The sequence below is a fragment of the Papio anubis genome, chromosome 7, assembly GCF_008728515.1.
Source record: "Papio anubis isolate 15944 chromosome 7, Panubis1.0, whole genome shotgun sequence".
Taxonomy (NCBI): Eukaryota; Metazoa; Chordata; class Mammalia; order Primates; family Cercopithecidae; genus Papio; species Papio anubis.
This window is the reverse complement of record NC_044982.1, coordinates 12,149,035-12,219,839: the sequence shown is the minus strand read 5'-3', so window position 1 is coordinate 12,219,839 and position 70,805 is coordinate 12,149,035. Positions and strand designations below refer to the sequence as shown.

The 70,805-nt window shown below is 46.4% G+C and overlaps 2 protein-coding genes and 1 long non-coding RNA gene across 7 annotated transcripts; 1 reads left to right on the top strand and 2 right to left on the bottom strand.

Moving 5' to 3' along the window:
- Window positions 1-13,781: 13,781 nt before the first annotated feature.
- Window positions 13,782-20,655, top strand: LOC116275691. Its single transcript, XR_004184794.1, has 4 exons — window positions 13,782-14,285; window positions 14,396-14,460; window positions 18,221-18,372; window positions 19,029-20,655. It is a non-coding gene; the product is annotated as an uncharacterized LOC116275691 (long non-coding RNA).
- On the bottom strand, window positions 17,922-23,544 carry LOC101002601 (putative alpha-1-antitrypsin-related protein). The gene is made up of 4 exons (XM_009212184.4): window positions 22,349-23,544; window positions 20,655-20,925; window positions 19,119-19,266; window positions 17,922-18,277 (listed from the first exon to the last, which is right to left on the bottom strand). Exons 1-4 carry the CDS (start codon window positions 23,103-23,105, stop codon window positions 18,086-18,088), a joined length of 1,368 nt encoding a protein of 455 aa, XP_009210448.2. The 5' UTR covers window positions 23,106-23,544; the 3' UTR covers window positions 17,922-18,085.
- An 11,139-nt stretch (window positions 23,545-34,683) lies between these two features.
- Window positions 34,684-47,057, bottom strand: SERPINA1 (serpin family A member 1). Of its 5 annotated transcripts, XM_031667874.1 has the most exons (7): window positions 46,641-47,057; window positions 45,008-45,198; window positions 44,749-44,852; window positions 38,784-39,433; window positions 37,186-37,456; window positions 35,800-35,947; window positions 34,684-34,953 (listed from the first exon to the last, which is right to left on the bottom strand). In XM_031667874.1, exons 4-7 carry the CDS (start codon window positions 39,427-39,429, stop codon window positions 34,762-34,764), a joined length of 1,257 nt encoding a protein of 418 aa, XP_031523734.1. In that variant the 5' UTR covers window positions 39,430-39,433; window positions 44,749-44,852; window positions 45,008-45,198; window positions 46,641-47,057; the 3' UTR covers window positions 34,684-34,761. The 5 variants fall into 5 exon arrangements, with proteins under 5 accessions (XP_031523734.1, XP_031523735.1, XP_003902262.1 ...); XM_031667875.1 differs by lacking the exon at window positions 44,749-44,852; XM_003902213.3 differs by lacking the exons at window positions 44,749-44,852; window positions 45,008-45,198.
- Between the last annotated feature and the right edge of the window lie 23,748 nt (window positions 47,058-70,805).

The window sequence follows — 70,805 nt, the reverse complement described above, 5'->3', positions numbered from 1 at the left end:
AGCCTCCCTGAGAAGTGACCAGTAAAGCAGACGGGTCCCGGCTCCCTCTGAGTTAATTACCAGTCATGTTGACTCCATCAGTATATGAGCTGGAAAGATAGCTCCTTGGCCGCTACCCACCTACAGTCCATGGAACTGCAACTTGTTTAAACATCTTATGTTAAAATACCTGCCATGTTCACGTGCTGTTTGGGAAATGCTGAGTAAAGTTAAGTTAGACATTGTTCCATTCTGTACAACTTCTCAGTGCTTTGAAGTGCTAAAGTGAATTGCAAATCTCTCAGAGGAAGATGTAATGTGACAACATGGTGGTGGTGATGATGATGAGAATGATTTTATTGTGCCGGCACACTTGTTTCCATCTCTTGGAGGGATGAATGGCTGAATCCTGTTTGATAATTAGTGCGTGACCTAGCCCCACCCCCTCACGTCATGGTCCAGAAGACCAGAGGGATTTCAGCCTCCAGCTGCAGAGACTGCAGAGGTGGATGTCGAAAGGGTTCCATTGCATGCAGGGGGCAGGGATAGCTGAGGTTTTACCTTATTGGGAAGGGTTGAGTCCACATATCAAAATTTTCCTTCATCAGTGCCCCTTCTATCTCTCTGACTTTCCCTGTGTCAGAAAGAATGAAGACTGCCGTGCCATTGCAGCTGGATGGCAGCTGGAGGGCATAACTGTCCAGGTGATAGAAACACAGGAGCAGGAACCTGCCCAGCCGCTGCACTGTGGGCACCAGGATCATGAGATCCTTGCTCATTGAGAAGGGCCTTGTCTCAGTGAGCTTTGGGTCAACCAGGGGAACAGTGCTATTTATCTTTATTTATTTATTTATTTGAGATGGAGTCTTACTCTGTTGTCCAGGCTGGAGTGCAGTGGCGTGACCTCAGCTTGCTGCCACTTCCACCTCCTGGGTTGAGGCAATTCTCCTGCCTCAGCCTCCTGAGTAGCTGGGATTACAGGCACATGCCACCATGCCCAGCTTGATTGTTTTTTTTTTTTCTTTTTTTTGTATTTTTAGTAGAGACGGGGTTTCATCATGTAGGCCAGGCTGGTTTTGAACTCCTGACCTCAAGTGATCTGCCCGCCTTGGCCTCTCAAAGTGCTGGGATTACAGGCATGAACCACTGCACTCGGCTGCTATTTGCCATTATTTGGGTGAGAAAAACTTATCTAGAGAGAGGGGGCTGGAGAAGGGTTACACAGATGCTCCGTAAGAGATGGAGTGAGGACTTCTGGGTTCTTCAAGGTATTCCTGGTCTCACCCTGAAGCTTAAGGCTCCCTGCTATCTGTCAGGGCTGGCAGGCCGTCCTTCCACTGTCCTCTGCTGTGGCCATCATTCTTCACATCTCCGAGACCCCTGTGCATGGTGCGCCAGGGTTTGGCAAAAACCTTCGTTCAAAGCAAGTCATCAAGGAAAACCTGGAAGTGGGAAGGGGAGTGGGGGTGTCACAAATCCCTGATTTCTTAAAAATGCCTCAAGTCTGAATTCACCTTCTGGCTCAGTGGGATATTTCATTCAGCCAATAATACAAGTTATAGTGTAGTGAGTGCCCCTGTGCTCAGGGCTTAGCTCTTTAATGAGCTGAGAAAAGAGACATAGTGTGTGTGCTCATGGCACACAGTAAGTGCTCAGCAAAAGCTGGCTATTACTGTTACTAGCAGTGATGCCTTTTCTGCAGGCTGTTCTCTGTTTGCCAGTTCCTGCCTTCCCCCCACTCCCTACCACCAGATCCTTTCTCTGCCCTGTTTTGTGCCCTGAGAGGCTGACCCCTTTGGACTGAGCTTCCGGACTCTCCTGCCAACTGGCTTCCTCTTGTGTTTGGCAGTGGGAGCCCTGGGCAGAAGAAGAGAGAGGCTAGGGTGTTCCTTCCCTGCTGGGGGAACCAGCCCCCAATATTTCAACACAGGTTCTTTCTATTTTCCCCTAAGTGTCGGCTGGTCTGAGAAATAAAGAGAAAGAGTACAAAGAGATAAATTTTACAGCTGGGCCTCCGGGGGTGAATTACGTATTGGTAGGACCATGATGGTGACCTTGAAAGGGGAGGGGATATACGCATAGGGAGTGGGTCACAGAGATCACATGCTTCAAAGGGCAATAAAGCATCACAAGACAAAGGGCAGAGCAAGATCACAAGGCAATGGTGAAATTAGAATTACTGATGAGGGTCCATGTCCCGCTGGGCATGCATTGTCTTGATAAACATCTTAACAGGAAACAGGGTTCAAGAGCAGACAACCGGTCTGACTAGAATTTACCAGGCTGGAATTTCCCAATCCCAGTAAGCCTGAGGGCACTGTAGGAGATATTTCATCCCTTATCTCAACCACATAAGACAGACACTCCCAGAGCAGCCATTTATGGGAATGCATTCCTTCACCAAGGTTATTAATTATTAATATTCCTTGCTGGGAAAAGAATTCAGCGATATTTCTCCTACTCACACATCCATCTATAGGCTCCCTGCAAGAAGAAAAATGGCTCTATTCTGCCAGACCCCACAGAGAGTCAGACTTTATGGTTATCTTTCCTTGTTCCCTGAAAATCACTGTTATTCTGTTCTTTTTCAGGGTGCACTCATTTCATATTGTTCAAACACACATGTTTTACAAACAATTTGTACAGTTAACACAATCATCACAGCGTCCTTAGGTGACATACATCCTCAGCTTACGAAGATGATGGGATTAAGAGATTAAAGACAGGCATAGGAAATTATAAGAGTATTGATTGGGAAGTGATAAATGTCCATGAAATCTTCACAATTTATGTTCAGAGATTGCAGTAAAGACAGGCGTAAGAAATTATGAAAGTATTAATTTTGGGAACTAATAAATGTCCATGAAATCTTCACAATTTATGTTCTTCTGCTGCAGCTTCAGCTGGTCTCTCTGTTTGGGGTCTCTGACTTCCCACAACACTTCCCATTCCCTCCCTGCTTGTGCTCCACATCTTTTGGAGTAGCTGCATCCTCTGGTCATTGCAGATTGCCCCCTCCAAGCACCCCTTTTCTCTATGGCTCCAGCTCCCACCCTTTCCTCCCCTGGCTCCTTCAGCTTTGAGCAGGTAACAGCTCCCCGCTTTTACTAACCTCTCACCTTTGCATTTTTTTTTCCTTAACCCTTTCCACACTGCTCAACATAGTCTCTTCATTAAAACCTTCTCCTTTGAACCATTGAAGGGACTCTGAATAATACTCTATTTAATCCTGATGATCAACCCCTGCAAAAAACTGAGTCCCAGGGAGGTAAAGTGGCTTACTTGAGGTCAACAGCTTGCCAGTGGCTGAGCCAGGATTCCAGGCCAGTTCTGCTGCCTCCAAAGATGGCTTCTTTATTTGATCCTTGGCCGGCTGCCTTTTTCAGAATAAGGTAACCCACAACAAGATCCCTCTGCATGTGAGCCCTGCCTGCAAGGCTGAGCTCTTCTCCCCTCTTATTGCTGACAGCTATGCAGAGAGCTGTCTCCTCAGGTGCAAACTGGGAGCCTTGGGGACCCCCAGTGAAGCAAGGGGACAGGTAATTTTTACCTACAGATTATGTACTAGGAGTCTGATGCATCCACAGCACCCTCAAGTCTCACCCTGGGTTGAGGAGTTCAGAGGGTAGCACATGTCATTTGCCAATTCTGGTGGTGGACATAGAGTTACATGAGAAGGTCAGCTTGTACCTTCCTTGGCAAATGTTTCAGCCCTCAGCTCACTGCGCTTATGTCTTTTGTGTGCTACAGTGTGTGGTGCTCATGGTGCCTGGGGAAACTGGAGGAACAGAACCTGCTGGGCTGGCCTAGCTTGGAATGTGGTCACACCTCATTGACAGAGAAGCTGAGAAGGGAAGAATGAAGGCCACCTTCTGCAGGGCAAGTGATTTCCAATATTTCCTTCCTCCCTCTCTTCCTCCCTTTTTCCTTCCTTCCTTTCTGCTGTCCACCCATCCGTGCACCCATCCACTTCTGAAGCACTTGCTGTATGTCTAACCATGGGTAGGCATTGAGAGGGATTTAGGGAAGAGTCAATCTTATCACTGCCCTCAACAGGCATGTCTCTCTTGATGCCCTACATATTAATCAGGGTTCTCTAGAAGGACAGAACTAATAAGATAGACGTATATATGAGAGGAGGTTTGTTAAGGAGAATTGGCTCACATGATCACAATTCCACAATAAACTGTCTGCAAGCTGAGGAGCAGGGAAGCCAATCCAAGTCCCAAAACTTCAAAAGTAGGGAAGCTGACAGTGCAGCCTTCACTCCGTGGCCAAGAGCCCCTGGCAAACCACTGGCTTAAGTCCAAGAGTTTAAAAGCTGACGAACTTGGAGTCTGATGTTCCAGGGCAGGAAGCATCCAGCACAGGAGAAAGCTGAAGGCCAGAAGACTTAGCAAGTAAAGTCCTTCTATGCTCTTCTTCCTGCTTTATTCTAGCCATGCGGGCAGCTGATGAGATGGTGTCCACCAGATTGAGGATGGATTGAGGGTGGGTCTGCGTCTCCCAGTCCACTGACTCAAATGTTAATCTCCTTTGTCAACACCCTCACAGACACACCCAGGAAGAATACTTTGTATCCTTCAATCCAATCAAGTTACACTCAATATTAACTATCACACCCTGGATGCATATTGTCTCCACGTTCAAATCCCACTACTTCTGGGATGGGAGGTGTAGGTGTAGAAAAAAATCTCTGAACTTGGGAAACACTGAATTGACTAAAAGAACACTGAGCTGACAAAGTTTATGCTGAGCGAACAGAACTCAACTAGAACTGAATGAGGTCAAGTCTCCTCCACCAGGCAGGGTTGAGGTCTGAGGACTCAGTGGTGGTTCCTGTGAGCATGTGGCCTTGAGCTGGGTCCTGAAGGATGGGCAGGATTTCAGCAGCCAGAAAATAGGGGAGAGAAAACACTGGCTAAGCAACCACATGGACTCAGAGCCTCTTGCGGTCATGCTGTATTCCTCCAGTTTGTTCATCTGCCTTTGCTCCATGTCGTACTTCTCCAGGCATGAACAGCATCTTATTTCTGTATGCAAAAACCCAAGGACGTGGCTCAAGGACTGACAGATGAATATAGAAATAGTACTAATAATGATATTAACAACACCTTCAAGGATAGCAGCCATTCTTTTTATTTGTTAAGTGTCTTCTAAGTGGGAGAATATCTGCTATGTGCTAAAATGACCCTATGAGGAGGCATTAGTCCTGTTTTTCAGATGATCCCAAGAAAGGTTGAGGCAGTTGTTCAGAAGCAAACAGCTTATAGAGGCCAAGGCAGGCTTGGCATGTTGAGCTATGTGACACCCAGTTCTGCATTCTTTCTATTCTAACATGACTTCTTGGGAATAAGCACATTCTTAGGTTGCTGCTAAGGTGAGAAGAGAACCAGAGGGTGTCTTGAAGGCTTGGTTAGGCTCTTGAGTATTGAAAAGAAAGAAATTCATTTGGTACTGGTTTGAAGCTGATATCTGTAACACACAAACACACACACCCCACACACATGAACAAACAGCTGTTTTTCTATTCTTGGTTTAATAATTTGACCTAGAGATTTTTGGACACACTTTCTTGGGATGAAATGGCCCCGTCTCTACTAAAAATAAAAAAATTTCCTGGGCATGGTGGTGGGCACCTGTAATCCCAGCTACTTGGGAGGCTGAGGCAGGGAGAATTGCTTGAACCCAGAAGGCAGAGATTGCGGCGAGCTGAGATCGCACCACTGCACTCCAGCCTGGGCAACAGAGTGAAACTCTGACTCAAAAAAAAAAAAAAAAAAAAAAAATTTGCCTCAAAAAACCAAAACCAAAACCAAAACCAAAAACTGTTCACTGAACTTACATGGAATTCACACATAGCATGATGTGTAGCCAGTCTAGGACTGGCATGTGGTGGGCACAGAGTATAGGATACATAAGTGAGTGAATGAGTCACACAGCATGAGATGGTTGAATGAATGAATAATTGATTGACTGAATCTATTTTTTCATAAGCCTAGTTTGTGTGAACAATCACTAGCATCAAAAAAATGTGTCCAGACACCAAACACAGGGAATGGCCACCAGGAAGAAATATACTCTTCTTAGAAACAGCTTGGATGGCACAATTACTGAAATGACTCAGATGACAATTATTCTGAAACCCTTGCACTGACAATTCATGTTGCTCTTGTTAGATTTCCTCTCCCACTCAGTCCCCCACCAGATTCTGGGAGGAACTTTCCCAGTGTGTAATGATAGAGGTTCAAGCTGTATATGTATGTGACTGTCATTGGTATCACCATCCCAGGCCACGAGAAAAGCCTTGAAGATCCAGCCAACAGAATGAGCAAAATCACGTTTATCAGGTCAGTGACTCTTGGGGTTGCTGGTGCTTCCCCAGGCTGGAGATGGAGTTAATATTAACAGGCCCAAGGTGATGTGGGCTTGTGCAATCACAGGCCCGGCCACCTCCCCCCAAGTGGACAGTCCTGTTCATTCACCCCACCTCCTGCACCCCAGGTATAATGCTCAGGAAGGAGAGAGGTGGGCTGGGACTCTGAACAGCAGCATATGTTGTCTCTCTGAACCAAGAATGTCGAAGGGGTCCAGGGGGCCACATCAGCATCTTTTTAGTGGATGCCACTGAGTCCTGGGGGCATCTGAAGGCACCACATCACTGTCTCTGGGCACAAGGGCGTGTTGTCACAGAGAAGGCAACAGACGTGCATGACAGGAAAGTAAGCTGTGGGATCTCCTTGCAGCTGATCTTGTCTCCCAACAGATTCCCTTCGCTGCTGCCACAGTGAGCCACCGAAATGCAAACCTGCCCTTCCCACTACCCCATTTAAGAGCCTCGTCACCCCAGCAGCATTTTGCAGTGTGTATCCCATGGAACAGTAGAGATAATTGGTGAATAAATAGGCTCCATAGTCTAATAAGTTTGGGAAACCGCATCCTCTTTCTCCCACATGAGGAAGTATTTTCATATCCTAAATTGTAATATTTTAAAGGATCTGTGAAGTCCTGCAATAAAGATTTATCCAATTTTTCAAACCCATTTGACCAAGCAAACTTTATTCCCCTAATGCAAACAAACCCCAGAGAGAAATGTCTTGGGGACCGTCTTCCTGTAGGACAGCACCCTGCCTTCTCTGTCTAGGACGGAACCACCTGAGCTCCCACTTGCCCACCCACCCTCCCCCATCTCCCAGCACCCCCTTCTATTAGGTTGGTGCAAAAGTAATTGTGATTTTTGCCATTACTAATATTTGATTATTAAATTAATATTTGGTACTTTTTAAAAACAGAAAACTATAAAGAAGAAAATAAAATGGTCCATGATTCTACTACCCAGAAATACTCCACTTATTATTAAAAATAATAGTATGTGTCTTTATGAGAGTCTGTAAAAAAATCATTTTGTGCTTCTGCTGGATATCCTCTTTAGGGTCTAAGTACTCCTAAGGTTACTTAGAGAAAAAGTCAAAGTCCTTATAGGTGCACAGTTGAAGAGCCCCTGTCCACAGCAGGCACTGCTGTCATTTCCCGGGTCTCTTTTTTAGCTTCTCTCTCTCTCATACACTCCACTGCTCAAATCATGTGGTCTTCCTGCTTCGCTTGATCATACCAGACACGTTCCTACCCCAGGGCTTTTGCACTTCCTGTTTCCTGAGCCTGGCTGATCTTTTCCTACTCACATGGCTTGCTTTCTCACCTGCCTTGGGTCTCCAATGCCACCTTCTCATTGAGGTCTTCCTTGGCCATTCTTCATCTGAGTGTGCCCCACACTCCAGCACCCCCATTCCTCTCCCTGCATTATTTTTTCACTATAGGACTCATCATCTTCCTCTATTCTATGCATGGTATTGACTTACCTGGTTTATTTTCTGCATCCTCACTGAGCTCCTATGGGCAGGTATTTTGTCTGTTTGTTCATATCTGCACAGTCAGTGCTTGGCACCTACTACACACTCAATAAATAATTGTTGAATAAATATGTGTGTTCACGGAAGAAGTCAGGCTGTGTACACCGTTCTGTGTTTTGCTTCTTACCATAGTTTTTGCTTTTAGAGATCTCTCCCTATGAGCCTCTACAGAGTTAGCCTGCCTCATGATTTTTGAAGACTGCACGTCTAGTATAGAGGTGCACCTAAATTTATGTAATCAATTTCCTATTGATAGAATTTCTTTTTTTTTTGCTCAGCAAACAATGCTGTAATTAAAAAGAAGGCTTTTTTACATTTGTTTTGTTTGAAAGTATTTTCATGGGGTAAGTTCCCATTAATAGACTTTCTGAGTCAAGTAGTAGGGTTTGTGTTCTTTTAACTTTAATAAATGTTACCAGCTTGTCTTCAGAAATAGCACAAATTTACATGCCCTCATATGACAAATGACAATGTCTGTTTCTTCACATGCTCATAGCTCTGCATATTACCAACCTCATACATTTTTGCTAATCAGATAGCTGGAAAATGCCACTCTGTTAAGTTGATTTGCATTTAAAAAATTGAGAATGGGGTTTAGAATTCTTGCATATTTCCACTGTTAATTTGTATTTTTTTATAGACTACCTACTTAAATCTTCTGTCCATTTTTCTTTCGGATTGCTTACTGTTTCCCTATGGATTTAAAAGAGTTCTTTAAAACTAAAATGTTTATCTTAGTCATATCTGTTATACAATTTTTTAGTTTATCCTTTAGTTTTTTACGGCATTTTAAAAATATGCAGTTGAGTATCTGTTTTTCTAAAAATTGATGTGAAAGTACCATTAAAACCATAAGGATTATGAGTAATAGTAGTATGTCAGAAATTTGACTGGTTTATTTTGAAAATATTGGCTGTACAATTATTATTATGTTATTTAAAGATAATTTGTATTTACTTTTTTTAATCGTAGTAAAGTACACTTAGTATAAAAATTATCATCTTGACTATTTTTAAGTATATAGTTTAATTGTGTTAAGTACATTCATTGTTGTGCACTCAATCCCAGAACTATTTTCATCTTGCAAAACTCAAAATTCATATCCATTAAACAATTACTCATTCTCCCCTGCACCCAGTACATGGCAATCACCATTCTACTTTCTGTCTGTATGAATTTGACTATTCCAGGTACCTCATATAAGTGGAATCATATGCTTTTTGTTGACTGATTGATTTCACATAGCATAATGTCCTTAAGGTTCATCTGCCTTGTAGCATATGTCAGAATTTCCTTCCTTTTCAATGCTGAATACTATTCCATTGCATGTATATACTATATTTTGTTTATTTATTCACCTGTTGATGAATTTGGGTTGTTGTACTTTTTACCCATTGTGAATAGTGTCTCTGTGAACCTGGGTGTGCAAATACTTCATCAAGAGCCTGCTTTCACAGTTTGGAGATTTCTCAAACAACTTAAAATGTAATTCAATCTAGTAATACCATTACTGAGTATATACCCAAAGGAAAATAAGTTGTTCAACCCAAAAATACCCATGCACATGTATGTTCATTGCAGCACTATTCACAACAGCACAGACATGGACTCAATGTATGTGCCCATCAATGGTGGATTGGATAAAGAAAATATGGTACATGGAAGATTCTCCTTCTGCCATAATTGTAAGTTTCCTGAGGCCTCCCCAAAAGCTGAGCAGATGCCAGCATCATGCTTCCTGTACAGCCTGTGGAACTATGAGCTAATTAAACTTATTTTCTTTCTTGTGTGGAAACACAGCTGATTTTTGTGTGTTGATTTTGTATCCTGCAACTTTGCTGAATTTGTATGCAGTTTAACAGTTTGTGTGTGTGAATCTTTAGCGTTTGCTACGTATGAGACTATGTTGTCAGTGACCAGAGATAAATTTATTTCTTCCTTTCCCATGTGGATACCATTTTATTCTTTTTCTTGCCCAAGGGCCCTGGTTTGAACCTCCAGTTCTAAATAGAAGTGGTTAAAGCAATCATCCTTAGTGAACATTATTATGTTAGGATTGTACTTCTGCAGAAATTTGAAAACTAACAGGTACAAAGTGTAGAAAGGAAAATACAAAATAAAATTAATACTAACATGGCAACCCCAGTTTGCATAACGGACTTGAACTATGAACATAGGCTTAAGGGCAACTAATTGAATAAGAGAAATTAGGTGAGACCAGTTCACCATGTGAACTGTTTTTCTTCATTTTCTGTATATGGGTCTTAACTTCCCAGAAGAGTTTATTCAGGTACAGCATATAGTATTAGCAATAGCACAGACATTTCCTCATTTAGCCAGTAGATACTAAAGGATCTCTTCGGTCAGGTTCTGTCAAGTTACCTACAGAAGCTACTTACTGATTGTGAAAGTTCAATTACACCATTATTCTGTCAAAAGCAAAAAAGGTAGGCATAAAAAGGGAAAAATTAAAGGGCCAAGAGTGTCGTTATGACGGATAGTCTTGTTTCTTTGTCTTGGGAAAATTGCCTACAGCATGAGCCCATCAACTTCTTTTCCTGGTTTGCAGTTTGAATGTCCCTGGTATGGTGTTAGGCAGTTTGGTGAACTCTCTGTGTGGCCCATACATCAGGCACAAGACTTGTCCCTTGAAATTTATACTAAATTGTCTGCTTTCAGGTTCTAGGGCTTTAGGAACAGAACAATTCTTTTTCTTAGTTGGATAATTATAGCCAAATATTGAAGGAAATTAGGAAGTTAGGATCCAGTCCAATTTACAGGTAGATGATAAGAACTCAAAATATTAGGAAAACAAGGCACAGAGCTACAATCTAATAACAGGTGTATTACAGGGATTTTGTCTCTAGAAACATGACTTTTTCTCTCTATAGTCATCCTGATTTTTACTAAAGATGGTCAGAGTAAGACGAATTTCTTTACATATAGTTTAATTTTGCTTGCAAATGTAGGGATTTGTCCACATACCAATCTCAGATTTAAAAACCTCATGAGGCTAGGAAGCCAAACCAAGGTAGACTAGAAACATTGTTGGTAGTACCTATAACAATTTAAACACGACATTCCAGGCAAAACCTTGGTAATGTAATCAATGTTTCCAATTGTATTCTGTTATAAGGAAAGCAGATTCTTAATGACTTACGTAAATAATTATATTGTCATAAAAATAAGAATACTCAGGAATAGTTTCCGAAGTCTGGAGGGATCAGGCAGGAAGAAAAAATAAATGTTTTCACTTTTGTTCACAAATATATACTTTATCAAATCGCTGTAAACTATAATTTAAGACAAAAAGTATCCTTAAAACTGGAAATAATGTTTAAGAAAAGAACTAACAGTATTTCAAACAAAGAGGCTATACAAAGCCAAAATTACTTTTTATCAGTTCACTTAGTTTCAGTTCACTTAATTCTTGTTTTGCTTGATCTTGATTAGCAGTTTTATGAATTCATGTTTCTCCATTAGAATTCTGAAAATTTTTATTTAGCCGTTTTATCATAAAGTTATTGGAAGCCTGGAATAATCATGGTTAAAAATCTGATAAAAGTTCACCATAGCCAGAAATTCAGAAGGAAATTTGGTAATTTAGTGGTATACAACATGATAACTAGAATTATGACTAATAACATATTTGATTTCTAAGAGTTCTATACAATTTTAAAACATTCATATCAATATTATACTCATAAATGTAACTGAAAGAAGATCTAGCATTATTTATCATTTGAAAATGCTTCCCATACAAGTTACCAAATAAAGCTAATCATTTAGTATCTCTACAAGATGAGAGATATACCCACTGAAGCCCTCCAGGGGTTCAACTGGAAAATTTCAAAGATAATTTTAGGTCAGAAAAATTTAATTTAGAACTTAATCCTTAGGAAGCCTGTCAAAGATGTCAAAGGTTCAAAGCAATCAAAACAGAATCACAGTTTACCATGGAAATAATAGTCACTCATTTAACTAGAGTGATCATCAAAGACATCAAAAGCAATAAAGAAAGTTACATGGATGTGAAAAAAAAAAGCCCTTCATCCTTTCAAAGCTCAGTTTCCCTAAGTAACTCAAAAACAAACAAACAAACAAACAAACAAACCAAAAACTAATAAAGACAACATGAAGGACTGGAAATGACAAAAGTATTTTTTCCTAGGCCAATTGCCAGTAGGTAAAAATAAACCTCTTGCAGTGTGATTGCTTCCCCTTACAAGAAGCTCATGTAGATAAACTGGAAGTCAAGCTTTATGAAAGGGTACTTGAATTTAGTCAGAAGAAGAATGTGTTCAAGGTTATGAGTATACACCATATCATAGAATAAGTAAACAAAAAAATCAGTACCTCAAGCAGGGGAATACATGGCTCTTAGAAAAAGTGAAAGCATATGAACTTGCCTGGTTACAGGAAACAATTCAGACACATCAAGAAAACCCAAGAATTCAGAATTGAATTATACTGGAGAGAAACATTTCTTTTCTAGACCTTCAAGACAAATATTTTCATGTCAGGCCACAACAGCAGGGTTCGAACCAGGGAAAATGATTATAGGAGAGAAGAGGAAGAGTGGAGAAAGAGGAAGAGTAGAAGTCAATGATGTATGGCAAATCCCAGACTTTAAGGTACAGCAAAAGTTGAACTGAGATACGAATCTGAGAAGCTTCAAGAGGAAAACTTTACCTTGAGAAAGGAAATTACCATTGTAAATGAAGATGACAACATTTCTCACCTGAAACCAGGAAATAAAATGAAGACTAAAAAAGAAAAAGTCTTCAGTTTAGAAGATTGCTGAAAATGTTCAGAATTCAAAATCAAAACCTCTTGCAAATTTTACTAAGATCAGATTGATCAGATCAATACTTCAAGATGATTTTGTTGCTCTAACATAGGTGACCAAAATCTTAGTTTTATATCTATCTATGTATCTCTATCTATCTATCTATCTATCTATCTATCTATCTATCTATCTTTCTATCTATCCATTTTATCAAAGCTCAATCTTTAGAAAGACTTATAATTTCTTTTTAATGGTAGCCAACTTGATTGCATACAAAATTCCTTTCATAAATTCATCCTTTAAAAACCTTTCGCGACCGGCACAGACCTTTGATGACACACTTAATAGTTTAGTTTTATCCTATACTTCCTCTTTTTTTAAAAAATAGTCATTTTACTTTAGGACAAAAATTGATTTTTTTTTTTACTATTTTGAAAAGTTATTCTCTTCTCTTTTTAAAACTTTCTTACCAATAATGCATCTTTATACTTATAACTTTCTTCACATCTCTCTTCTACTTACCGGTTTCTTTCAACCCTGTTAATATTTCCTTTCCAAATCCATATTTAAAACAATCCTTAAATAACCTTTTTTCTCAATAAAGAGCATAGTTTTACGCCTGTCATAATTTTTCTCATCAAATACACATTTTACTTTTTTGTACATTTTGTATACAAAATTATATACGTTAATTAAAAATTTAACTCTTAGTAACTTTATTTCTAATGAAAACCTAGAAAGCAAGAAATTTGGAACTGTCTGTTACATATCAATATTTCGTAGATGAGAACCATTTTGTAATTTTAGAAATCTGTTTTCCCTTAACATGATTTTTTACATATATTAATAGACCCAAATATATTTAATCTTTCTATAGAACTTAAGAAGCTAAGAACAAGCTTATATTTGTGTTCAGAAATTTATGTTTCAGTATTTTATCTTATTTGAAAATAACCCAGACATTTCATAAATATCTATTACTTGATTTAACATAACTTTAAGATTTAAAATCACCAACAAGATTTTTGAAACTATGAAGTTTGTTTATAAGTGTTTATGTCATTTAAATTTACCTTATTTATTTTTTAATAATTATACCTAGATTCCTTATGAAAACTGATATATTAAACAAAGCCAGTTATTATTTCAAGCTATTTCTTTGTTAACCATTTTTATGGCCTATGAATATCAGGCATTCGTCTTCCAAGTTAGTACCTTGCAGATTAATTACCTGGGTATCTTGCCCAAAAACTGAGGATCCGTAACACCTTTGTTATGGATCCTCATAGCCAAGGATAGTTATCTCAAAACATTTATGTAATCCTCCATATTTTTCCTTTAAAAATCCTTGTCTTCCTTTACCTTTCTGAATATGCACATAGCTTATGATTGTATTCCCATTGCAATGCCCATTCCTGAATACACACCACTTGCTTTTAGAGACTCTCTGTCTTTGTGTGTTATATAGGTTGGCATAACTGGAGTCAGAAGTGGGACCTGAAGCAAGATCACCTTCAGTGGGCCTCTGCGATTCCTGAGACTGGTGTTCAGTACTCACTTGAGCCCTCTGAACTCTGGTCTAAGGACTCACCAGGAGTCACAGACTGGTGAGTCTTCTCTCAGGCAAAGCCTCCATTTTTGTAGAAGCTCTTTGACTTTACTTGAGATCTGATTCCAGTAAGGCCATCTTAAATAAAGAACCTCATATTCCTCCCAGGATGATAAGAGACTTTTTGGCATTTCTGACAAGCCTTTTCTGGTACAAAGACATTCATCTCTATGGTGAGTATACTCTTCTGGTTTCTATAGAACTTACATTCTGTGAGGCATGTCTTTTCGTGAATTCACTTTTGGTGAATTCTGCTTGCCTGATTTAAGGTTTTGTTTCATCTGCACACCTGGCTTAAAATTTGTGGGCAATCTGATTTTGGTCGCATTTTGGTTTGATTATGCACATATATAAATAATTTAGATCTTTTACTTTTTTCCCCCCTCGCTTGTTTCTGAACATCTTCCAAGAGCAAAAATTAACATTCTAAATGGTAAGCATGAGACAGCAAATTAAAAGTCATTCAGGCAGTCGCCACCATCTAAAACAAACTCCTGACATTACCTGGCAGGATTTACAGGACTTTCTTTGCTCTTGAGAGAGTAAAAGTAAATCAAATCTAATTCAGTTTGCATTTTATAAGGGTAAATATTATCAGTACTTGCTTTATGATTTTTGGGTTTTCTGCCTTCTTTAGAAAGGCCTTATCCACTTAAAAAATCAAGAAAATAAATCACCTCATACTTTCTTCCGGAACATTGAGATTTCTGTTTTAATATTTGATATACCCAGAGGTCTCAACACCGTTATTTACCCTGGACTTTATCCCTTAACCCCTGAGCTCATTGTGGTCCACAAGAATACAGATCCCAAAGCTTTCTCCTCATTGTGTGGCCTCCCCAATTTACCCTTTTGTTACTCATGTCCTCTTTATTTATCTCTCCTAAAAAACTCTAAACACTCAATTAAGTGTTCTGACCCGCCTCCGGAAAGGTCTCTCTTTTGTCATTGCTGGCTCTATCTCTTAAATTTCCTCCTAGGAAATAACTACCTTTTATATCAGATGAGCTGTAGAGTTAGAGATACACGCCAGGGAAACAGTGAGGGCCCCAGTAGGTAAAGGATGGGGCCATGAACCCAGATAAGAGAGAGGGAGAAGGTGATGGAAAAGATCACCAGGTCATCTGAGGAGTTAATGAATACATATCTCCTTTTCAGGCCAGGAGTTCTAAACAAGAGATCAAAGGTAGAGTCCCCTTGGGACGGAAGGGTGGGGCCCAGAGAGCCGTGGGGAGAAGACAGAGTGTCCTCTGGAATCTGGGTAACAAGCTCTGAGGGGCCAGAGCTAAAAGGACACGCTTTCCTCCTCTGAGACCCTTAGGGTGGGGGGCATGGAGTCCACCGAGGTCTTGGACTCTGGGGTTTCTCAGGCTGGAGTTTCGAAGGAGTTGCATAAGAAAGAAGAAGCCTGAGGCAGTGGGGCCTGTTGCAGAGCTGGGCGGCATCCCCAAGGCTGAGTCCTTCCTGGCTCTGCAGGTGGAGACACAGGTGAACACCAGGACTCCACAGGGGAGTCCCAGCCCGGGGAGGGCAGGAGAAGGGGAAAATCACACCCGACTGAGCCCCGCCCCCCAGCTCTTACCCTCTGTAGGGGCCCACCCTGTGCTGGGCACTTTGTGAGAGATGCAATTCCATCCCCCAACTCACTCTGCCCCTCAGGATCACCAAGGTTCAGACGCCTGGGTTCAGATCCTGGCTCTGGCCAAGAGGAGTTAAAACTCTGTGTGCCTCAGTTTCCTTCTATATTAAGTGCAGACAATAATCCAGGCAGGGAGGCTCACGGTGCTCTCTCCAGTGTCAGCTCCAGAGGAGGCTGAGGGAGAACTCCTCACCCAGCGCAGCCTGTGGGTTCTGCAGAGAGGCTCGCTGCGCTGCCTTGCACACAGGCCACCCCCACGCACTCTCAGGGCTTCTCGTGCTCATGGGCCAGTCTCGGGGTGTGTGGGGATGCTCAGTGCCTGTGTCCAGGAACCCCCATTCCTGGAAATCAGCCTGGGGCTCCTCCAGCTTCTGTCAAGGTGTTTGTCTCCAGTGAGTCCGATCTCACCCGAGGGTCTCGCTGTTCTTCCCTGGATGGGCTCAGTCCAGCAGAACCAGCCTGTGCTGTGCAGCCATGTGGGAGTGTGGGTGGAAGGAAGCCCCATGGCCATCCAAGATCCGGGTTCCTCTCTCCTTGACACGCCCTCTGAGAAGTGAGGAGAGGAGTCAAGGAATTCGTACACGCTAGGGGCCTGGAACCGTGCCTGACCCTTGGAAGATGCCCAGTAATTGCCAGCTGCCTGAAGTCACCAGGCTTGTGTCTACCAAGACCCTGGCCTGGGAATCTCTCACCAGGAGCTGGAATTTATGTTGCTTGGGCTTCCTAGTCCATTTGTGTGGGCACTTAGGGTGGTGACACCAGCTGCCAAGCGCCACCCAAGGGCTCCTGGGTGTGACTGGGAAGGACTGGTTCTCTCCACCCCAGTGAGGGGTCCTTATTTCAGGATAAAGAGAGTTAGACCCCCTCATTCTCACTACATCTGCTTCTGTTTCATGTAACACACACAGTCACAGACGCACACCGACTCAGAGACACACAATCACAGAAACACACACACACACAGACGCACTCACAGCCGCAGACACATCTTCAGTCTAGGTAGAAACACCTAGACACACAGACACATCTAGACTCAGACACACACTCACACAAACAGAGAAACATCGCACACACAGCCTCACCCACAACCACCTACAAGCACACAGGAACACCTAGGGACCCTAACACACATAGACTCAGACACACAGACTTAGATTCATATTGACTCAGGGACACACGAACACACAAACGCACAGACACACACATACATATCCACAGCCATATGCAGACACACACAAAGACAGAAATACCTAGACACACAGACACAAACACACACACTCACAGACACTGACACACAGACACACATGGTCACACATACAGAGACACACGCACACAGACATACGCACACAGACACACACACACACACACACAGACATACCCACGCAACCACACACATACACACAGATGCACACACAGAGAGACGCACAGCCACACACAGAGACACACACATACACAGACACACAGACACACACAGAGACCCACACATAGACACAAACAGATATACCCACACAGAGACACACACACACAGAGACACACCCACGCAGCCACACACACACACAGACTCACACAAACACACACACGGTGGAGCCCCTCTCACTCTGGGCCACACGGACGCCACCAAAGGCTGCACATCTGGCTTCCCCGACCCCTGGGTTAGGGCCTGGCGGGGAGGGAAGGTGTGGCAGTGGCCCCACCGACGCCTCTGACAGCCTGCTTTGCACTCACAGGGTGGGGGCGTTCTCTCCTCATGCTGCCTATGAGAACAGGAGGCTCAGCAATGTGGCTTCTCTGGGTCCCACAGTGCCACAGCGTTCTCCTAGCACTGATGCCCAGGCCCGGCTCTCTCCGGGTGACCCACACTAGGCGGCCACTCCTGGTAGCCCCTTGCTCTTCCATAAGCTCCCAGGTCCAGGCCCTTAAACTGAGGATTCAGCCCCCTCCATCCTGGCCCAGCACGTGCCTGCCCAGCCAGGTCCTCCATGAACACAGTTGAGGGGGACCTGGAGTCCACACACGGCCTCAGCGCACAAAGGGAGACTCAGAAGCAACAGGGGAGGGGTTTGCAATCACACGCAGGCAGGGGGCAGGTCAGCCTTTCTTTAATGTCACCCAGGGAGGAGGCCAGGGATGGAGGGGAGGGGCTGAGGCGTGACAGGCAGTTATTTTTGGGTGGGATTCACCACTTTTCCAATGAAGAGCAGAAAGTTGGTGATGTCATCCTTGATGATGACCAGGAAGGGCCGGTTGAACATGATTGTCTGATACTTAGACCAGGCCTTCTCTTCCAAATGGAGGGCTCCGGTGGCTTCAGTCCCTTTCTCATCAACTGTCAGCACAGCCACATGCACAGCCTGGAGCGGAGAGAAGCAGAGATATGTTCCGAGGCTGAGCTTTGCCCCAGCCCAGGCCTGGAGCAACGCCCATGTGGACAGCCGTATCCTGGGAGGTGAGGCACTCACTCCAGCCTTTCTCCACTCGGGTGGCCCTGACCCTCCACGTCCTCTCCCTCCCTGTCACACAGGCCTTGCTCCCCATCAAGGCTCTGGGTGATGGGCCTGGCTCCCCGCTGTCCACCTTCCCTACAAGTGCCTCTCCCCTGCTCAGGATGCACCCACAACTCCCCGCTGCACGTCTGCCTCCAGGGCTCTCTCCTTTCTAGTACCCGGCTTTAAGCTCCTTGGGGACGTGGACTCTGACAGTGACCTTCACGGTGCCCAGACCTCGAAATAACGCAGCCATTCACGGAACTGCAGTTGCTCTTTGGTCACCTTTAGTTTTCCTAAATTAGTGTCATCTTTTGCTCAAATCACTCATTGGTTCAGGCTTGGTGATGCACCAAAAACTCCAAATCTCACAGATGAGAGGGGCCAGAAAGGCTTTCAAAATGACTGAGCCTAAGCTTTTTTGTATCAATACGGATAAATTAAGGCCCAGAACTAGAAGGTCCTGGGCAAAGGATCAGTGACACAATAGCAGGCGAGGCCCTGAAAGTGGCAGCTGCACAGGAGGCACCTCCCCAGCTCTGCCGTCTGGCCATGGCCCATCTCGGTGAATCTCGGGCATCCTCAGGGCTCAGCCTGGGTCTTCATTTGTGTCTCTTAGCCCCTTCCTCAGCCTCAGGATGGAACTGTGACTGCCACACAATCTGCCAGCCGACACCAGGGGACGACACGGTCTTCTGGGTGACGTCACCTTGGAGAGCTTCAGGGGTGCCTCCTGACTGACTCCAGAGAGGTCGGCCTCGTTGCTGAAGATCTTGATGATGCCCAGATTCCTGAGGACTCTCTTGAGTTCGTAGGTTCCAGAAACGGACAGTTTGGGAAAATGTAGACTGACAGACCTGCCATGCAGGAAAGAGAATCAAGGCATGGAGCAGCATTTCTCCTGTTCTTCTGGAACCCACCACAGTACCAGCGCTTTCTTTCCTGACTGTTTCTACCACTTAGTGCCGTGTCCTCACCCATATCAAGATCAGAAGTCAGAGGGAGAGGATCAGAGAAAATAACTATTGGGTACTATGCGTAGTACCTGGGTGACGAAATACTCTACACAACAAACCCCCAGGGTTTACCTATATAACAAACCTGCACATGGACCCCCGAACCTAAAAGAAAAATTAAAAAAAAATAAAATAAAGCAATCGGAAGTTGACCTTGGTTTGTTTTTCTTTGAGCTCCTCTATACCCAGAATCAAAGAATGTTAATACCAAACTAATCATCTTGTTAAGGCAGTTTGAAATGCCACCTCCGTTGAGAAGCCCTCCAGGCAGATTCTAGGTGTCCTGGAAGCGTGTCTCATCCTGTAGTGTTGGGTCACCTGGCCCCCAGCCTGGAACATCCCCAGGGCCTCACACCCAGGGGAACATGGGGCTGGCAGCAGTACCCAGTGACATCCATTCAAAGTATGATAGAAGACTGACCACACCAGGCTGAGTGCTCCCCTCTTGTTTTCCATGGGGAGACAGAGCCGCCCCGGGCAGGGTCTGGTGTGACCGGGTAGCCTGGCTCTGGGCTCTGATCAGTTACCCTCTCAGCCTCCTTGTTCTTTCTCAACCCCTGGAGCAGGGACCTCAGGAGGCGTTTGCATGGGACAGAGAAATTCCAGCCTCCGTACTTGCTACGAACCTGAGACCTTTCGTATTTTCATCTTGGTTTTACAGCGTAAAAATAAAAATAAACCAGATCAAGAGGACATGGGCATAATTACGAATGCACAGATACACTAATGTGTGGCTTATGCTCAAGTATCGTTTACTACAGGGCACCCAATCTAACAGCACCGATAAAGTGACAGAGAAACTCAAGCCTTCTGCTAACATGCCCTGGCTGTTCCAATTCCGACCCTTGCTTTTCTGGGTCTAGCCACACGGGCTCTTCCCCCATCCCCACAGGGACAGTCTACCCTTGAACTCCACACTCCCCTGCTGCCTTTGCCAGGAAGCCCATCTGTTCCTTCTTGGTTCTGCCAGAATGTGTAGTGGTGCTGCTGTCCCTGCCCTGGGCACTGGATATTGGGAAGGGAGAGTGTCCACGCTGGAGTGACAAGACCTTTACCTCCTCATGGACCATGGATGGCGCTACCTGAACTCAGTGGTGGCCTCTGTCGGCTGCAGTAGCTGTGACCCAGGGATGTGGGGTCCACCCTCCCCAGCCCTCTGGCCAGTCCTGATGGGCCTCACTCCTGACATGGCTCAAAGGTCTGAGTTCAGCCCCTGCACTGGAAATCACCTTATGTCAAAGGCTCTCTGGATATTTTCAAGGTGGCTGTAGGTCAGTCTCTCTTCCAAGTGCCACATCTTCTTTGGGTCGGGCAGGATGAAGAAGGCAGTGGCGTTCCCCACATAGTGCTGTGCCAGCACCCAGCTGGATAACTCCTTGTCCCGGTGGATCTCAAATCTGCCCAGGTGGTTTATCATAGGCACTTTGATGATGGTCTTATCATCCACATGGAAGCCCTCTATCGTAATGCGCTCAGCCTTGAATTTATCTTTCCATTTGCCTGGGAAGAAAAAGGAAGGTGGGCATCACCCAGGTATGCGATAAAAGGGTGGAAGTGTGTGAATGAAAGGAACCCTGAGCCCCTTTGACGAGACACTTCCCTCTGCTTCACCTTCATCCTCTGTAAAATGGGATTCAAATGAAACTATCCGGCTGCTGGAGAGCTTTTGTGAGAATCACCTGAAGATAAAGAAGAATCCAGAGTTTCTAAGCAGCATTTATATTTGACTCTGTTTATCCTATAGTGGCTTGGGAATGGTTAATGAAAGTTAATGAGGAAAACCAGAACTCCTTATGCCTTGCCACCTCTGCCTGGAGGCTTCCTGTCTCATGCAGAGGGCTGGCTCCCTCGAGATACAAGGACACATTCTGCTTACTACTCCTGAGGCCTTTCCCTAGAGCGGCAGGGGAAACGCAGGTGCCTAGGCAGCCTCCCCTCTGCCAAACCAAGAATGCTTCACCATCGAGGCATGCCCAGTGGGCAGGCACCTCAGGGACCCCTGATCCCAGCTTTCTCATTGGACAGAAGGAGGAGACTGGGGCTGGAGAGGGATGGGGGCCTGCCCTAAGGCCCCAGCGGAGCCAGGACCTCAGTTGTGCTGACTGCAGCCTGGCTGCTCTCTACTGCCCTCCTCTGCCTCAAGAGCAAGGGAGCCTCAGAGTGGAGGAAGCAGCCCCTGGCCCTGCCTCCCACCTCCCCTCCCCTGTGCTGTTTTCCTGGAACAGTGGGAGCTGGCTTAGAATGCCCTGGGGCCCCCAGGACCCGGACATTTTAACCCTTCAGGGGTAGGAAGGCAGCCTGAGATACAGAAGAGTCTATCACCCGCTGTATGCCACACATTGTCCCCACGGTCTTTGTCACTTGTTTAATCCTTAAAACAACCTGACAACAAGGATGCTATTTTGTCCATGCTAAGATGGGAAATTAGCACCTCAGAGAGGTAGAATGCATTGTCCTTTATCAAAAGCTAGTAAGTGGTAGAGGCAGGGTTTGAACCCCAATATTTTAGACCACAAAGCTGACGCTGCTTCTGGGACACTAGAGCCGTCTAAAGTGTTTCCATGGAACTATCCCTTTATGCATGTGCCACAAAACATTTTTCTGGCTTTAGCATGTGGGAAGCATTTCATATTCTGTTCCCTACCTGTTAGGGATTTCCAATGAGTATTAGGACAATAAAGGCTCTGACAAGGTCTGTAGGGAAGATGATGGTTTGGCTGTCTTGAACTCATCATTCTTCAATCTTATTTGATCATGGAAAGTATTTTACTGTTTGTGTTTGGAAAATTGCAGAATCCATGTTAAATGCCCTGCCCTGCCATATCTCATAGTACGTTGTCTAGGAAAGCTTAAGAACTAGTAGTTTGAGAATATGTTTGGATTATTTCAGTGGAACGGGCTTGGGCAGGTGGTGCCACCTTACCGTGAAAGGAAAGGTAATCCACCAGGGCAAGACTTGTGTTTTTTTTCAGATGTTTGACCAAATCCACTATTTTTCTTCCAGTTCTCTTCTCCACATAGTTGTTGATCTGCTCCTTGGCCTCCTCGGTGTCCCTGAAGTTGATGGAGGAGGCTTCTGAGTGGTACAGTTTCTTGATACCCTCCAAAAACGTGTCCACTAGCTTCACACTCTTGTTGACAAACAGGCTACTGCCGGTGGTCAGCTGGAGCCGGGTGTCTGGCCTGGCTTGGAGAACTTGCTGAAAGCATTCGTGGATCTTGGCCTCAGGCGTCTCCGTGAGATTGAAATTCAGGCCTTCCAGGATCTCCGTGCGAGTGTCAGCCTTAGTCCCCAGGGAGAGCATTACAAAGGCCATAGCCACGCTCGTTGGGGCGACTAAGATATTGCTGGTTTGTGATAGATCAGCCAGCTCTTTGTACAAATCAAAGGCGAGGTCGATGATATTATAGGAGATCTTCCGGCAAGCAGGGTCCTCCCAGTCCCCTTGATCATGGTGGGATGTATTCGTCTTCTGGGCAGCATCTTCCTGGGGATCCTCAGCCGGGGAGCTGGGGACCAGGTAGCACAGGCCTGCCAGCAGGAGGACACCCCATGAGACAGAGAATGGCATTGTCCTGCAAGACAGAGACAGAAGGCCAGGCCCCAAGTCAGGGCACAGGATGACTCCCAGTGACCAGGGACTGACATCGTGTGAATGCAACCATGAATTATTAAACATCCACCATGCGCCCAGCCCGTTGCAAGCACTTTCCTACATCATCATCATTGAAAGAATCAGAAAGATAGCAAGCATGTAGAAGGTGCTTAGCATATGCCAAGAACTGTTCTAAGCACACACGTGTGTTAACTCATTGCTTTCTTGTAACAATCTTGTGAGGTGGTAATGCTACTATCCTCCTTTTACAGATGAGGAAACCAAAGCCCAGAGAGGTTAGGCTCATGCCCAAGGTCAGCAAACAGGAAAAGCCAGCATCCCTCAGCTTGGCCAGCTGGGTCTTGAGTCCTTGCTCTCTGCAGCTCCACTTAACTCTGTAATGACCTTGAGGTGCAAGTGCCACAGCCCCATTTTGTTTTATTTCATATTATTTCATTTTTTTGGAGGCAGAGTCTAGCTCTATCACCCAGGCTGGAGTGCAGTGGCATGACCTCGGCTCACTGAAACCTCCGCCTCCCGAGTTCAAGCGTTTCTCCTGCCTCGGTCTCCCAAGTAGCGGGGATTATAGGTGTGCACACCATGCCAGGCTAATTTTTTGTATTTTAATGGAGACAGGGTTTCGTCATGTTGCCCAGGCTGGTCTCAAACTCCTGACCTCAAGTGATCCTCCCTACTTGGCCTCCCAAAATGCTGGGATTAGAGGCATGAGCCACGGCGTCCAGCCCCCATTTTAGAAAAGAGGAAACGGGGGCACAGGAAGCATAAGGAACTTGCCCAGGGTTACTAAGGAAGTGGGTTAAGTCAGGATCAGCAATGACTTCCACACACCACAACAGTCCTTGGAGATCTCCATTAACCTCCCTTATTTAATGGACAAAGAAGCTCTGTCCCCAGAGGGACAGGATACTGTGCTGTGACACACAGCCAGAGCTCGGAGGCGCTGTGTAAATCCAGCCTGCCTGATTTCTGTCTAGGCTCTCCCCAGATTCCACACACTTCATGCCTCTCCCTCACCTCCCAACTGCGATAGCCTTCACCTTACAGGACCCTGGAGCCTGGTTTGATAATTGTCTGCGCCCTGTGGCATTCCTGGCCTGGGGAATGCTGCCGATTAAAGCACAGGACAGCCCTGTTTCTAGAGGCAGTCACAGACTTTGCCTTTCGTCTAAAGGTATGTCTTGTAATTTCTATTTTCATAGGATGGGAAAGGTGAACTCAGAGGGGTTCAGTAACTTGTTCATTTTCGTAGGATGGGAAAGGTGAACTCAGAGCGGTTCAGTAACTTGTTCAAGGCCACACAGCTGGTCAGGCAGAACCGGGAGCCGACAGGCCACCAACTGCTGGCCAAGTGCTCTGCGTAGAGCTGTAATACTGCCTCCTCAGAGGCTGGGACCTTGGATACTGCTCTTGGCCAGACCCGGAGGACGTCAGGGCTCCTGATCCTGGCCATGTGGACATACTGGGCTGGGCAGTGCTATGCTGTGGGGGACTCTGCCATGCATCCTAGGATGTTTGACAACATTCTCAATAAAACCACAGTCATGTAGTGACCCTCAACTCACAGGGATGATGACAAACCATCCCCTGGCCTTGCTAATTGCCCCCTGTGGAGCTCCCCTGGGGTGGGGGCTCAGATCACCCTGGCTGTCTTGAAGGTCTCCTCTTGCCTGATTGGACAGAAGCTTCTCTCCTTTCAGACCGGACTTAAGTCAAGTGAGGCCCAGCTGAATCTGCCTGGGCCCAGGCCGTGTAGGATGTCCATTCCTCCGGGATGGGGGCCCTGTTTAGGGTCCCCAGGATTGCACTGCGCCTGCTGTCCCAGGTCTCAGGAACCTACAGCCACTCTCCTCACTGACATGATGGAGCTTTGACGTCCATAAGGTTCCTCCTGGACCCAGGGCTTAACGACAGCCCCCAGGGAGAGTCAGGGGCTGTGCCCACAGAGGAACCTGTGCCCCAGCCCCTGCAGCCTGGCCTGGACTTGCCCCACTATGGGTCGGGGGTCCCTGCCACAAACATGGGCTGAGGAACCTGCTGTCAGCTCAGGGGAGACTAAGGTATTGCTGGTTCCAGCCCTGGGCCTAACAGCAATACAGGACCCGGAGAGGTTGTTCTCTCCAGAAAAACATGAGTGTGTGGGAGAGGAAGTGGTGACAACAGGCCTGGCTTCTCATCCAGGCTCCGTCACTCACCAACGATATGACCTCGGAAAAAGAATTCCACCTCTCCATCTTCCTTTTGAAATGGGAATATTGGGAGAATGAAGTGGAATCAATGTAAATATGAAGCTGGACAACGGGAAGGGGCCTCAGACGGGGAGGAGAGGGCTGGGTTTCGAACCCGCAAAGGCTTCAGGACCTGTGAGGGCCCCAGCAGGTAGAGGAGGGGACCATGAACCAGGTAGGAGAGAGGGAAGAGGGGACTGAAACGGTCCTCAGGCCATCAGAGAAGTTAATGAATTCACCTCGCCCTTTCGGGCCAGAAGTTCTAACCAAGCGCTCAATGGCAGAGGCCCCTGGGGGCAGGAAGGTGGGGTCCAGAGAGCAGTGGGGAGAGGACACGGTGTCCTCTGGAATCTGGGTAACAAGCTCTGAAGGGCCAGAGCTAAAAGGGCACCCCTCCTCCTCTGAGACCCTTAGGGAGTGGCCGTGGGGTCCACCAGGGTCTCGGACTCTGGCTCAGGCTGGAGGTTCGAAGGAGTAGGGTAAGAAAAAGAGAGCCTGGCTGGGCGCGTTGGCTTATGCCTGTAATCTCAGCACTTTGGGAGGCCAAGGTGGGTGGATCAGCTGAGGTCAGGAGTTCAAGACCAGCCTGACCAACATGGTGAAACCCGGTCTCTATTAAATAAATAAAAAAAAAATTAGCTGGGCTTGGTGGCGCATGCCTGTAATGCCAGCTACCTGGGAGGCTGAGGCAGGAAAATCACTGGAGCCCGGGAGGTAGAGGTTATCGTGAGCCAAGATTGTGCCATTGCACTCCAGCCCGGACAACAGAGGGAAGCTCCATCTCAAAAAAAAAAAAAAAAAAAAGGAAAAGAAAAAAGGAAAAAGGAGCCTGAGGCAGAGGGGCCTGTTGGAGAGCAAGGGGGCATCTCTAAGGCTGAATCCTTTCCGCCTCTACAGTTGGAGACACAGGTGAACACCAGGACTCCACAGGGGAGTCCCAGCCTGGGGAGGGCAGGAGAAGGGGAAAATCACACCCGACTGAGTCCCCCAGCTCTTACCCTCTGTAGGTGCCCACCCTGTGCTGGGCACTTTGTAAAAGACGCAATTCCATCCCCCAACTCACTCTGCCCCTCAGGATCACCAAGGTTCAGACGCCTGGGTTCAAATCCTCGCTCTGGCCAAGAGGAGCTAAAACTCTGTGTGCCTCAGTTTCCTTCTATATTAAGTGCAGATAATAATCCAGGCAGGGAGGCTCACGGTGCTCTCTCCAGTGTCAGCTCCAGAGGAGGCTGAGGGAGAACTCCTCACCCAGCGCAGCCTGTGGGTTCTGCAGAGAGGCTCGCTGCGCTGCCTTGCACACAGGCCACCCCCATCCACTCTCAGGGCTTCTCGTGCTCATGGGCCAGTCTCGGGGTGTGTGGGGATGCTCAGTGCCTGTGTCCAGGAACCCTCTGTCCTGAAAAACAGCCTGGGGCTCCTCCAGCTTCTGTCAAGGTGTTTGTCTCCAGTGAGTCCGATCTCACCCGAGGGTCTCGCTGTTCTTCCCTGGATGGGCTCAGTCCAGCAGAACCAGCCTGTGCTGTGCAGCCATGTGGGAGTGTGGGTGGAAGGAAGCCCCATGGCCATCCAAGATCCAGGTTCCTCTCTCCTTGACACGCCCTCTGAGAAGTGAGGAGAGGAGTCAAGGAATTCGTACACGCTAGGGGCCTGGAACTGTGCCCGACCCTTGGAAGATGCCCAGTAATTGCCAGCTGCCTGAAGTCACCAGGCTTGTGTCTACCAAGACCCTGGCCTGGGAATCTCTCACCAGGAGCTGGAATCCTTGCTGCTCTGGCTCCATAGCCCATTTGTGTGGGCACTTAGGGTGGTGACACCAGCTGCCAAGCGCCACCTGAGGGATCCTGGGTGTGACTGGGAAGGACTGGTTCTCTCCACCCCAGTGAGGGGTCCTTGTTTCAGGATAAAGAGAGTTAGACCCCCTCATTCTCACTACATCTGCTTCTGTTTCATGTAACACACACAGTCACAGACGCACACCGACTCAGAGACACACAATCACAGAAACACATAGACACACCCTCAGTCTAGATAGAAACACCTAGAGACAGAGACACGTGTGCACTCAGGCACACACACTCACAGACACACACACAAACAAGGAAAGACATTACAGTTATGCACCAACACACAGAGACACACACACACAAAGGCACATTGACATATAACATCACACAGAGACACAGATACTCAGATGCGCGCTCACACACACACGGTGGAGCCCCTCTCTTCCTGGGCCATACAGACACCACAAAAGGCCACACACCTGACCTCCAGCACCTCAGGGCCCCTGACTTCCAGCACCTCAGGGCCTGGGCCTGGCAGGGAGGGAAGCTGTTGCCGTGACCCCGGCGGTCACCTGCAGACACCCTGTTCAGCAGGCCAAGGACAGTGATTCTCTGCTAACGAGAGCGGGAGGCTCAGGATGGTGGCTTGTCCATGTCACTCAGTGTCACAGCATTCCGCCTGCACTCAGGCTGGGGTGGGCCCTCCTGCGGTGACTGACGCCAGGCTACATCTCCTAGCAGCTCTGTGAGCTCCCCAAATCACCGATTTCTCTGACCCTCTGTTGACCACCTGTAAGCGAACCTGATAATACCTGCCCTACCTCCCCTCATGGGGACATAGCTTCTAAGACAGTGCTTTGTGAGTTGTAAGAAACTGTAAACATTCTTAGCCACCTTGATGGAGAAGATAATGAGAACGAGCATCTGCCCCTTGGGAGGGGCTCCCAATAAGCCCGGGTCAGCCATGTTCACTTCAGTATAAGGCAGTCTGTTGTATTCCTTTCCCTGGGCTAAGAGAGAAATCGCAGCTGTGCCCCAGGGAAGGAATAGAATGAAAGGTTGGTGGTGGGAGTGCTCGGGAGAAGGTGCCTGCTGTACAGAGAGACTCCAGGCTCAGCGAGGGGCCTGTCCTCCTGCTGCCCCTCCTCAGGAGGCCAAGGCCTGTCTCTGTCTGGAACAGGGGACATGGGACCCAGACACCGTTGTAGGGTGAGCTTACAAAGGCCACCTATATCCCGTTCCTGAGGCTACACACAGGTCACCTCTGAAGTCATTTTTGCTGCAGAATCTGCCTGATAGTCGGGGTTTTGCCCTCTTTTCCACTTTGCTCTCACCTGGAGAGGCTCACTGTTGGAGGGGCTGTGAGTCTGCACCCCCCGGGGGCACACCCACCTCCAGATCTGGCCCTGGCCCTGCTGTGCCACTCCCTGAGAGAGCGACCCCACCATTTCTCTCCGTCCCCTGGCGGGGGAGTTTCTCCCTGGCTTGGAGCTTTGGTGCTGCTGGCCCTCCACCTCCAACCCTCTTCCTTCTCCTTCTGCACCTTGGCCCTTCCCGACATCCCAGTGCGGTCTGGGTTCGGCTTCACAGCTCTCCCTGGTGGCGCTTCCTTCACACTCATTTCATTCCTTCCCTCTTCCGGCCCCATCATCCCCTTACTGGTAAAGAAGGGCCTTCTACAGGCTCAACAGCGCCCCCCAGAGATATGTTACCATCTATGGGAGAAACGTCCTTGCAGATGTCATTAAGGATCTTGATAGAAGACAATCCAGGTGGGCCCTAAATGCTATTGCAGGTATCCTCCTGAGGGGAAGGGGGAGGGAGACCTGACAGAGATGGAGGAAGAGGGGGCAGTGTGACAACAGAGTCCGCCACTGGAGGGGCAACTAATCAAGCAACGCCGGCAGCCACCAGAAATTGCAAGAGGAGGAAGTGGCACATCCCCTAGAGCCTCCAAGGGCACTCGGCCTTCCTGACACTCTGACCTTGTCCTGGTGACACTGTTCTGGATTTCTGGCCTCCAGAACTGTAAGAGAATGCATTTCTATTGGAAACCACGGAGCTCGTGGTAATCAGCTACGGCAGCCACAGGGGCTCACACGGGGTCCTCACCTCTGCTGCTTCTGCCGCAGTCTCCACGCGTCAGTCTCAATGTGAGGTGTGATTTTTAAGAGCAGCCCGGGCCTTTTCCCTGTGCCTCCCCTGCCCCAGATCAGGCGTGGGCACAGGGCACACAGGTGAAAGGCTGACGTGGGGCCGGCCTGAAGCCCTTAGAGCTCTATAGACTGTCAGGACTCCAGGGACCTCAATGCTCACATTCTCTGGTGAGGAAACTGAGGCTCGGGGAGGGGATGTCCCCAGTGTCAGGTGGCACATTACTGGTAGACGTGGTAAAAGATCCCAGGCTGACTCCCAGCTCAGGATCACTGGCAACAAACGCGTGATTATCTGTAATTTATTCTTCTGTTAGTTCCTTGCCAGAGCATTGGGCATTGGAAGAAGGTAGCCACACCACTCAAGCAATACTTTTGGAATCTACAGTATTCATTAATGTTTGATGGTCATTTAAGTAGCAGCACTTTTTTAGGGTGACGCTTTGCACATTAATCCACAAAAGTAACCTAGGAGTTAGGTATTATTTTACCTGTCTTGCAGGTGAGGGCGCTGAGGCACAGACAGCTGTAACAGCCCACTCAGGATTGCATGCTAAGGAGACAGTGGAGTTGGGATTCCTGTGTTCTTTCAACTTTGCTAAGAAGCCCTTAGCAATTGCATCCTAATATTTTAATGCTGAAGGACACTTACTTGATCAATCTCAGAACATATTTTGAGGGTATTAACTGCCAATTAAAAGGAAAAAAAAGTTTTTTTGCTTAATACACACTGCTGACTTTTTTTGCTCCCCGTGCCCTCTGTCAAGGAAGCCCAACAGAGTTTAAACACAATTCTATTAGCCCTGATTGTTCATTCGTTTTTGCTGATGTTGTTCCTAAATCATCCCAAACAATGAGCACTTCAATTCTGGAAAATCAGCTTTGACTTCTGAGAGCAAATGACCCGGAAGCTGTTGGCCAACACTGTGTGGGGTGGTGGCCGTCCCCTTGCTGGCTTGAGCCTCTATTAATCTCTCCTGTGTGGCTCAGCACTCACATCCCCACCCTTTCCTGCTCACCACCGGATCTGGGCTTATTTCTGCATGGCCTGTGCTGAGTACCTTGTAACTAGAACTTTGTAATGGGGTTTCCTTGTGGGAGCTCCTTTAGCTTTCCTTGTGTTTTTCAGATCTTAGTCACCCTCCCAGGCTTGCATAGTAGGTGAAATGCTTATTTGATGCATTTCATGAATTCTGGTTATATCAGTCAGGACGGGCAAGGATTGTGCTGCAGCAGTCAAGAAGCTCACAGCTCAGTTCTTCAACCCTTTAGCAAGGACTGATTCCACTCTATTTGTTCCATGTGGGATGAACAGAGGGGCTTTACCCACCCTGGGGACACAGCAACCAGGTTGAAGGAGGTTTCAGCTCCTCACTTCCCTGCTCCAGACCATGTGACTCTAGTTCCTTGCATCATTCCTGATGTCACGATTTCAATAGTAAGTGTGATACCAATGACAGTTATCAGAAAACTCCTAGCCTGCCATTGAAGCGTCTGCTGTCAGCATCTTCCCAGCTTGGCTAATCAGCCCCTCTGCCCTGCCCAAGTGCCACTCATTTAAGGAAAAGGACAAATGGATATGACATGTTATTTTTTTGTTTCTGACAAAGCTGATATTGGAGGGTGAGGCTTATGCCTGTTGGGATTTGGGCTTCTAAAACCTGACCTCTCATGCTGGTCAGCTTCACCATCTCCAGCAATGTGAGATTCAGGCCCGGTCTATCCTCGGCTCCACAACTAGGCCAGAGGAAGATTTCTAGGCTGCATGGGACAAGGACAAGGAACTTTAGAGAAATAAGTCATTTCATCAAGACCTCAAATTCGATTTACATTTTGCAGATGAGGAAACTATGGCACAGAGAAGTTGAGGAACTTCCCTGAGATCACACAGCCTGCCCTCTCCCATATGATGAAGAAGTGAGACTCCTGCTTTTTTGGGTTGCTGCTGGGTCCCTGCTGGGGAGGGAGTTTGCCTCAGTGAGGGTGCCCTTCTCTGACTTCTTTACTCAGGGTCGTTCCATTTGTCCTTTTAGAACTGAGCCGGGTTCCTGCAGAAGCTGTCCCTGGCTCTGAGTCCCGCCGCGTGCCTTGTTCACTCCACTGCCTGTGAATTTTCCAACCAAGAACAATACAAAGGCCTCAGCCTTTCAAGGAGCCCTTGGGGTGTTTGAGGTCATCTGCGGGTGTATACTGACCATTTCTCGTGCCTCTGGAAAGGTCCCGGGCTGCACCCTGACCCTCTCCACCCAGATCCATGGACGCACGCCTCATTTATTCACCGTTCCCCACCGCCGTAGACCAGCATTCTCCCAGGGACGGACCTGGGTTTCATCTCTCTATCCCCCATACGCAGCTCCTGTTTGCTTGTTTGTTGTTTGAATAAATGCTGCCTGCTCGGATTTATGGGAGGATCAAGTTGCTCCTGGGAAGGAGATCAATGTATAATCTGTATTTCCCATTTCTGGTGTGAGAACCTAGAAGCTCCCTGACTATTGTCCTCTTAACATATGGGGCTCACAGGGTGCCCCCTGTCTGGCAGAGCTTGCACTTCAAACCAAGGCTTCCTTTATTTAGGCTTAAAATCTAAAATTCGTGTGTCCTGTCCCCTGCAAACTCCTAGGTGGGGTAAAAGGTCATGACTCTGAGGTTCCCGGCTGAGCTCGAAGCTGTTTTCTGTGTTTCCCTCTCATCTGTTTCAGAGCGGGATGAGGTTCCTGCCTGCAGTGGGAAACTGACTCGGAACACCCAGGATGCCCCGCAGCTTGGTCTTCAGCTGCTGTTAGAGCACGGCAGGTTGACGCAGTGCGGTTCTGGAGGATGGAGTTTTTATCGTGATCCCATAGGGACTGAGGAAGTGTGTGCAGTTGGGGACAGCCAGGCCTAAGAGTGGAGAAGTCCTGCCTTCCAGGCCCACACTGGACAGAGCATTTGACCTGCTGGGCCTCAGTTTCCCCATGTGTACTTTGGGGATAATGATTCCTAGGCTGAGTCCTGCAGGACCTGTCTGGAGGATCACATTAGACAGTGAATACATTTCTTAAAAAACTCTGGAAGATACAGTGAAGCTGAGGTCTTATGGCTGTTGCCTCACGGACTTGTGACATGTATTTGTCTTCCTCCTAATGAGGTTGTCATGACGCTCTGCCCACCCCTGACTGATCCCTGTTGGTTCCCACGGGAGCTCGGGAATTCCTCTGGGAGCTTATGCTGGTTTGAATGGAGTCTCTCCCAACCGGACTGTCAACTCGTGTGTGACAGACGATTCTTCAAAGTAAAACGATGGTGTCTAAGGTGATGCCCTCAACACTGCAGCCTCCTTCCCTGTCCTGGCTGCTCCGGAAAGCCCACTTGTCTTTGACTCTGCCCCTGTTCTCCTACCAAATGCCAGTTAAATAAGAGGAGTCCTGTGGGTCACCCAAGGCCGCGGGCTGTGTCAACATCTGGTGGATGAGCTTCTGCTCACCACCTTCAGCTCAGGGCCTGCTCCACATTGGGTGGAGGGCGTTTTTCTCATGAAGCGTGCTAGGCGTGAGCTGTGGGCCACCAGCAACCCTTATGGTTTAAGGAGGAATTAGCTCTGCAGAAGTTTAGCATGACCCTCGAAGGGGAGAGTGTGGTGAGGTGGTGTGGTTCAGAGGAACGAGTAGCCCATCAAGCCAGCTTTGCCACTTATGAACTATGTGACATTGTGGGAGACCAGCAGCCTCTCTGAGCCTCAGTTTCCTCATATGTAGATTTGGAGTTTAAGAGCACAGCGGATCTACTCACACATCACAGTGCTGCTACAGTGATTAAATGAGAAATAGCCAGGGAGGTTCTTCACAGGGATGTCTGATTCACAGAAAGCTCATCAATGCAAGAAATGTAGCTCTATTTATTCTCTGCTCTAATAGGTGTAAACGTTGTTTTATTATCTGACTTGAGCATCGTACCAACTCAAAGGCAGGTCTTACTGGCCATGGCTGTGGCTCAGAGAGGTTTGGCGACTTCACGAAGGTCACACAGCTGGCAGGGGGAAGAGTCAGAACTTGGATACCGGTCTTCAGACTCTCAGGTCTGGTGTCATCCTAGGGGGCTTGGTGACGGTCATATCTTTAATGTATTTGTGGAGAGTGAAAGGCTGTCACTGAGTAAGCTTAAGAGAACAGGAGACTTGTGTGGGAAACAGTTGGTATCCATTGATTAGACTGAATCATGTTGAATTGCTAATTTCACCATTTTAAACTACAAAAATCACTATTTGGTATGACTCAACCTCATCCTTTAAGCACACATTCATGACAGTGAGTGGTTAGACAGGGATTCCAAGATTAGTTTGGGATGGGTCAGTGCCTTCCACAGGACAAGGCAATTCCTGGTAGAGACAGAGGGAGCAGCCTGTCCTTCAGCTGGGGGCTCAGGGGACCTCCTGGCTGCTGTGCCCTTTAGCAGAGCCTTGGAGGATGGAAGGACCCTCCTGGCCCTTACCACAAGGGCTATTCAGGAACAGCCTCCTTCCATGGCACTGGAGCTGCGGCTGCCCACTGAAGACTGCAGGGACAGCAACAGGCACAAAGAAGTCAGGCTGCATGTGGCCCCAGTCAGGACTCAGGGGAGAAAAAGAGGGGTTGCAGGGGTCAGTGGGTGCTGTGCTTCCTCTCCCATAGCTGGGGAATCCTTGCGATGGCCTTCGTGAGCCATCAGCAGGCCTATGGCCACATGACTAGGGAGGAGAAGGGATATAGGGTAATGGTCTTGTGGGGACTGCTGGGCCTCGTTGAGTCTGAGGAGGAGATAGAGAAAAAGAAGCAGAGACCCTCCTCTTCATCTGAGGAGAAGGGACCTGATTCTAAACTGAGACATGTGAGGCTTTACGGGGCAGCGATGGAAGGACAAGGGCAGAATAGGTGTCCTTGTCGCCCCATGGAGAATGGGCTTCAGGAGGAATCTGCTTCAGTCATTTTCCAGAAGTGCCCAAGAGGCGCAGGGCCCAAGCCTGGTTAGGTGACAGTGGGACAAGAAGAGGACACAGTCCTCTCTCTTTTGTTGTTGCAGATGCCACAAAACAGGGCTAGGGCATGATCAGGCAGTTCTCGGGCTCCCAGGAGGGCAGCCTTGGGGTGGGCACAGCCAGCCCTGGCAGGATGAGGAACTCTGGGTGGCGGGGAGTGGGGGATGAGCAGGGGGACATGAAGATGCTTGGAGGAGCCTGGGGTCATGGGCTGGTATCTGATTCCTCCCCTGTGATTCCTTATTAGGGACTCCAAGACAGGACAAGGAAGACTGGAGCTCTCCAGAAACAGATGGGCCCAGGTCCGTAAGCTGAGGATTCAGCCCCCTCCATCCTGGCCCAGCATATGCCTGCCCAGCCAGATGCTCCACGAACACAGTTGAGGGGGTCCGGAGAGAGCACTGTGACCTGGAGCCCACACACGGCCTCAGCAGGCAAAGGAAGACCCAGAGACAACACGGGAGGGGTTTGCAGTCACACGCAGGCAGGGACCAGCTCAACTCTTCTTTAATGTCATCCAGGGAGGGGGCCAGGGATGGAGGGGAGGGGCTGAGGAGCGACAGGCAGTTATTTCTGGGTGGGATTCACCACTTTTCCAATGAAGAGGGGAGATTTGGTATTTTGTTCAATCATTAAGAAGACAAAGGGTTTGTTGAACTTGACCTCGGGGGGAATAGACATGGGTATGGCCTCTAAAAACATGGCCCCAGCAGCTTCAGTCCCTTTCTCATCGATGGTCAGCACAGCCTTATGCACGGCCTGGAAGGGAGAGAAGCAGAGACATGTTCTAAGGCTGAGTTGTGCCCCAGCCCGGGCCTGGAGCAAGGCTCACGTGGACACCTCCCAGAAAGTGTTCACTCAGGCCTTTCTCCCGCTGCACAGCCCTGGCCCTGCACATCCTCTCCCTCCCTGTCACACAGGCCTTGCTCCTCCTCAAGGCTTTGGCTGACAGGGCTGGCTCCCCTCTGTCTATCTTCCCGACAAGCGCCTATGCCCCTGCTCAGGGTGCACCCACAGCTCAGAACGGGGAAGAGCATCGTCACTCCACGCCTGCCTCCAGGGCTCTCTCCTTTCTAGCACACAGCTTGAAGCTCCTCGAGGACATGGACCCTGACCGTGACCTTCACAGTGCCCAGGCCCCAAGACAACGCAGCCGTTCACGGAACTACAGTTGTTCTTTGGTCACCTTTAGTTTTCCAAAGTAAGAGTCATCTTTAGCTGACATCATTCATTCATTCAGACACCAAATCTCACAGATCGAAGGAGTCACAAAGTCCTTTGAAACAACTTAGCCCAAACCTTTCTGTGTCAATATGGATAAATCAAGGCCCAATGTCTAGAAGGTCCTGGGCAAAGATGAAATTCGGGGTCAGTGACACAACCTCAAGGGAGGCCCTGAAAGTGCCAGCGGCACAACAGGCCCCTGCCTGGCTTTGCCGTCTGACCACGTCCCGCGTCAGTGAATCACGGGCATCCTCAGGAGCTCAGCCTCGGTCTTCATTTGTTTCCCTTGGCCCCTTCCTCAGCCACAGGACAGACCTGCAGCCCCCATACATTCTTCCCTACAGATCCCGGGGTGCAACAGGGTCATCAGGGTGATCTCACCTTGGAGAGCTTCAGGGGTGCGTCCTCCGTGACCCCCGAGAGGTCAGCCCCATTGCTGAAGACCTTAGTGATACCCAGGTGGCCCAGGACTGTCTTCAGATCATAGGTTCCAGTAATGGCCAGTTTGGGTAAATGTAAGTTGGCAGACCTGCCGTGCAGAAAAGAAATTCAGGACATGGCACAGCATTCCTCTTGTTCTTCTGGGACCCACCGCAGTGCAAGTGTTTTCTTTTCTGATTATTTCTGCCACTTACTCCCGTGTCCTCCACCCACTCTAACATGGGAACTTGGCTTTGGTTTGTTCTACTATTAGCTCTTCTACACTGAGTCAAAGAATGTGAACATCAAATGAATCATGAAAGCCTGAAATGCCACCTCCTCTGAGATTCTAGGTGTCCTGGAAGCAGGTCTCATCCTGCCCTGTAGTGTTTGGTCACTGGGCCCCCAGCCTGAAACATCCGCAGGGCCCTATACCCAGCGGAACATGGGCTGGTGGCAGTGCCCGCAGAAGACTGGCCACACCAGGCTGAGTGCTCCCCTCTTGTTTTCCATGGGGAGACAGAGCCGCCCCGAGCAGGGTCTGGTGTGAGCGGGCAGCCTGGCTCTGGGCTCTCTGATCAGTTACCCTCTCAGCCTCCTTGTTCTTTCTCAACCCCTGGAGCAGGGACCTCAGGAGGTGCTGGCGTGAAACAAAGAAATTCCAGCCTCAATTCCTATTATGAACCCAACACCTTTTGTATTTTCATCTTGGTTTTACAGTGGACAAAATAAACTAGATAGGAGGGCATGGGCATAATTACGAATGCACACAGACACACTAATGTGTGACTCATATTCGAGTATCATTTACTACAGGGCACCCAATCTAACAGCACCGATAAAGTGACAGAGAGACTCAAGCCTTTTGCTAACATGCCCTGGCTATTCCAATTTTGAACCTTGCTTTTCTGGGCCTAGCCACACAGGCTCTTCCCCCATCCCCGCAGGGACAGTCTACCCTTGAACTCCACACTCCACTACTGCCTTTGCCAGGAAGCCCATCTGTTCCTTTTTGGTTCTGCCAGAACGTGTGGTGGTGCTGCTGCTGTCCCTGTCCTGGGCACTGGATATTGGGAAGGGACAGTGTCCACGCTGGAGTGGGAAGTCCCCAAGGACGAGACCTTTACCTCCTCACCCCTGGGTACTGTCCTCCTCATGGAACATGGCCGGTGCCACCTGAACTCAGTGGTGGCCTCATTCTGGAAGCCAAGTTTATGCAGAGTAGCAGTGACCCAGGGATGTGGTGTTCACCCTCTCCAACCCTCTGGTCAGTCCTGATGGGCCTCAGTCCCAACGTGGCTAAGAGTTGTGGGCAGCTTCTTGGTCACCCTCAGGTTGGGGAATCACCTTCTGTTTTCATTTTCCAGGAACTTGGTGATGATATCATGGGTGAGTTCATTTTCCAGGTGCTGCAGTTTCCCCTCATCAGGCAGGAAGAAGATGGCGGTGGCATTGCCCAGGTATTTCATCAGCAGCACCCAGCTGGACAGCTTCTCACAGTGGTAGATGTTAAACATGCCTAAACGCCTCATCATGGGCACCTTCACGGTGGTCGCCTGGTCCACGTGGAAGTCCTCTTCCTCGGTGGCCTCGACCTCAAAGGGTCTCTCCCATTTGCCTGGACAGAGAGGGTAAGGTGGGCATCAGTAGGGGTGGGTGAAGGTTTGGAAGAGTGTGGCAGAATAAAGGAGCCGTCAGTCCCCTCCCTGAGAAGCCCTGAACCCCCTTGACGACACACATCCCTCAAGCCTCAGCTTCATCATCTGCAAAAGGTGCTGAAACCAACCATCCAGGCTGCCAAAAAGGTCTGTGTGGAGATAATTCAAAACTAGAGGAAGATGCAGAATTTCTACATCGCAGAGATGTAAGGCTAAGAGATGCCATCCTGACTGTGCATTTTATTGGAATCGTATGTTTATTTGAGGGTGTCTTGGATATGACAAATAAAATGTTGGAGCATCAGGCATATTTGTTACCTCCTGTCTAAGGCTCCCTGCCTCTTGTTAATTGGCAGCTCAGTTATTCATTCAGGGCAAACATTCTGCTTACTATTCCTGAGGGTTTTCTTTATCCCCTGGATTGGCAGGGGAAATGCAGATGCCTGAGCAGCCTCCCCTCTGCCATGCCAAGAGAGCTTCACCATCGAGGCATGCAGAGTGGACAGGGGCCTCAGGGACCCCGATCCCAGCTTTCTCACTGGACAGAAGGAGGAGACTGGGGCTGGAGAGGGACCGGGGCCTGCCCTAAGCCACAGCAGAGCCAGGACCCCAGTTGTGCTGACTGCAGCCTGGCTGCTCTCCACTGCCCTCCTTTGCCTCAAGAGCATTTTAACCCCTCAGGGGCAGGAAGGCAGCCTGAGATACAGAAGAGTCCACCACCTACTGTATGCCACACTTTTCCCAAGGTGTTTGTCACTTGTTTAATCCCAAAAAAAACCTGACAGCAAGGATGGTATTTTGTCCATGCTAAGATGGGAAATTAGCACCTCAAGGAGGTAGAATGCATTGTTCTTTGTCAAGAGCTAATAGTGGTAGAGGCAGGATTTGAACCCAGGTCTTTCAGACTGCAAAACTGATACTGATTCTGGGACACTAGAGTCATCTAAAGTACGTTCCATGAAACTATCCCTTTATGCAGTATATTACAATTTGTTCTATAGTTCTAAGCATTATATATTCTACATATACAGTACACACAAGGACATTAAAGGCTCTGGAAAGTTCTGCAGAGCTGTCAGCGGTTTTGACAATTTAATCTATTATTCCCTCAAATTACTCAATGATGGAAAACATTTTAGTGTTTCTGTATAGAAAATTGAAGAGCCCACACTGACATGCATTTCTATAGCCCATAATGCATTGCCAAGGAGAGTTCAAGAGATGATGGTTTGAGAATATTTTTGGTTGTTTCTATGGGAACAGCTCAGGCTGGTGTTGCAACCTTACCTTTAAAGAAGATGTAATTCACCAGAGCAAAAACTGTGTCTCTGTCAAGCTCCTTGACCAAATCCACAATTTTCCCTTGAGTTCCCTTCTCCACGTAATTGTTGATCTGTTTCTTGGCCTCTTCGGTGTCCTCAAAGTTGACAGAGAAGGCTTCTGAGTGGTACAGATTTTTGACATCCTCCAAAAACTTATCCACTACCTTCAGGCTCTTGTTGAGGAACAGGCCGTTGCCGGTGGTCAGCTGGAGCTGGCTGTCTGGCTTGTTGAGGGTACGGAGGAGTTCCTGGAAGCCTTCATGGACCTGAGCCTCCGGAATCTCCGTGAGGTTGAAATTCAGGCCCTCCAGGATTTCACTGTGAGTGTCAGCCTTGGTCCCCAGGGAGAGCATTGCAAAGGCTGTAGCGATGCTCACTGGGGAGAAGAAGATATTGGTGCTGTTGGACTGGTGTGCCAGCTGGCGGTATAGGCTGAAGGCGAACTCAGCCAGGCTGGGGGTGATCTTGTTGAGGGTTGGGTGGTCCTGATCATGGGGGGGTGTATCCGTCTTCTGGGCAGCATCTCCCTGGGTATCTTCAGCCAGAGAGCCGGGGAGCAGGCAGCACAGGCCTGCCAGCAGGAGGACGCCCCATGAGACAGAAGATGGCATTGTCCTGCAAGACAGAGACGGGGGCCAGGCCCCGAGTCAGGGCACATGATGACTCCCAGTGACCCGGGATTGACACCACGTGGAAGTGCCTAAGGCTTATTAAACCAGCCTGTGCCAAGTACTTGCCGACATCAGTAACATCGAAAGAATCAGAAGAATAGCAAAATGTATGTAGTGCTTACCATATGCCAAGCACTGTTCTGTGTGCGCACATGTGTTAACTCACTGCTTTCTTGTAACAATCCTGTGAGGTGCTGATGCTACTATCCTTCTTTTTCAGATGAAGAAACCAAAGCCAGAGAGATTAGGTCACCTATTCAATGTCACTGAGGAAGTAAAGTAGCAGAACCAGAATCCTACATCTAGGTCCTGCGCCCAGGCTCTGGACAGCTCCACTTACATCTGCAATGACCCTAAGATGCAAGTGGTACAGCCATTGTTTTACAAAAGAAGCAAATGAGGCATAAGAAGAGGAATGGGCCTGGCCACGATTATCCAGGAATCGGGCCAGATCAGAATGAAGAATCACGTCAAGCTAGAAGCCCTTGGAGGGCTTCTATCTAATCCCGCTGTTGAGTGGCCAGGGACACTGCTGCACAGAAGGGAAATGCATCTTGCACAATGGCACCAGCTAGAGCATGGTGGGGCTGTGATTAAACCCCCTGGGAGCTGTTCCCCCCCAACACTTACAAGGATCCTCAGCCCTTAGGGTTTTTTCCTAAGAGAGGGGGCTGTCCCCACAATGCTCTGTGGTCCCAGCCACAAGAATAGGCTGATGTCCCTGCAGTCAGCTCACCTGCCATCTGGATCACCAATGGTGTCCTAGTTCTGGGCTCTTGCTGTCAGGGACTTTAGAGAAGCTCATCTCTCCTTCAAAGCAGGGCTTTGTGCTGCTTTAAAGGAGATGGGGGTGGTGGGAAGTGAAAAAACATCTCTTTTAGCTTCAGATAGACCTGGGATCTAATCTGACTCTGTCACTTTCCAGGTGTATGAGCCAGGACAAGCCATTTATCTCCCTGGTCCTCATTTTGCCTCATACATAAAGTGAGGCTGTTGGAAGAATTTAGTGAAATAAGTCTCGACACCAAACCTTACATCAAAAGGATCTGAGAGGGCAACCCTTTTGAGGGAGGGGTTGACAGGTGTTGCAAATTCAAAGCCTTCAGGTGATAGTCCAGTGAGGAATACATGTTTCATAGCTGGGGCTGAGACAATAGGGAGTGGTGGGGCCTGTGGCTGAACCGGCGACAGCAGGCTCTGCTGAGCAATGGTCAAAATCAGTGTCATCGGCAGCAACACAGAGCCTGCCCTGCCCCACAGTGCTCCTTCTACTCCAGATATTCCCAGACTTCGGACCACCAATCTGCAGCCCCCTAAGTAGAACCTGCTGTCTACACAGATGGGAAAACTGAGGTCCTAGCTGAGGAGAATATGCCTGGCAGCCACATAGTTAACTACTAGTCACAAAAGTAAAATCATCATCTTAACAAAATACAAAGAAAAAGGTGTCCTTGAATTTGGGAAATGAAACACTGGAGAAAAAAGTTGGAAATAACAAATATTGAGATTCATTGACCCCCCTGGACTGTTAAAAGTTTCTTTCCAGTAAAGCAACAAAATGAAGCCTAAAGCTGGTTTCTCTCTACCACCTTTCTCCTGGCCCTCTTGCCTCTAAGTAATCCAAATGGAACGGACCACACACTACATAATACATGTTTGTATTTTTCTTCAACTAGCTAGTGTTGTTAGAACTGAAGACGGTGCTAAAATTAGTGCTGTATATTTCCATCTCCCTTAGGTTTCTCTTTCACTTCCCAACTGGATTTTGTGCAGTCCTTCATGGTTTATGGAAATTCCCCCATCATTACAGGGCTCAGAGGTCAGGAGGGAGTTGGGCCTCTGCAGGGTGGGGACACTAAATACGCTGAGTGGCCTTAGGGCCAGAAGTTGTGGCTTCTAGTCCTGGCAGGGCCATCACTATCCATTTGGCCTTGAGTAAGCATCCCCTGGTCCTGGGGCCTCACTCTCCCCAGTTGTGCAAAGTGGGGCTGGGAGAAGACCTCACTGCGGTCCTCTGTACGCTAACATAGGATTTTTTTTTTTTTTTTGAGACAGAGTCTTGCTTTATCCCCCAGGCTGGAGTGTAGTGGTGTGATCTTGGCTCACTGAAACCTCTGCCTCCCGGGTTCAAGCAGTTCTCCTGCCTCAGTTTCCCAAGTAGCTGGGATTACAGGCGCATGCCACCACGTCTGGCTAATTTTTGTATTTTTAGTAGAGATGAGATTTCACCATGTTGGCCAGGCAGGTCTTGAACCCCTGACCTCTTGATCCGCCTGCCTCAGCCTCCCAAAGTGCTGGGGTTACAGGCGAGCGTCACTGCACCCAGCCAGGATTCTTGGTTAGAATGGCATCTGAGTTCGATGTAGCAAAACAGATGGAGAATTCCTGTGGCTAGGCATGAGGAGAGGCGCCCTCCTAGATGGGGCTGCTGGGCTCAGAGGAGGTGGCGAGGCTGGTGTAGGGAGGGTGGAGAGGGGGTGACAGCTGGGAGGAGCACAATTCCCCCACACCCATCCATTTTTCCTGGTGTCACATCACCTCCTCTGGTTTCCTCCTTTCACAGTGAAGAGTTTGAAGCCCAGAGAGGGTCAGGGCCTTGTCGAGGCCATACAGCAAGTCGGTGACAAAGCTGGAAGAAGTCTTGGCTCTCCCAGCACTCAGATCACTGACTGAGACAGCTGTGCCCTCAAATCTCAGATGATGAATGGCAGAATTGGGCTCTGACATTGGTCTCAAACATCGTGTTGGGTTCATTATGCCTCCCAAGCTGTTCCTTATAGCATCAGGACTCCAAAACCTGCTCTCTCCTGGCCCTTCTATCAGAGGCAGCACCCTGCACCCTCAAAAGCTAGTGCCTGGGAGGGCGACTGGAGAGGAGAAAGTAGATGGTCAAGTACCCCATGGTGTATGGACACTGAGGCCAAGCTTTAAAACAAAAGAATGAAGACTTCATGGTGACATTTCTGGAACTGGGGCAGGTGGGAGCACCCTTTGCAGGGCCAGGGAGAGGGAAGCAAGCCACTTCCTGCCTAATCTCACACCATTTCTACCCGGGAGCATAATATGAGGGACCAAGAGCAACCAGGGTGCAGGGAAGAGAATCTCGCCTATGGTCAAACAACCTGTTGAAATAGGCAGTAAATAAACCTAAGTGTGACCAGGCCCTGTCACTTACTGGCAGGGGGCCTGGGGTAAATGACTTCACTTCTGTGAGCATTGGCTTCAGCGCTGTACAGTGGAGAAAAGAATCCCTTAGACAGAGATGAGGAATAACTGACGTAATGCGCGAGTGGGCACCAGCTGCGGAAGCCCTCCCTGTGCCTGCACACAGGTTGAGCTCCTGCCCGAGAGATGGCAGATTTCTTCCTGGCCAGCTGCTGCACTCCCCAGGACCCATTTCAGCAGGAAGGGGCTCCTGCTCAGCAGTGAACAGCATCTGAGTTTGGCCAATTTTCCATTAAATTCTCCAAGTATTTGTTTACTGCCTGCTAGCTGCCTAACCTATGCTAAGCAAACATCAACCTCAGTGTCACCATCATTGCCACACTTACTAACACCAGGCGATTTACAGGCACTGTATCATCTAATCTGTCCTCAAAGCTTACCCTATGAGGTGCAAATGATTAACCCTATTTTATAGACAGAAAAATTGAGGCCCAAAGAGGATTAAATAACTCACTAAAAATCACAGAGCTACTTGCTTACAAAACTGAGATTTAATCCCAGATGTTTTGTCTGGGATTAAACAGATTTGACTGCAAAACCTGACATTTAATCGTCTCTGTGTACAAAGCTGGAGCCAGAAGTCTTGAACCAGAAGATTTCAGAGGTGGCCTGGCTAAATGAAGAGGGGCAGCCTCAGTTTGTGGCTAGAATTAGAGGCTCTCAGGCCAGATTGCTCCAGATCAACTTGCTATTAACTGTGTGACCTTGGACACGTTACTTAACCTCTCTGAACCTCAGTTTCCTGGAGATGAGAAAGGTGGACTTTGTCATAGAGTTATTGTGAAATTAAATATGCACAAAATACCAAAAAGTGCCTGGTGCACAGTAAGTTCTCAAGAATACCAGTTCTTGCTGCTAGTGCTGCAGGTCTTTTAGAGGCGTTCTATGGGAAACTGGCCAGCTTGGCCTTGGTCAGCTTTTTGATCCCTGTCTCCAAACTCAGTGCAGGAAAAATTAAATTCTTCCAACACTCCAGAGATCAAGGTCGGGTGGGGTGAGGGGAGGGGACAGAGATCAAAGGTTATCATGTTTTGCCCAAGAGAACAGAGAGGTTGAGCAACTGTCTGAAGTCACCGAGCATCAGAGAGGCCTCAAGTCCAGCCCAGGCTTCCTGTTCCCCATCCAGCGCCTGAGACCCGAGAGAAACGGTGAGCACTAGGGCCAGGCTCAGGATTTCGGGGCCTGGACCCAGGTGCCTGAGCCCAAATTATGGATGGTGTGTGATTTGGGGCCAGTTATTAACCACTCGGTCCCCAACTTCCTCATCTGTAAAATGGGAATCACCCTGGTAACTGCCTTGGAGGGTTATGAGGCTTAATCGTGCACTGAGCTTAGCCGTGGCCTGGCACAGAGCGACTATTCAGGAATGCCAGCTTGAACCCTGGGTGACGGTGCCCCTCACAGCTTCCTGTCCTCCACTGGGACAGGAGGGCCCAGAGGTCCACAGTGCATGGGGAGACCCATCTTGATGTAAGGCTGAGACCTGGCACAGGTCTGTTCCTGGCCATATCTGGAGGGGATGGAGAATGTGAGCCGGCGTTCCTCCCCACCCCTCCCTGAACCTTAACCTCCTCATCCATAGAAGGGGAAAAAGATGCGCGTCCAACTAGTAGGAGAGGTGGTGAGGCTTACAGGAGACAACAGATAGGAACCCCCTGACAGACACAGGAGCTGCACAAACAGAAAGAAATGGCTGCGCTTCCTTGCTGTTGCTGTATGTTGGCTGGTGCTCCCCTCCTGGGGTGCCAGGACCGCGGAGCTAGACACCCTCATGCACTTCTGCTTACAAAAGCCAGTGTATCCACCAGTAGGTACTGAGTGGGGACCGGGCAGGACTGGGAAGCAGGACACAACCTTCATGGCTGCTGTTATTACGACAATAGGAGCCCAGCTGCAGCCCCTCCATCTGCCCGGCACCTCAGCGGGCGGATACCCGCTCCACAACCCCCCTCCTGCCCCAGACCTGCTGCCTGCCTGGGCCGTGGGGGACTCAGAAGCCTCTCCAGAACCTCTCGCAGTGAAAGGCGTACTTACGATTCACCGTCCCAGGTCAGTGGTGGTGCCTGAGGCTGAGGAGACAGAGCCCTGTCCTTGTCCGTATTTAAGCAGTGGATGCAGAGGGGCAACGGGGGAGGCTGCTGGTGAATATTAACCAAGATCACCCCAGTTACCGGAGGAGCAAACAGGGACTAAGTTCACAGGCTGGGCTCTGAGTCTCCCGCCCACGCTGTCCGGACGCTCTGCCTGAGCAGCATACAGCCTCCACTGCACGTACCAAAAGGAGTCATTGTACCTGGCTCAGAAACCACAGCGTCCTGTGTCCAAGGTGGAGGGGGTGGCGTGAGTCAGCCAGTCGCTGGGAGAGTACCACTTTGCTGGCCCTCTGCTCTCACTGCAGAATCCTTAGCGGCTGTTCCACGGGTAGCAAGATCTACCATTTACTAATTCACCCCGAAATGCCTGATGCTGAAGACTGATGCCGCCCTGGGAGATCAGAGTGGGTTAGAGCCCATTTGACAGATGAGGAAACTGAGGCTCAGAGCAGAGAGGCCGCTCTTCCGAAGTTACCCAGTCAGCCTTAGACACAAAAACCCTCTTGATTGTCCGGATGGAAAAATGGAGCATGACTGAGGCAGACACAAGCGTCAGGCTGGCATGGGGGACCATGAGACAGGGTAGAGGCGGGAGAGCAAATCTGTAAAGAAGAGTGGTGCTGTCTCAGGCAGGCCGCTTCACCTGTTTGAAACAGGAAGTGTTTCACCTGCATCCTAGAGAGTTGGAAGTCTCATTCCCAAGCATGCTTGTGAAGTGCCTTGGGTGAAGTGCCTGGCACACAGTAGACTCTTTATGTGCGTCTGCACAGCCCTCTGCTTAGCCTGCCCCGCAGGCTGCTCAGAGCAGGAGGAGGTTCAATTCTGACCAGCCTCAGGCCTGTTTCTGTTTCTGCTCCTGGAAAATCAGTGTGATGCATATACAGCTTGGATTTTCTTTGGGAACACGGCCCCCATCCTGGGGTTGATGGAGGTCTTTGGGGACTACTGGGGATGGAAGGGAGGGGTGGTACAGGGTTGAGGCCAGTGGGGCCCCACTTGATTGCAATCCCTTTAAAAGCCTAAATCAGATTGCATCACCCTTTGTGCAATGTGCAAACTTGCTTGGGAGCGGGCGTACGTGCGGTGGATACTTCCAGAATGAATGGATGAGTGCGTTTTTTGCCCCTTCTGTCATTCACCAGTCCCACTTATGCCTCCACCTTGGGGCTCTACCAGGCGAGTGACCCACAGGATCCTCCAGCACACATATTCAGACCAGGGAACCCACTTACTGGCTGTGAGGCCTCAAGTGAGTTGTTTAACTGCTCTGAGCCTCAATTTCCCCATCTGTAAAATGGGGACGGTGACGGTATGTACCTTGTTGAGCTGCTGTGAGGATTAAAATGCAACAGTTCAAGGACAGCTCAGAGCTGGGTGCTGGGTGTGCCCGGAAAGTCCCTTCTGATGCTGTCCTCCCTCCCCCATGTCAGGGGTCACTGGGGTGGGGTGGGCCACATTTGAAGAGCTTTCCCCCAGGCAGTTTCATTCAGTTACCCTGTGAGGGGAGTAGGTACCACCCTCTTTTCAGGCAGTGGGAAACTGAGCTCAGACTCCCCTCCCCTTCTCTCTGAGCTCTCTTCCCTGCCAGCTCCATGCCCTGGCTTCAGGGCCCCTGTCCTTCCCCTGAGCTGGCTGAATGGATATTCTGCTACTCTACGTCTACTCACAGCTCCGGTGCTGGGCTGTGGTTGAGGTCGCCTGCCCTGGGCACCTCCTGGGCATTTCTTCCCCTCTCTGAGCCTTCGTTTTCCCATCTGTGCCATGACCCCCACTCCAAGCCCCACTGTCCCTCCCATCTGTGGAACGGAGTGAGCAGCAGCAGCATTGTCCCACCTTTCCTGCTCTCCTCAAGCTCCGTCTCCTCTGGCAGGCACAGGAGAGTGGCCTGGGGGCTGGCAGAAGGTTGCCGCCCCTCCTACCTGGAATTCCTGGCAGCAGCAGTGGCTAGGCTTTCCTCAGAGTGCCGATCCCCTCTTCCTCCTTGGCTCAGCTCAGTACTCTGAGGGTTGCTGCGTGGAGGCAGTGCACGCCCTGGGCACAGGGCCCAGTTCCTGCCCACCCAGGAAGTCGGCCTCGGGTGGCGGGAGTCGGAGGCAATAGGTTGGGGAGGGGCGGGGAGCTTGGGCAGGAAGGGGCCTTGCCCATTGCCAGGCAGACACAAGACTGGGCCCTCATAAACTCAGAGAGCCCTGCATGTCACCTGTTCTACCCGCCCTGTCAGCTCTGTGACCCAGGACGAGTCACCCTCTTCCTTTGAGCTGCCGTAAAAGGTGCAGTCACACTGCCCAGAGGATTACTAGAAATGACAGGCCTTGCCTTCCTGGCACAGACCTGGCACCAACATCTGGCAGGTTTCTGGGGCCAGTTGCAGAGGGAGGAGGACTGAGCCACCTATGATGTGCCCAGTGGGCAGCCCTGCAGCTGGGCAGGTCTGTGTGCATTGGGGAGGTGTGTGTCATAGGACCTGGCTGGGTGCAGAAGGGATTGCAGTGGGGAGCTGGGGCATTTGGAGGAGGAATGAAGAAAGCATGGGTGGGAGCAGGTGGGGCAAGTAAGGGGCTCAGAATTTGGGGTCCTGTTCTTTTGGTTTCAGGGCTCTAGGCTCAGCCCCTGCCCTGCTCTGGACATCCATCCTGGGAGGAAGGGCTGGGATGATCTGGGAAAATGCACCAGAACAAAACCCCAGGGGGTAGGGGGAGGTGGGAGCACTCAGTGGCCATTCACAAAGACACTGTGACCACAGGAACCCCAGGACACAATGGGGAAAGTCTTGTCCACTCGGTTACTTCCAGAATTGTCTATTGCAGCATCTGGGCTGATCCCCTCGGAGGAACTACATCATGGGAAGATCCCGTAAGCTGGTAATGAATAAGGGGCATCTGGGGAGGCCCTGCCCCATCACAGGGCCCTGCCTGGAGATGGGAGCCTCATGGTATAGGCTGGATAGGGATGTGGGAGTCAAGATTTGGAGTCTGCAGCAAGGAAGCGGGTAAGGGGGTAAGCCTGGCCACCATGTTGGCCAGGCTGGTGCCAGTGGCCTTGGGCCAAGTAAATCCAGACTGAGTGACTGGTCAGGAGAACAACAGTGGACTTCAGGGGAGCTGAACTCATTGGCAAAGTGCCCCGAAGAGTGCTGGCCACCCCACAAACACACACATGCACCATGCACACCCTCGCTGTGCACCCTCCCTCCCAGGCACCAGCTTCCTTCTTTGGGCGGCAGTGCAGGTCACTGGTTAAAGCATGGGCTCAGGATCTAACATCTGGGGTCAAGCCTTAGCTCCGCCGCTCTTTCTGTGAGCTCTTGGACAAGCCACTTAACCTCTCTGTGCCTCGGTTCCCTCATCTGTGAGATAGGGAGACTCTAAGAAGAGTCACTTCCGTTAGGATTGTGAAGATCAAATGAGGTATAACATTTAAGCACTTCGGGCAGCCTCTGGCATGTGATGGGCCCCAAGTCAATGCTAACCACCAGAGGCCATGACCTTTGGGGATGTGTCCTCGCTCTGAAAAACCTTATAGACAGGTCTCAGGGGTCTAAGTGGGAGAACAGCTGCTGCGTTTGGCCCCAGACTTGGTGAGCAGCACCTGTTGTTGAGGGACACCTCCTCAGATTCAAACTTCCATTTTTTCCAGAAAGAGGCCGTCAATCTGCTCTTTAGGGGCTCTGCTCATTTTGGCTTCCTGAAGGTGCATCTGCATCTTTCTGAGCACCTGTGACATGCAGAGGACGTGGGGTGACTGGAGCTAAGCGGATTTGGATCTGGGGGAGGGCCTCAGTTCTCTGAGCGTTGGTTCCCTTATCTGTAAAATGGGGATAAAAGTCTCTTTCCCACATAGTTGTGAGGCTTAAATGAGGCGATGCTGGTGGGGTATTTAACACAGAGCTCTGTTAGCATAATTGACACTTGTGTCTGTCTTCCTATAACTCATTTAATTGGTGGGGTTAGTTGGGTGTTCGAAGTTTATCTTCCAGGAGATGAATGAATGAAGTTTGCACCATTTGTTTACCTCCTTGAGGGATCTTTCAAATTAACCAACTTGCAAAACCCCAGCAGACACACTTTCCTTCTCTGCGTAACCTCCTGAGCCGCTTCCTGTGTGTCGGGGGGGTGGTGGATTTCTGCTTTTTCTGGAACTATTTGGCCTACTCACAACTTCTTGTTTTTATTCTTCTTTTTTTGAGACAGAGTCTCACTCAGTCACCCAGGCTGGAGTTACAGTGGCGCAATCTTGGCTTACTGCAAACTCCACCTCCTGACTTCCGGGATTACAAGCGATTCTCGTGCCTCAGCCTCCAGAGTAGCTGGCATTACAGGCATGCGCTACCACTTCCAACTAATTTTTATATTTTTAGTAGTGGTGAGATTTCATCATGTTGGCCACGCTGGTCTCAAACTCCTGGCCTCAAGTGATCCTCCTGCCTTGGCCTCCCAAAGCACTGGAATTACAGGTGTGAGCCACCGTGCCCGGCCTTTACTCTTTATCCTTACTCAGAGAAAAATAAGGCAAAGCTGTACATTGTAAGGGGCAACATAGTTAAAAGAAGGAATAAAAATGCATCTATAGCTTCATCCCCTTCTTGTTAAAATTAATAAAACTAATGTTTTATTGCAACTAACCTTTTCTGAACTTTATTTTAACTTTACTCTTTTGAGGTTATGGGCCATGATGGTCATTATGGATTGGAAGATTTAAGAGACGAAATGTGTCCTATTGAACTATAATTATGATTTGATTTTAGATGGTCAACTTGTCTCATTTTGGTCAGTAGGAACCCTTTTAAGCTATCTCTTTATCCCTTTGACAACCTCTGCTGATGTTTCAGCAACACACACCTGCTTTCTGACAAGGCCACCATGTTCATGTTCCAGGTCTGTCTTCATTTTCTCTTGCCCCGAGACACGGCACTGGGGTATCTTCCCTGGGAGAGGAAATGAGCAGGCAGTGACAGAGGCCTTCCGGGAACCACAGGCAGGGCTGAGCGTGCAGGACTCACTCTTGCATGGGGACTGTGGGAGACCCAGCAGGACTTTAGGGCTTATTATTCAGAAATACATGCCCTACGTGGGTGGCTTAGATAACAGAGAGCAATAGGGCTCTTAATTTGCCCAACTCTGGCCTTGGCTTCAAATGGTTCGATTTACCCTGCTGACTCCTTCATGTTGACTTTGAGCATTTCTATTTGCTTGATTTTAACAGGCCTCTTGCTTCCATTTTATAATATAAATCTCCAAATACTCCAACGGTGGTATGCCACCCCCTGAATCGTGGCTAAGAGTCCTTGCACACGTGGCCTCTGCCAGGCCCTGTCTTAAACACTTCATCTGCACAGTTCACTCTATCCTGTGCAGTGGGCACCACTGTTATCTCCTTAGAACAGATGAGGAAACCAAGGCAGAGTGTTACCCTAATGCTGAAACGGGTACCTCCCTCTCTCCCTTCCTCTCTTTCTCCCTGCTTGTTGCTTCCACAACACTTCGTACACATTCCTTTGTAACATTAGCATATAACTAACAGTGAGCACATGGCTCATGCCAGAGCTCTTCCAAGCATTTGTTACGGATTAACTCCTCATCCTCACATCAAGCCTATGAAGTCAATATTTCTGTTATCTCATTTTATAGATGAGGAAACTGAGGTTCACAGACGTCAAGCACCTAGCCCCAGCTCACAGAGCTGGCAAGTGGTGGAGGGCAGATTCTAACCAGGCTGTGAGACTCACGACCCCAAAGCTTGGTGGCATCACCAGGCTGCAAGTGACCTGAGGGCAGGGATTGTGTTTTTTCCATCTCGGTGGCTTTGTACTGAGCACAAAATAGGTGATGGAAAGTTGCTTCATGACCTGAGTTAATCAAGGATCATGGAAATGGAGCGTTTCTTTCATCCGATGGCTAAGGTGTCTTGCCAGGGTGAAAGTGTGAAACCTTTGCATATGCTAAAAATTTGTGTGAGGTGTGCAACTTCTTAGGTAAAACAAAACACAAAACCAGTCGCTTTGTTATTCAAGCTGGAGTCTAACACTGAGGAGGGAGAGGTTAGCAGGCTGCCAATGCCTCCCAGCCAGGACCTAGAACCTGATGCCAAGCCTGGGCTTCCACCTCCACCCAAGCTGCTTTTCCACCCGCCTCCTCTGTCTGCCCATGAGAAAAGGACAGCAGTCTGGGGGAGGACAGCAGAGCGAGGACTGAGCTGTCATGATGAAATCCACCGATGGGAAAGGAGGTTGCATCACGCCCCTGCCGTCCCTCTTTCCATTCTCCTTGTGGCCCCTACTGAGCTCATCAGCAGAATCCCAGCCAAAGCCACCCATTCGCTGATTGGTTACTAGAGGCCAAGGCCTCTGTCAGAAATTTGTGCTCACAAACGTTCATTTCCCCAACAGCTCTGCAAGGAAGGCTTTATTATACCTAGTTTGCAAGTGAGGATTGAAGAGAATATATAAGATGACACTATAAAGCCACTCCTGAATCCTCCAGCCTCTCCGCATCCCCCCTGTGCTGCCACCCCTTCCCTGTCTTTATTGATTTACTTTTTATGGAGGTGTTACTTGCATGTAGTAAAACAGTAACTCCTAAATACATAGCTCAATACATTTTTACATGTGTGTGCATCTGTGTAACCACCCCTCTGAGCAAGACAGCAAATTCTTTCATCCGTGAAGTCCCCTTTCTATCAATGCCTCCTGAAGGTAACTTCTGTTCTGATTTCTGTCTCCATAGACTGGTTTTTCCTCTTCTAGAAGAGCTTGTAAATGGGATAATACACTACCTATGTTTCTGTGTCTGGCTTCTTTAGTTCAACATCATGCTTTCGAGATTGATCTACGTTGTTACCAATATCAGCAGTGTGCTTATGCTTCTTGCTGAGTCCTATTCCATCAACATCGTGTGGACGGACCACAATGACCCCGTTTACTGACAGATGTCTGGGTGGTGTCCACTTTGGTCTGTTATGGATGAAGCTTCTATGGGCATTCATGTAGAAGTCTTTGTATTTTCATTTTTTTGGGTGGAATGGCTAGTTGTAGACTCTGCTAAACTATATTAAAAAAGTCTTTTCTCTCCCCTCCACCTTCCCCTTTCCTTACTGTCTTGGAAAGATTTCAGGAATTAAGTGGAAAAGAAGTCAGACATAGTTCAAATCCCAGATCTGCCATTAACCACCAAGAACCCAGAGCCAGTGACTTCATCTCTTTTATCTGTGGAATGGAGATGATAGTCCTGACATGGTGGGACTGCAGAGGGGATTACAGAAAGTGGCTGGTCGAATACATAGTATTTCCTTGTTCTTTCACCCTTGGGACTATGTGCCTGTTGTTTTGACGGCAGGCAAATAGAAGTTTAATTCAGTGAAATGACTGGGAACAAAAAACAAAGTTGTTTCAGGAATTTAGTGAAAAATCAATTATTTCCATTCTACTTAAACTGGTTCTTGGGGCCTGGTGTTTGGCTCTCCCCCTCAGAGAGCATTGGGCAAGGAGAGCAAACACAAGCTGGGTCAACATCAGCCCTCCTAGCAAACAATGAGGACGTGTGTGTTCTGGAATTCGCTGCCCTCTTCCCTCTACCTCTGTTCTCCAGCGGGGCTATGTGGGAAGCAGATAGGGAAGACTCTGTGAAGCAACTTAAGCTCAGATACTGGAAGCTGTGTGGATGGGATTCAGGGAGCTGAGGACACACTTGGAGAAGTGCCCTGCTCTCTCGGGCTGGAGCCCTCAGGTTTACCAGGGAGGGCAGGGCAAGGCACTCAAGGTGCTGAAGACAAACAGCTTGAACATGTGTGCATACACACACTAACATCCCCACGTAAGACTTTTGGGGGCCTCCTTCCTTATTTAAAGGGCTCTGGAAAAAAATGATGGCCCTGACACCACCTGAAATAGTGTAGACTATGGCAAGATTTTGAGATTTGGGAGAGTTAGAGCTAGGCTCAGTTTACTGTGAACAAGTTACTTAACTCCTTGTGGCTTCACTGTCCATATGTGTAAGTGGAGATTATAGTTCCAAGGTCTTAGAGTTGGTTGTTAAGACAAAATAAATGAGTACACAGAGAGGACCAGCATAGAGAAGACACTTTATAACGTCAGAGGTGTTTGAATGAGAGTGACTCCACCTTGAATAGGGACTGGTTAAAATGAGGCTGAGACTTACTGGGATGCATTCCTAGATGGTTAAGAGATTCTAAGTCACAGGGTGAGAGAGGAGGTCAGCACAAGGTCATAAAGATCTTGCCGATAAAACAGATTGCAGTAAAGAAGCCGGCCAAAACCTACCAAAATCAAGACGGCCACAAGAGTGACCTCTGGTTGTCTTCACTGCCACATTTTCACCAGCGCCTGACAGTTCACGAATACCATGGCAATGTCAGGAATTTACTCTATGTGGTCTAAAAAGGGAAGGCATGAATAACCCACCCCTTGTTTAGCATACCATCAAGAAATAACCATAAAAATGGGCAACCAGCAGCCCTCAGGGCTGCTCTGTCTATGGAGTAGCCGTTCTTTTATTCCTCTGCTTTCTTAATAAGCTTGCTTTCACTTTACTCTACGGACTCACCCTGAATTGTTTCTTGTGCGAGATCCAAGAACCCTCTCCTGGGGTCTGGATCGGGACCCCTTTCTGGTAACAATAATATTGATTCCCTTTCTTTTCCTTTCTGAAAAAAAAAATTGCGCAGTCCCCAAACCAGAATATGTTCAGAGAGACTCCTCCTCTTTTTATTTTCCTCTTCTCTTTTGGTCTTTTGTTTTGGTTGGAAGTAAGAGAACAAGGCCATGTACAATACATTGTGTAGGGTAAGAGTCTATGCATATATAGAGAAACTAAAGGAGACTCATGGACGCCTCTGAGACACAACCCAGTGACTCTCCTGGAATGCAGATTTACCAGCTGGGACAATGACTTCTACTTTGTTCTTTATCTTTCTGTGTGTTTATGTTTTCACAAGAATAGGTTGTCTTTATAAGGAAGCATGCCTTTAATTCCTTTTAACTTAAACAAACGGAAACACTCTGTTCAAATACATGACAGTTTCTTTCAGGGTCTCCAAAAAGGTGACTTTCCCAGGGGTTCTCCTTCGCCGTTTTGGCTTTGCTCCAAATGCCCTAACCCTCAGAAGGCAGTCTGATGGAGTGGAAGAGCTTCTGTGGTGAAGTCGGACAACATGGGGCTGAAATCCTAATCTGTTGCTTATTAGCTGTGGGAATTTAGGAAATTATGTAATCTCTCATTGAGCCCAGGAATAAACCTGGGAATGTACTTACTTTGGTGTGTTTTGGAGATGGCTGATGTAGTAATAATATATGGTCCAAGCATATAGAAGCTCCTTGAGGAGCAGCAGTTTTGTGACTGTCCAGTGGGTTCACCTTGCCCGTTGCCTAGACAGAGCCGATTTATCAAGATGGAGCAACTGCAATGAAGAAAGAGTAATTCACACAGAGCCTGCTGTGCGGAGACTGGAGTTCTATTATTTCTCAAAGCAGTCTCCCCAGGCATTCAGGGATTGGAGTTTTTAAAGATAATTTGGCAGGTAGGGGCTTGGGAAGTGGGGAGTGCCAATTGGTCAGGTTGGAGGTAGAATCATAGCGGGGTCGAAGTGAGTTTTCTCGCTGTCTTCTGTTCCTGGGTGGTTTGGCAGAACTGATTGAGCCAGATTATTGGTCTGGGTGGTGTCAGCTGATCCATTGAGTGTAGGGTCTGTAAAATATCTCAAGCACTGAGCTTAGGTTTCACAATATGTGATGTTATCCCCAGGAGAAATTTGGAGACATTCAGACTCTTGAAACTAGATGTTGCATGACCCGTGAACTGTAATATTGAATCCGTAGCTAATTTGTTAGTCCTGCAAACTGGTTCTCAGGGAAGAAGGAGATCTTTTCGGGAAAGGACTATTATCAATTTTGTTTCAGAGTCAAAACCATGAACTGAATTCCCTCCCAAAGTTAATTCGGCCTATGCCCAGGAATGAATGATGACAGCTTAAAGGTTAGAAGCAAGATGGAGTAGGTTAGGTCTGATTTCTTTCACTGTCACAATTTCCCGAGTTATAATTTTTTCAGTGGTGGTTTCAGTCTCCTTCCCTGTGTGTTAGTTCAGTCTGCAAGGATATGACCTCCAGCAATGCTGTGCCATAGTCCCTGCATGCTGTCATCTCACTCTGCAGATGAGCAACCAAAACTCAGAGAATTTAAGTGACTTGTTGAGTCGTGCCCTGGAAAACCAGCATTGTTGCTTGTTCTCGGTGTTTACATTACAATAGGTGTTCTCTATGCATTATCGCCATGCCATATTTTGGCTTTGACTCTGGTACCTGAAGAGGTCATTAAATCTGTGTTTGTCCTTCACTTATCCTTGCATTTTGCACGAGGGGTGTATTCTCCAAGTGCAGTCTGGAGGCTTCCCTGGGGATGGGATCCCATGACCTGGATTTCAAGTCTTATGACATTAGCCTCATTAGCATGGAAAGACCCTGGGGAATACAGTATTTTTGTCCCTAAAGAACATTTTTCTGATGTAAAAGCAGTACCCCCAGCCTCCCTGTGTGGATCCTTTGACTTAATAGTTCATCATGTTAGTCATCTGGTCACCTAAGGTAGAACTCTTCTGCAAGTGATCATTGAGGATTTGTAGTTCTCCTGAGCTCAGGGCAGTTCTGAAATAGGTCTCCAAGCACGGTTTTTAAAATCCTGATTCCAAACTAAGTGTGAAAACATGAATTAATCAACAAAAATGATGTTGGTATTTCCCCCCTGCAACTTCAAGCTCAGCATATTAAAACATCACATCAGGCGCACACCTAATCCCGGCTACGCGGGAGATTGAGGCAGAAGAATTGCTTGATCCCAGGAGGCAGAGGGTGCAGTGAGCCAAGATGGCGCCACTGCACTCCAGCCTGGTGACAGAGCGAGACTCCGTCTCAAAAAAACCCCCAAAACCCAAAAACCAAAAAACCAAACCCATCACGTCAGGAAGGAACTACATGCTGTGAGCCACTGGGATTCTTAGTCGGATGGCTCTCTCGGAGCTCTGGGATTACAAAGCTTTAATCCGAGGAAGTTACTGAGTAAATATCTTAATTTCACAATTTATAATTTTCCATACTTTGTTTCAACTTCTTTCCTCTTTCACTTAAATTTGGCATTAGTGAGGACCCTAGCAGGAAGCCAGTTTGTAATTTTGATCACTTGTCTGCCACACTGTGCAATAAATCTACTTAGTAAATCTCTTGCATATCGATATTTCCTGATACATTTTCCCATGGAGGCCAGAGCACTATCTTTGATTTTATGATTTATGTCAGCTGTCCCTCATCTTTTCGGTACCAGGGATCAGTTTCCTAAGAGTCAGTTTCCACAGATGGAGGTCGGGGCAATGGCTTTGGGATGAAACTGTTCCACCTGAGCTCATCCTTAGATTCTCATAAGGAGCGTGCAACCTAGATCCTTTGCATGTGCAGTTCACAGTAGGATTTGCACTCCTGTGGGAATCTAATGCCACCACTGATCTAACAGGAGAGCACTGATCTCACCCACTGCTCCCCTCCTGCTCTGTAGCTGGGTTCCTAACAGGCCAAGAACTGGTACCGGTCCACAGCCTGGGGATTGAAGACTCCTGATTTACGTGAACTTTTGAAATCTCCATTTCCCATTAGGTTTATGGATTAGTCTCATCCAAAAATGGGCTGTAAAACATTACAGCAAATTTCATATGCTTAGCATGTGTGTTATGTACACATACACCTGCAGAAGTTTAGCACTTCACATTTAAATGCCTTGGATATCACATCTATCTTGCCATTGTAGCTAGGGAAAATGAGCCTGCTTCTCAGTAGGGGCTGCAGGGAGCTGTTCAATGGAAGAAAAATAACAGTGACATATTGTTCTTCCAAATTCCTTATGTCTGGTTTGAATGCCAATAAGCTTAGCAAGTGACAACAGCCAACTCCAGAATTCCCCTGTTTCCTAGGCCCAGCCAACAGTTGACTTTACACCTTCCTTGCCTGCTAACAATTGGAGGAATGCAACTATCAAACATTTGCACTGAGCAGTGTCTGCAGGACTGGGACATTTGAAGTAGCAGTCTCCCTGACAGAGACTACAAACTGACCCTAAAGAAGAAATGATTGGCACCCACTATCAGAGCACCAGCATGTTTTGGGGAGTGTTCCAGAAGCCATATGCCAGGCCACAGATGGCTGCGTAGAAACTTTCAAAAGGAAGGCTAAGTTGAGTGTGAGAGACATCACTAACGCTTGCCAATATCTGATTCTCTTTTTCCTCTGGGCATATAGAAGACAACAATTTCCAGCCAAGTTGCAGGTGGATGGGTCTGTGTTCTAGCCAAAAATAATGCTAGAATAAATGCTACATATCACATCCGGACAGAAGCAGGGAAAGGCCTTTGAGTGATTCTCCAGTCTGTCTTTCCTTACTATGGTCAAGATGAGGGCTCACGCTGAGATTGGAAGCTGTGAGAATGGACACCTTGATCACTGCATCGATTCAGACATGATGCCTTGAAGAACAGTTGGTCTGAGAGTTGTTGAAACCCATACCCAATTTGCATGAGAGAGAGATTTTATCCTGAAGCCACTGAGATTGTTGGAGTTGGATGCTACTGCAGCATAACCTAATCCTCCCTGACTAATACAATAAGATATTGGTATTTTGCTGATGCCACCTCATGTTACAGCTTGCTCACAACCATAACCATAGAATTGCTGTTATAAAAAGTGTCATTTCTATCTTTGGCAACATAGCAAAACCCCGTATCTACAAAAATAAAAAAAAATTAGATGGGCATGGTGGTGTGCGCCTGTAGCCTCAGCTACTTGGGAAGCTGAGGTGGGAGAATAGCTTGAGCCTGGGAGTCTGAGGCTGCAGTGAGCTGTGAGCTGTGATTGCACCACTGCACTCCAGCCTGAGCAACAGTATGAGGCCCTATCTCAAAAAAAAAATCATTTTAGTTATAATAATAAATCTCTTATTTGCCTTGAAGTGACTGAGGTTATTACTTTGGTTTTTAGCAAGCCAAAAATAGGAATAATGATTCCATGTGGTTGATATAAGATTAGATTCTATCTTAGTCCATTTATGGACATAAGAATTCAAATCTTTCATTTTTAGAGAAAATTTCTAAAATTATTGTAGCTGCATATGAGATGGTTCTACTTTCCTGTGTACTGGCATATTAAGTAATTTACTTAAAAAAAATCTCAGGCACATCATAGTTGAGATTAAGTGGCTTCTGTGAAAGTCACGTAGAATGTATTTTAACAGTTCCCCAAGTGAGCCTGATTGCAGTGCGTCTGGACCATGAACAAATATTTGGAAACAAATAATCTAAGCAGTGTGAGTGGATGGCTCAAATTTCTTTCTTTCTTTCTTTCTTTCTTTCTTTCTTTCTTTCTTTCTTTCTTTCTTTCTTTCTTTCTTTCTTTCTTTCTTCCTTCCTTCCTTCCTTCCTTCCTTCCTTCCTTCCTTCCTTCCCCTTCCTTCCTTCCTTCCTTCCTTTCTTCCTTCCTTCCTTCCTTTCCTTATGTTCTTCCTTTCTTTCTTTTCCTTCCTTCCTTCCTTCCTTCCTTCCTTCCTTCTTCCTTTCTTTCCTTCCTTCCTTCCTTCCTTCCTTCCTTCCTTTCCTTCCTTCTTTCTTTCTTTCTTTCTTCCTTCCTTCCTTCCTTCCTTCCTTCCTTCCTTCCCCCCATTTATTCCATTCCTTCATTCCATTCATTATTCATTATTCCATTATTCCTTTTCTTTCTTTCTTTCTTTCTTTCTTTCTTTCTTTCAATAACAATGTTTTTCATCTTTCATCTGTCATAATGGCTCATCTTTCTTTCTTTCTTTCTTTCTTTCATGTATATCATTATCATCATCATCTTAGCATCATCATCATCATCATCCTCTTCCCTCCTCCTTCTTCTTCTTCCTCTTCTTCTTTTTTCTTCTTCTTTTTCTTCTCTTTCTTTTTCTTCTTTCTTTCTTTTTTTTTTTTTTTGACAAAGTCTTTCTCTTTCACCCTGGCTGGTGTGCAGTGCTGCAATCTCAGCTCACTGCAACATCTACCTCCCGGGTTCAAGTAATTATCCTGCCCCAGCTTCCTGAATAGTTGGGACTACAGGTGTATGCCACCATGCTCAGTTAACTTTTGTATTTTTAGTAGAGACGGGGTTTCACCATGTTGGCCAGGTTGGCCTTGAACTCCTGACCTCAGGTGATCTGCCTGCCTTGGCCTCCCAAAGTGCTGGGATTACAGCCTTGAGCACCATGCCCAGCCTTCAAATTTCAAATGAATAATTCCAGATTTATCCTCCAGTTCTGTTGATCTCATATCTCTGTCAACTATTTCTTCCTTCTTTCTTTCCTATTTTTGTGAACAATGTCACTGATATTTAACAGCTAACCCCTTATATACTTCATATGTACATGTTGAATTATGCTAGTCATGGGCCCAAGTTGATTCTTAAGTAATCCTATTAGATATGTAGTTTAGAGTTCTTTATCAGTTTTCTCAATTATTTTACAAGTACTGACTAAGGGGCTACAAACCAACATCCACAACTAGACATCTGCTTGTGAGCTGGCATCATTTCAGTAGGGATGATCCTTGATGGAATCTGCCTGCAGGTTCTAGCCACCCAGTTGCACTCTGGACTGGAGTGATCAAGCAACTCAGATGTGCACAGAAAACACATCATGGCTGGAACTGTGTTACACTGAATGATAAATAACTAAGACGACTCAATGTCAATCAGCAAAATATATGTCTCAAACTCAAGTGAGGCTTGAAGAGTATTGCAATGTTTGTATTCCATTGGCCAAGGACCCTAATCAAAGACTGGGTAGCAGTTGTGGTGGAGGAAAAAGTAAACAGTGGTTGACTCCAATCCCTGTCCTGAGACATGGCCGGAACTTCAAGGATTCCAACTGCTCAACTGACCTTCCTTCCTTTCTTTCCCCTGGAACTGTTCTAGTTGATGGCCACATTGTCCCCAGAAGTCATTAATGCCCTGGAACAGCATTAGTGCTTCTTTCCTCTGCTTCAGTCTATAGCAACGCCTCTTTGGCATCCTCTTCTGCTCAGATTCCATGCTGACTCCTCCATAATTCCTCATCTAGAACTCATTATGCTGGTTTCTGAAATCCCAGAGTAATTTTATTCTATGTTATTTTACATGTAAACCGATTTCATGGACAAGATGTGGTACCACTCCCCTGGCGTATTACCAACGTTAGCCCCATCTCTTCCTGGTCATTATTACTTGAGTCTGCACTCAGGGATCACTGTGTGCCCACACTCTGGAAGTCCACTGATGAGACTGGTCCCCTATATAGCTGAGCAGGCTCACTTTCCCTGTGGGGAACCTCCAGTTGAGCCATGTTGAAGACCTTGAGGAGGGAACAATGGTCAGGAGAGGTCAGAGAATGGATTGCTCAAGACTTTCTTGCTATCTCTTCCTTGTTTCAACTTGTGACTGCACTGAGCTCCCAAACCCCACCTCCCATCATCCCATGAAGAAAACAGTGGGCTGCCTTGTCTCATATCAGAAATTACATTATCAGTACATATCGGGAAAGGGTAACTTCTAGAACTTGTTTATCAACATTTGTGCATCTTAGGGCACCTCCCACAGGGTCTGGCAGAAATAAACTGTGTTTGTTAGCAGAGGAGGATGACTAAGTAGAGACGAAGGAATTGATGGTATGGGAGTAGGAGGGATTGCTGCTAAGCCTTGTCTTAGGACTGGTGAAGGAGGTAGATCTAGTGCACAAGTGGATTGACCTTGGCTGAAAGCATAGACACTTCACCCAAATACAGAAGAGAAAGAAGAACATGGGAGCATATTTTCAGGAATGTAGAAGAATGTTGAGCTGGAAGCGTGTTCTCTAATGATTGCTTTAATTTTCTCAGTGCAGCAAGAAATAATGTCATTGGCTTAGAATCAGAATGGAGAGGGAGGTTTTGGAACTCTGAGGAAAGAGAGGAAAGCATGAAATAGTCACCTAGGAGAATGGAAAAGAATTAATTAGAGAATTTATTAGAATGGATTATCGCAGAGAATGGATTTGAGAAATACAGTGTGATTGCTAGGTAGCATTAGGAGTCCTTGGTGATTGTGGTGATTGTACAGTGAAAACATGACCAATCACGGTGGATGTGCTGCCCTCCCATGTCTTTCAGCTCTACAGAAGCACACATGGAGTATACGCACAGGAGGCTTTAATCAGGCTTTGGTTTTGCTAGTATGATAAGGGAAAGAGGAGTATAGTAGTTGAGTGATAATAATGCTGGGTCACACAGCATTGGCAATTACAAGATCAAGGCCGTGATCATAGGAGTGAGTGTCTCAGGTAGAGTGAAGGGAAACATTGTGAGAGGACAGGGGGAGATCCAGGAACGAGGAAGTCCTATTTTTGTGAATATTGACATTGCTGAGAATTAAGAAAGGAGAAAGCTTGGAGAGTATGACAATGAGCCAGTAGCAAAAAATCTTCAAGGAAGAGATACCAATAAATAATATAAATGTTAAGTTGCATTATAGAGGAAATCAGTAAGAGGCAGAGATAGAAGATAAGGATGTATATGGAAGCCTGCTTTAGGTAGGGTGGTTAGGGAAATTATCTGTGAAGAGGTGAACTAAGGTTGATACCTACAGAATGAAAATGAAGGATGTAAACATGGCAGGCAGAGGAAACAATTGCATATGTTGCCTCAGGTCCTGAGCTAGGAAAGAGCTTATTCCAGGACTTACAGAAAGATTCTTATGGCTGAAACATAATGACACGTGGGAAAATAATGGGAGATATTTGTTAGATAGAGGTGTCTGCCTAACTAACAGACAAAGCAAGGCTCTCTAGAGGACAGTGGATTTGTTCGGGAATGGGCACTGCAATGGGAACAAGCAGGCCATAGTAAACTATGTGCGTGTTCGGTGAGGTAAAGGAGGACAAAGTGGTTTGCAGGAAAAATGAAGAAAATTACATAACTGTTTCAACATAATTATCCTTGGTTACAAGGATCAGAAACAAGGGTGGTGCCACTCTGAGGGTGGATAGGCATTTGCCAGGTAGATGTCCTCACAAGAGTATCTTTTCATGTAAAGTTGTGATGGCCTTTGTGCAAGGTGGTGGTTTTTGCCATCTTTTGTGATAGTCCTTGTTATCGGGCATATGTTCACAAGAAGCTTTTCTTCATGGCCTTCTCTGGCTCCATTTGTCAGGGATTTAACACAAGTGACTCCATTTTGATTCTGACAACTTCTACACTTCCCTTTTTGTTCAAGATCTTTCTTCCAAAGCACTGCTGATCAGTCATTCTGTAGTTAAGTTTTGGTTTTTTGTTTGTTTGTTTGTTTTTGAGACAGGGTCTCGCTCTGTCACCCAGGCTGAAGGGCAATCTTGGCTTACTGCAACCTCCTCCTCCTAGGTTCAAGTGATTCTCCTGCCTCAGCCTCCCGAGTAGCTGGGACTACAGGCACCCGCCACCATGCCCGGCTAATTTTTTTATTTTTAGTAGAGATGGGGTTTCGCCATGTTGGCCAGGCTGATCTTGAACTCCTGAGCTCAAGTGATTAGCCCACCTTGGCCTCCCAAAGGGAGGTTACAGGTGTGAGCCACCGCACCTGGCCAAAATGTACCTTCTCAAGGAGAAAAAGAGGAAGAGCAGAAGGCCATAATGCATGACCTGCAAATCACATGCAGCAAGCTCTAACAACAGTTGAACATCTGGAATATGAATCTGAGAAGTTTCAACAGGAAAACTCTACCTTGTGAAATGAAATTACCATTGTAGCTGAAGAAGACAGCATTTCTAACTTGAAACCAGGGAAATTAAATGAAGACTAAAACAGTGAAAAAGCTGTAATTTAGAATCTGTCTGAAAATTTAAAGAAACAGGTTTCAGAAATAAAATTCAAAACCTTTTGCAATTTTTGTAAAGTGCAAACCAATACTTCAAGAAAACTGTTGTTCTAATATAGGGGAATCAAATTTTATTTAGTATAAAGAAAATACTTTTCATGAATTAATTTTTCATAAACCTTCTATAACTTACTCAGACCTCTCATTATATGCTTAGACATTTGTTTCTTCCTTTTTCTTAAACAATCAGTCATGCTACTTTAGGACAAAAATGTACTTTCTTTTTTAATATTATTTGAAAAATTATTTTTTTAAACTTCCTTACCAAAACTATGTATGTATGACTTACAACTTTCTTCACATCTTTCTTTCCTACTTACCATTGTTTTCTATCTTGTTTGTCTTTCTTTTCTAATTTAAAAACCTTAAATAGCCTCTGAACTTAGACACAATTATTCTTTTTTCTCAATAAAGAACATATTTTAAAGTCTTTCTTATATTTTTCATCAAAAATACATCTTTTAATATACTTGTTATACAGAATTATATATATTAATTAGAATTGTTAACTCTCAGTAGCCTAAATTTCTAGTGAAAATATGAGAAGCAAGAAATTTTTAACTGTGGTGTATTAGTATTTTAGAGATAAGAACCATTTTATAATTTTAGAAACATGTTCCCCCATAACATAATTTTTATGTGTATTAAAAGACCCAAATATGTTTTAGTCTTTATATAACATTTAAGAAGCCAAGGACAAACTTACATCGATGTTCACCAATTTATGTTTCAGTATTTTATTTTATTTGGAAATGACCTGAACATCTGATAAGCATCTATTGCTTAATTAACTATAACTTCAAGATTTTAAATTACATAAAAAGTTCATTTATAATCATTTATTCCATTTACAATCACCTTTTTCATTTATTTATTTATTTAACAATTATACCTAGATCTCTTATAAAAACTAACCTATTAGACAAAGTTAGTCAGCATTTCAAGTTATTTCCCTAATAACAATTTTTATAACTTGTGAATATCAGATGTTCACCTACATAAGAACCCTAAAGTTAAATACTTGGGTATTTGCCAATAACTCAGAAGATACAGCTGTTTTTATTAAATGAACAATATTACATTAGTCTCACTTATCAAAGAGTTTCACAAACAAAGATCATTTTGATTTTAGGCTGAGTTTACAGTTTTATGACTTTAAAGCATCTAGCAGAGACAAATATAATCTTGTCTGACCAGTAACCTCAGGCAACAAACTATGCTAAAAACTCTGAATACATTTTTATTTTATCAACAAATTTAAACCCAGTTTGTTTATTAAATATTTACTTAAGTCTCGTCAACTGAAAGACACCTGAGTTAATTACTATATTTTAACAATTTATATAAGCACTCACTTATCTAAGTCAATATGCATATAGAATTTCTTAAGGGATTTCTAGCTGACAGTGCCAGATTCTTATATTATATGTGGATACAACACACAACATAATACATAAACATACATGTAAAAACACCTAGCCACCCCCACCCACAAAGATCTTATAGCTTTCATTTTAGAATTTTAGTCATGAGACAGCAAAACAGTGATTGATACAAACTCACTGGTTTATGAAAGACAGTAGGATCCAAATTATACTTCTGACAAAACAGGACCTGTTCACATGGCTGTTTGCCCAGATTGGTAATCTAATGAAGGCGTACCAAAATTGTGAATAAAGTCATTTGGTAAAAACAAATTTCTTTTTTAAACATTAGTTTTACATGAGCTTAGGAGTTAAACTTAAATGTTTACATTTTAGTTTAAACTTAGATGTTTACATTTTAGCTAGGGCTGGCTGAATTGTGTAGAAAATCCCAAAATCTCCATGCAACCTTGAATTTTAGTAAGAAATTTATCTTTTGTTTGTTGGCCTGGTTTGCTTGACTAGTCAATGTAGGAGGGGAAGCATTTCAGAAAAAGTTATTTGCAGGATTTTTTTTTTTTCTGGCTTTTTCTGGTCCATGCATGGTGGACAAAGCAATTTTTATGTCTTATATTATCTCGATACCTTATATTATTGCTCTGAGCTTAAGATCTTTACCAATTTGATAGAAGAGCTTAACAGTTTTAAATATTTATCTAGTTTTTTCCTTTGAGAATATCAGTCCAGCAATTAATCACCCAAAGTGATTATTAGCCAGGCAAATCTAAATTTACATTTCCAAAAGGGATGACTCAGGTGTCTAGCTGGTTGGTTACCATGCAACCACTGTAATTTGTAAAGTCATTAATTTAAAAGGCCTTTAAGAGTTGTTTTCTTTTTTTTTTTTTAAGAAAATCTTGGCTGGGGTGCCATAAGCAGTGAGTTTAGCACTAGCAAAAAAAAAAGTCAGAAAATTAAAAACAGGCAGAAAAAAGAAATAGCAATAGACAACTTAGAAGACTCTAAATGTTAACTCTATAGTTGGCTGCCGTTTCTATTTAGTTTTAAGAAAAGCAGGCTTGGGGAATTGAAATGATTCCCTTTAATGGCCATATATTATTCTTGGTGTAATTTTTCCAATAATTAAAAAATGTACATGAGAATGGACCATAAATTTTGAATGTGTAGCCAGCTGGAGTCTCAGAAGTTTTGGCACGCTTTAGAATTTGGAGAATCCCATTTTATTTCTCATTCATCTCTTGAGAGCAAAGAAAACCCTCTGAATCCTGTTAGGGAATGTCGTGAATTTGAACCAGTGTTTTAAATGGTGGCGATTGCTCTAATGGCTTTTAGTTAGCTTTTAATTAGCTATCCTGCTCACATCATTTAGAATGTTTATTCTTTTGCTCTCAGAAGGTCTTTAGAAACAAGAGGAGAAGAAGTAACAGAGCCAAATCACTTACAGATGTGTGTAACCAAAACAAAATGAAGCAAAAATAAGAGTGCCCACAAAAATTTTAAGCCAGGCATCCAGACCAAGCAAAATATTAAATTAGGCTCATAGAAAAAAAACAAAAGTGAATTCGCCAGAAAAAGATATGCCTCAGGGTTAGAATGCAGATTCTGTAGAAGCCAGAGTACTCTCCAAAAGGACACTTACAAGCAAGGACTTGCCAAAACAGACTTGTATAGTCCCAAGACAAATGTGAGATCCTTCATTTAAGGCAGCCTTATAACCAGATCAGATCCTGCATAAAACAGAAAAGAACTCATCAAGAGGAGGGAGTCTGGGAATCCAAGATGAGATTCACTGGGCCAAAAAATGTGACTTATGGAAGAAGAGAGAGCAAGGGGCTCTGTCAGTATCACAGCTGGGTTGCTGATCTGTCCAAGATGAGCTGACTTTGATCTTGTTTCTGAAACCATTTTGATAACCTCAATAGCAGACAGAGAGAGGCTCTTTAAAATAAAATGATATTTATTAAAACATGGGCATCAAGATGGGAATATGCATGCCACAGTAAAGCTATGTGCATATCCTGGAAAGTAAAGGAAGACAGACGTGTTTTTTTTTTTTTTTATTATATATATATTTTTTCTATACGGAGTCTCACTCTGTAGCCAAGCTGGAGCGCAGTGGTGTGAGCCAGGCTCCCTGCAACCTCCACCTCCTGGGTTCAAGCAACTCTCCTGCCTCAGCCTCCCAAGTGTCTGGGACTACAGGCGTGTTCCACTATGCCCAGCTAATCTTTGTATTTTTAGTAGAGAGGGAGTTTCACCATGCTGGTCAGGCTGGTCTTGAACTGCTGACCTTGTGATCTGCCTGCCACGGCCGCCCAAAGTACTGGGATTACAGGTGTGAGCCACCGTGCCTGGCCGACAGAGGTTTTTAAAGGAAAAATGAGGAGGATTACACAACTGTTTTGAGATAATTATCCTTGGCTCCAAAGATCAATAACAAAGGTGGCACCAGTCTGAGGTTGGAGAGGCAGGCAGATGACCTTGCAGAGGTATCTTTTTGTGGCAAGTCATAGTGGCTCAAATCTGTAATCTCAGCACTTTGGAAGGCCGAGGTGGGTGGATCACCTGAGGTCAGGAGTTTGAGACTAGCCTGGCCAACATGGTGAAGCCCTGTCTCTACTAAAAATATGAAAATTAGCTGGGCATGGTGGTGCATGCCTGTAACCCCAGCTATTCAGGAGGCTGAGGCAGGAGAATTGCTGGAACCTGGGAGGCAGAGGTTGCAGTGAGCTGAGATCATGCCACTGCACTCCGGCTTGGGCGACCGAGTGAGTGACTATGTCTCAAAGAATAATAATAATAATAATAATAATAATAAAGGAAATATCTTTTTGTGAAAGGTTGTGATGGCCTCTGTGCAATGTTGCAGTTTTTGCAGAGTCTTCTGTAATAGCTCTTGCTATCAGGTATTCATTGCATGAGAACCTTCCTTTTATTGTCTTTCCTGGCTCAATTGATCAGAATTTTTAACACAAGTGACTTCATTTTAATTCTGTGAGCCACAAATACAAATATGGATCTCTTAAACTTGCCAAAAAAGTCTAGCAAGCATTGGGCCTGCAGAATGCGGAAAATTCACCTTGGAGGTGATAACTTGACATGGCTTGGACCATTAAATCTCCAGAAACATCCTTAGTGAAGAGGCGGGGCCCCTGATAAGCTAAGTATGACCACCAGTGATGCTTCTTCTCCCTCTCCTTTTCCTTCTTCTCTTATTATAATATTCAAAAATTATTATGGAAAAATGCCAAATAGTTTCATTTTGTCAACTGGATGACCCTGTTTTAAGTTTAAGAATTCCATTTTTTTAAAGCAATTAATGTCCTAACTTTCACATGGAAAACTTGTGGAGACTCTGAATTCAATTTTCATTGCTATCCAGCAACCCAGTAAATTAAATTTTGTGTTTGATTTTCAGCAATATCAGTCCTGCAACTATTGATACAATAAATTGGAGTTTCTTCTAGGGCTGTCATGGAAATGTTCTATTTCTCAGATTGGGACTTGAACTGAGAGCTAGTGGATCTCAGCTTGTCATTCTCATTTTGTAAGAGCTCGAGTGCATTCCAAAGAATTCATTCATATCAGGGCCTTTGCACTTGCTTATAGTCCTTATGGCCATAGTGGTCGAGTGAAGCATAGGCATCTTTGTAATTCACCACAGGTGAAACCTTGATTAACTATGATGTCGCTGCATACCACAGATTACTAACATCCCATTTCTCACTGTCAAGGAGCTCAGCACTCTCTCAAGCCCAAGGGCACAAACAAGTCAATCCTAAAGTCCCCGATCTGTCTTCTGGGTCCACTGACCCAGACTGATACCAATTTTTATTAGTCTGGGTCCAATCAGGAGAAAAGCCATACACAGTAATTTTAACAGGGGATAGCTAACACAAAAAGTCTTTAACTAAAACAGACAATTGGAGTAATGAGACACTGGCTTCTAAAAAGTAAAGGGAATTCTAAAGAATAAAGGGAGAGCAGATTTAAGAAATAGCCCATACCCCTAGGACTGAGTTAGAGCACCCAGGGAACAGCCTCAAAACCCCACTATCTCAGAGAGTGCAGTAATGACTCTGAATGACAGAGAAGTCAGTGTGCTGCTGTGTTGGTAGAAATTTCTGAAAATTTACTCTCCAGAATTTGCCAACAAAGGGTACTGGAGAAAGCCTTGATGGGGAGATATCTCACTGGAGGTGGTCTGTTATGAAACCATTTTGTGGGTGCCAGAGGAAACGGTGGCCCCTGCGCACTGCAGGATGGGGGTACCAGGATGGGGTTATCAGGAAACCACCTGCACTTCTGGAGCTGGGGCTGAGCAAGCTGCTGGAGTCTGTCTGGGAGCACACTGGAATGAGGAAGCAAAATCCTTTTCTCCTGCAATGTCTCTCTGGTTCCTTTACTTGTAAAGCTGTATGTTCTACTAGCTGGCAAAGGAAAGCTTTTTAAAGGACACAGATCTATTTTCTCAGAGCAAGCAATGAAGGGTAATTTGTAGCTGAGAGACAATAAATTGAGAGCCTGCATAAATGACAACTCCATTCTTCTAGTGGCTCATGATGAAAATCATGGGTCAGCCTTTATTTCTCTCTTTCTTTTTCATCCCACACCTGATTGGTCAAAGTCCTATAAACTCTACTTTCAAAATATACCCAGAACCTGCCCCCTTTTCAACATCACCAACAGTACCGCCCTGGTCCCAGTCACCATCATTCTTTGCTTGGATTATGACAACAGTGGCTTACTTGTCCATCTTGTTACTTCTGTTTGTGACCCCCTGAAGTCTATACTCAACACAGTAGTCAGATCATGCCATTTGTCTGCTCAAAAATCCCTTAGTAACCCAAAGTAAAGTCAAAATCTTTACAAAGCCTACTTCATTGTTGTAGGTTGCTGGTGAGTTCATGTTTCAGTCAACCAAACAAATAAGCTGAGAGGTACACACCCAGCTGCTCCCATGCTCCCCACACCCCATTCTTCTCCAGCCTCCTCTCCTTGTATGCCCCCTGCAACCCATCGCATTCCACTCCAGCTATACTGGCTTCCATGGTATTCCTGAAAGAAGCCCCAGGGCTTTTGCTCTTGCTGTCTCTGCTTAGAGGGTTATTCCCCACATATGCATTTGACAGAATTCCTAATTTTCTTCAGAACTTCCTCAAAAGTCTTCTCAATGGGACCTTCCCTGGCCATTGCTGTTGAAGTGTAATTTCCCACCCGTGACATTCCCTAATCCCCTTCCCTGCTGTATTTTTCTCTCCTTAGCACACACCCCATATAACCTGCTGTGGATCTTACTTCCCAAATTCTCTTGACTACCTGTCTCCTCAACTAAGCTCCATCAGGGCAGGCTTGAGCATGTCTCATCTACCTTTGGCATATAAGATCCCTCAGAAAGTGCCTTTTCAGTGAGTAAGAGAATGTACAAATGGATATGAGCATTAGGGGGCCTTGATGATGCCTACATGCAAGAATGTTTATAACGTGGAAACGTTCTCCAAGAGGTTTTACAAGTGAAAAAGGTACAGGGCCTGGAGTCAGGAAACCAGTGTCTCAGTTCAGTGTCACTGCTTGCTCCCTGGGTCACTTTCAGCAGGACACATTCTACCCATAGAGCCCCAGGTTAGAATTGGACCCCTCTGCAGTGGCTACCTCCTACTTTGCCTACATGCAAGAGCGTCGCCTGCTGGGGTGATAAGGGAGACAGAACGTAAAATATTGCAGGTCCTGGCTGGCCAAGGACCAAGGTATCTGGATTTCAGTAAGAAAAAGGGAATGCTTGGAAGATGCCATGCACCCACCCCAGTCACCTTTTTCTGCCTTCTATTCTTCACTGAGAAAGAGAATTCCCTCTTCCATTCCCATCCCTTTGCTGTGACCCACACACCTGAAGACCACAGGATTCTCTGCCCTCTCACGTCATAAGGCCTGTTCTCTGGACAGGATCTGACCACGTGACATACAGTAAAAGGGGCTGCTAAGTTGAAGACTCCTCCCCTGTCCTGCTTCCCTGGTGGTGGAATGTCAGGCATTAGTGATAAGTCAGATGGAAGGTTTCAGCAGTAGCGTTCACCCCACATCTTAATTCTCACAAAAAAGTGTGAGTGATAATTTTACACTCATTCCTCTTAACCATTCATGTGCGTGTTGAGGAGGTGGTCAAAGACCCCTAAGAAAAATTCAGTGAACAATATGGTTCCTCTGCACAAAGAAAGATGTGTGTGCAAGTGTGCACGAGTGATCCAGATGACAGCTGGTGTTGGGAGTTAGGAACAGTCATCAAAGTGAAGGTCGTAATTTTGTAAGGTGAGCACATGCTTTCCAAGTAAAAGCAGCTTTATGCTTGTGTAGTCCTCTGGGTTCTTGATTTTTCCTACTTCTCTCCTTTTAATTAATTTTAGTTTTAGAATTTTTTAAGTCCATGTTTTCTAGTTGTTATCAGTAGCTTTGTTGATTCACACTAACAAGCTGTCCATTGGCTAGAAACAGTTTTTTGTTTTGTTAGGTTCTTTTTCATGAGTGAAAGCCTGTGTTTCCCTTGGCTGTCAGCTGAGGGAAGGCAGTAGCCTTGTTCTTATATTTCTCACCACCATCAATGCATCTAGCAAAGGGCCCCTATACTAAAGCTCCCTTTGGGAGTCCTACCTCATAAATGTGTGTGTGTGTGTTGCTCCCTTCAGTTATTTAAATAAT

What these genes read in the sequence shown, in the direction of transcription:
- LOC101002601 (XM_009212184.4), bottom strand. Translation starts at nt 23,105, where the DNA reads ATGTTTAATAATTCATGGTTGCATTCACACGATGTCAGTCCCTGGTCA. An exon ending in CAGAGAGCCTTTGACATAAG is followed by an intron (nt 19,267 to 20,654) that starts GTGATTTCCAGT and finishes CCTGCATGGCAG; the next exon opens with GTCTGTCAGTCTACATTTTC. An exon ending in CACCCCTGAAGCTCTCCAAG is followed by an intron (nt 18,278 to 19,118) that starts GTGACGTCACCC and finishes TCTCCGCTCCAG; the next exon opens with GCTGTGCATGTGGCTGTGCT.
- SERPINA1 (XM_031667874.1), bottom strand. Translation starts at nt 39,429, where the DNA reads ATGCCATCTTCTGTCTCATGGGGCGTCCTCCTGCTGGCAGGCCTGTGC. An exon ending in GAATTACATCTTCTTTAAAG is followed by an intron (nt 37,457 to 38,783) that starts GTAAGGTTGCAA and finishes CTCTCTGTCCAG; the next exon opens with GCAAATGGGAGAGACCCTTT. An exon ending in CTGGAAAATGAAAACAGAAG is followed by an intron (nt 35,948 to 37,185) that starts GTGATTCCCCAA and finishes TCTGCACGGCAG; the next exon opens with GTCTGCCAACTTACATTTAC.